The sequence below is a fragment of the Uloborus diversus genome, chromosome 1 (genome assembly GCF_026930045.1).
Source record: "Uloborus diversus isolate 005 chromosome 1, Udiv.v.3.1, whole genome shotgun sequence".
NCBI classification, from domain to species: Eukaryota; Metazoa; Arthropoda; class Arachnida; order Araneae; family Uloboridae; genus Uloborus; species Uloborus diversus.
The window spans coordinates 195,738,944-195,794,444 of NC_072731.1; the positions used below are offsets into that span (position 1 = coordinate 195,738,944).

General features: G+C 34.5%; 2 protein-coding genes across 2 annotated transcripts; one reads left to right on the plus strand and one right to left on the minus strand.

The window, feature by feature from the left end:
• The first annotated feature begins 7,841 nt into the window (after positions 1 to 7,841).
• Positions 7,842 to 23,505, plus strand: LOC129224104 (uncharacterized). The gene is made up of 3 exons (XM_054858513.1): positions 7,842 to 8,123; positions 14,651 to 14,817; positions 22,108 to 23,505. Exons 1-3 carry the CDS (start codon positions 8,003 to 8,005, stop codon positions 23,338 to 23,340), a joined length of 1,521 nt encoding a protein of 506 aa, XP_054714488.1. The 5' UTR covers positions 7,842 to 8,002; the 3' UTR covers positions 23,341 to 23,505.
• Positions 23,506 to 28,207: 4,702 nt separating this feature from the next.
• LOC129218100 (uncharacterized) lies at positions 28,208 to 30,550 on the minus strand. Its single transcript, XM_054852299.1, has one exon. The coding sequence runs from the start codon at positions 30,548 to 30,550 to the stop codon at positions 28,208 to 28,210; it is 2,343 nt and encodes a 780-aa protein (XP_054708274.1).
• Positions 30,551 to 55,501: the final 24,951 nt, after the last annotated feature.

The window sequence follows — 55,501 nt, forward strand, 5'->3', positions numbered from 1 at the left end:
TTGTTATAAGTTTCAAAGCTAGAAATATTTGAAGAATTTCAATGCAGTATATTTTTCTATTGCTTCTGGAATGCATTGTTAATAAACATTTTATTGTTGAAGGAACTCTGGCTACAAGGGTTCAGTACAGAAATTTTAAGATAAAAAATAAATTTCTGTTATGATTTGTCATAAGGTACAGTTTTGAATTCAAAAGACGATACCTTACATAATAATTGTAAAAGAAAATTCGCAACATAAATTGTTTCAGGCCGAAGTTCAGGCCAAAGCTTCGTTCCATCTCTAGTAAAAAGCAAGCGCGATTTTTCTCAATATTTGTTTGTTTTAAATGGATATTTTTTTTCACTTCAATAGTATTTTTTTTTTTAAATATACTTCAGAAATTTCTGTCATTAATTAATTTACATTTACAAACGTTAGAGACGTAAGTGAGAAACTAACGTGCTCCTGCACGTTTGAATCCATTGGGAAACCTGGAATCCTATTTTTTCAAATATAAACTTTGAAGTGGCTACTACTGGAGCACTATCAAGCACTGGCCACTACTGTTGTGTTTACCTCATATCAAAAATATGAATTAAAAAAAGAAATAGCACAAGTTTTAAATATAAGTGCATATATTTAATCATCAATTTATTGTTCTTTAAGCTATGAGTCAAAAAAGAATTTTAGTTAAAACTTATGTGCGAAAACCATTAGTAAAATTAAACTTTTTTTTTACACCGAAATATTACACATTTAATGACATTCTTTTGAGCTGTAAATGGAACTGAAATTATTTGTCTTAGTAGTGTTGTGAATTTCCTTCCATAGCTGTACCAATTGTTACATAAAAAAGTTTAAGTAATAGAGTTATTGACAATTTTTTTAAGTAAAATATTTTTAAACGAACCTTTCGGAGAAAATATTATCAAATATTCATTAATTAAAACTTATTAGTATTTGTATGTATGCATTACAAATATGGCAGTGAATATGAATTGATTAGATTACACCTCTTTAGCTTTAGCATACTTTTGGACAGTTTCGGACACTTTTGGACTGTTTTTAGACAGTTTTGGACGGTAAAAACCACCTGTGCTGTCCTAAAGCAGTTTTGGGCAGTCCAAAACCCAACCCTGTTTTTTTTTTTTTTTTTTTTTTTTTTTTGCCTTTCGATGAAAACGTTGTGTCGACGCTAGGATTCTCAGTCTTATGGAAATTTTCAGTACCATTCAACTATGTAACGTACGAGGGAAAACATTTCACTGTCATTTGCCGAGACAACAACTTGACGTTTCTGTGATTTATTTATTTATTTTTTTTTTTTTTTTTTCATTCATATTAACCAATGGCTTAGCCACCAGATGATTATTATAATTTTCTCTCCACGTTCACTAGAAGGTAGCACATTGGATTCTAACTGCCAGGTTTGTGAAATCTATTTTTATTTCACTTATTTTTTTTAACTCGTTAATTACAAAAACTGACCTTTAGCCAAGCTAAAATTGTAGATGAATCATTCCACAAAATCAAAACTTGCGGTCGCCCCTCGCCAGATCGCTAGTGGTAAAATAAAGTAGTGACTAAAACTGTTAGTACCTTTCGCCGATCCCCACTGTGTTCTCTATACTAATATATAAAAAGAGAGGGCAGATTTTGTATGTTTATATGTCGTGCTTAATCTCCGTAACCACTGCACCTATTTGAAAAATTCCTTCACTGTATGAAACTGCTTCGTTACACAGTGACATAAGCTATTTTGCGTAATAAGATTATACATACAATGCAATAATGTACTGAAAATCGCGATTTTTGGACTTACGCTACTCCGGTTCTGAGGCACAGATATTAACAAATCAATTTCATAATTATATTATTTAGTTCGGTTTCAGGTACCGATTAAAATTTTAAATTAAGGCAACGATCATGGGTGCAAGACCTTCTGTCGCAGGACGGATTTCCGTCTTGGACAAAATTTCCCAGACGTAGGTCGGGACGGAAAGAAATTCGATGACTTTCCTTCAATTTTTACTTAAAAAAGAAAAATCGAGTGTTTGAAAAATATCCTTTAATATTACTGGACCGTTCCATAACTACGAATTTACGTCGACATTTTCTCGATTTTTCGGCCATGGGCTTGTTTTGTTTGCAACGTGCTTTTTTGGAGGTGTAGCTTTTAACACTCCGTCGGGCGCAATATGTTGTAGAACACGATCGGGCGCATTGAGCCTGGGAAGCACACTTTGATCTACTGATTTTTTCTACGCATGTTTACATTTTCTTACGAAACAATTGTCAATTACAAACACCAAAGAAGAGAAATAAAACAGTTTTTCATGATTTTCGAATGTAACATAAGTTTAAGAAAATGAATATACATTTTTCCATGAGCTATTGAGGGGGCGTGGCTAACTAAAGAATTCGAGGTGTGCCTAATAGATCAGTTGCGCCCGACGGAGTGTTAAACCCGCGCCGTTTGACTTTTTTTAGGTTGCTTTGTTATTTCCAACTCACTGCATTGCAGACCGCGAAGTTGCTCACTATTCTCCCTGATTTATCGAATTAATCGTCTCTATTTGAAAATTTAGCCTTTTCTCTCTCTATTTTCGATTTTTTTTTTTTTATTTTTTTTTTTACAAAAAATGTATTACGAGTTGAATCTGAATCACCGATTGAGAGTTATTGCTGACGAGATGAAATGTTTACGCCACAGCAAAAGGTGTCCACATACCAAGCGAAATGGGAACTATCAGGGACTTTAAAAATTTTAATGAAAATGGGAATTTTGGAAAAAATAGGGGGGGGGGGGGTTTCAAGCTGGTTTGAAACACCGATGGGCAACTGTTCCTGCATTTTTGACATGTTTCTGGTGAAATATTCTAAGACTTGAGGACTCACTATATTCCAATGTCTTTCAATCTAACACTCGCTAGAATGGATATTTGGCGGTGGGGGAGAGAGAGAGAAAAAGGAAACGAGAAAAATAACGGCAGCAAGAATTTGCGAAAAAACGCTGCTCTTACAAAGAGGGTAAGTCCGCAAATTAACCCACGATACTGAGATCTTAAAACGTTTGTATCTTGGACAATCTAATTGGAGGGGGGGGGGTAGGAGAGGTAACTCTAGGGGCTCCAGAATAAAATATCGAAAAACTGAATTGAAAGTTATTTTTGAAGTTAATAGTGGTTAAGGATTTTTCCTCTACAAAATCTTAAAAATTTAAAAGTCAAAAATGTTTAGGCTGTCTTTAATGATGTAAAAGTGGGAAGGGGAAGTTTAAAAAAAAATCGGAAACTGGAGTCTTAAATTGAGAGTGATCTTTGGTGAATTTATGAGAGGTGTTCTAACCTGAAAATGTTTTGTAGCTGATGTATTAAAAACTATTTGAGGCTATACTTAAATTTCTTAAGAGAAAGGGAATTTGGGACCAGTGGCATAGCTAGGGAGAGGAAATCCGCCCCGTGCGGCCCTTTTTGAGGGGCGGCAATTTCACACTTTTGATTCAAAAACATTTAACGCGTTTTCCCAATTAGGAAATCATGCTTTGGATCTATTATTGGAAGTAAAAAAGAAAAAAAGTTTTCGAAATGTAAGATTTTAGTGCGACTATGGTAGATAATAAAATTGCTATAATACAAAACGTGTTTTTCTTGCAGACTTCGCAGCACTATTGTGTGTTTTTGTTCTTCCTTCGTCTAAAGCTACAGACTGAAAGAGCTGGTAGTGTGAAGTCAAGGGGCCATATTGCTTTTTCTTTTAAGTAAGTTCCTAGGAAACCATCGTATTTATAAAAAAAAAAGAAAAAAAAACACTTTTTTTGAAGGAAAGTGACAACAAGGGTAAAATTAGAGAGGTCTCAAATGGTGGGCGATGTCTAACTCATTTTCAGGATAGCATTATTTGTTTCAACACTTGCTTTGTTTGGTCATTGACTACAAAATTTTCACTGAGACAGAATGAAATTTATGTTCTTTTTATATAAAAAAAAATATTCACAACTATAATAATGACTTGTAAATACTGTATTACATCAACTAATTCCCTCAATATGTACAAGAATATGTATAAAAAAAAGAAAGAAAAATCGTCTTCGCATATCTTTAATGTTGAAACATAAAGGACTCCGAATTTCTTCGCCCAACACTGAATACATAAATTAAGACTAGCATGTAAATAAAAACAAATTATATCAACAATAATGGGGTCGTTTCCAAAATTGTAAAAGTATTTTTTTCTGAAAGGACATGCTTAAAAACATAGGATCTGACCATTTTTTAAATAATTTGTTTAAGTTTCATATTTTAAAAAAAATTACTTAAATCGGCGCGCTTTCAATATTTATGCTTCTGTCCGATGACATCATAAATGATGAAATGCCATTCTATGTTGCCATTCACAGAGCAAAATATTTAATTCACATCTTTACTCACGTGTATTGGCAACGATATGGTTGATAGCAAGCGTAGAGCGCAATTTTAATTCTATGTATGCCTGCTTGATTATCGTAACGTGGAAACGTAAAAGAAAGATGCAGCAAAGTGCATCATTTGTGACGTCATCAAGACCACGCCTTGTTTCAAAAACTGGAAAATTTAAAAAATTAACTAAAAAATAACTGTTGGGGAAAATAAAAGTATTTTCTGGGTCCATGTTATTATTATTTTTTTTTTTTTTTTTGCTTATTCTATCAATTTCAGTGACAAAAAGTACTACTTTTGACTGAAGGAAACAACCCCATTGTTTCAAAGTTCGTAGTCGGAGTCAACCTTATTTTGGGATAAAGGAGTCAGATTCGTAAGTCGAAGGTTTTTAATTTGAGGAATCGGAATCTCATTTTCCCTTAAAGTCTACAACTGTGTCAATGTTTGAAAGGTCATTGTTGGAATTTTTTTGAGATAAAGGAGTCGGAGTCGAAGACTTGAAATTTCCAAGAGTCGGAGTTAGTCATCCCCCCCCCCCCCTTGACTAAACTTTTGCCAAAGCTACGGATAGCTACTTGTGAAGTCGGAGTCCTACTAATTTTCGGGTACAAGAGTATGATTCGGAATCAACTGCCCTAAAATTCTAGGAGTCGGATTCGGGAGTTGGTCATCAAGAGCATTTCTAACAAAATTTGTTTGAAGTAAATCTACCTTTAAGTTCGGGATCTATATATTGAGTTTTAGTTTCGTCGTAGACGCCAATGTTAAGGGATTTGATCTGTTCAAAATTGAACAGAAAATTGTTCAAATCAAAAAGATATTTTTTATATATTGCTCTTCTTCAAAAACTTTTTCCTATAAAGTTAGTGTGAAGCAAATTCGCCTTTAAGTCCCGGATTTATATTTCTCTTGAATTTCCCAGTAAGGGGTTTTAATGGAAAGATTTTTTGAACAGTTCAAAATTTAACGAAAAATTGTTCAAATCAAGAAATGAAATGTGGGAATGAGGTATCCTCGCAGAAATCATTCGACCAAAAAAAAATTTTGTTCGAACCGGACTATTCACACAAAAGTTATTAGGGGAGGGGGGCAGACCTAGGGGTGGACTGACACGCAGGTCGTTGCGCCCTTAAGGCTGAACACATTTTTTATTTATTCATATATTTTTTTAACATTTATTTTATTTTCTTATTATTTGGTGCAAATTTCCTTATTTTTTAATTTTTTTACAAAAATTTTATTTTATCTTTTTACTTTTTGGTGCAACTAAAATTCCTAAACTCCTAATTTATTTATTTATTCATTCATTCAGTCAAAAGTACTACTCTTAGTCACTGAAATTGATAGAATAAGCAAAAAAACATGGACTCGGGAAAATACTTTCATTTTCCCTACAGTTATTTTTTAATTATTTTTTATTAAGAATCCGATTTTTCAAACAAGGCGTAGTCTTTATGACGTCACAATGATGCACTTTGGCGCATATGTTACCGCATTTCCACGTTATGATAATCAACAAGCGAATCAACTATTACGCTCTACATTTGCTATCAACCATATCGTTGCCAGTACACGTGAGTAAAGATGCGAATTAGATATTATGCTCTGTGAATGGCACCACTGAATGGCATTTCATCATTTGCGATGTCATCGGCAGAAGCGCAAACAATGAAAGCGCACCGATTAATGGATTTTTTTTTTAATATTACATTTTGTCAAATAATTTTAAAAATGGTCATATCCTATGTTTTTATAGCATACTCTTTCAGAAAAAAATACTTTTAAAATTTTGGAAACGACCCCATTTGACTATGTTGAGATTCTGTCTTTTGTCAGGAATTTGACCATGTCGGGATTCTGGCTTGTTGGGAGAACCCTTAGAGCAGGAGTTAAAATGGAGGGAGCAAGTCCAATTATTGACTTAGCAAAAGCAAATCCAAAGATACCAAGTCACGTGACTTAACAACGATGAATGGTTGGCACGTTTTGCGTGAAACAAGCGAAAAAAAACTGATTTCTTCCAATACTTTGCTTTGAAATCTGTCTCGTGACTTGGGGTGCTGATTTCATGAACGAAAGTCTTCACTCCCTCCATTTTATCTCTTCTCAATGGGATAACCATGTCGGAGTTCTGGCTTGTCAGGATTTTGACCATGTCGGGATTTCGACCCAGACCCAAAATCATCGTAAACAGCATGGAGCTTAGGCTCCATGGTAAACTGTTAAGAGGTCAAAGAATAGGCGTGCAACAAATACCAATACTACAAATAAAAATATGAAAAGAAAACCAATAAATCTACTGATTAGGAATTATAAATGCATTAAGAATAACCACATCATCACAAACCAAGCACAAAATATGAAAACAAGACAAGAATATCACTAAAAGCAATAAGAAAAGTAATGATTCATTGCTAGCTTCCTTAGCAGAATATTGTACCGTTCTGTGCAGGAACACGGCAGTATCTACAGAAATGAGTTTTCGAGATATTTGAAGAAATGTGTGGTGTATTCAATACTAAGGGGCCATTCATTAATTACGTAAGGATGATTTTGGCAATTTTTGACCCCTCCTCCCCGTATGTAAAAGTAAGTAAAATTTTTCTACCGCCCCCTACCCCCGCATCATACGTGATTCCATTTCGCTTTTCATAATAATAAAATAACGAATTTTACATCACTGGAATTGTTATTAAATTCACTGTTATTACATTTTTTTAAAACCCTTTTGTGCAAAGCAATTTTTATAAAAGGAATTAGACTAAATGTTTTTTCGACAAATAACTTTTGTAATTTTGCGACACAAATTAAAAATAAGACATTCCGTATACTGTGCGATTCTTTTATTTTATTTTACACTATTGATTATTTGAAAAACAAGTAAAAAACAGCTCATCCTAATACGTTTTTATACCTTCCAGATGCAAATAAAATATGATTCGTGCGAAACCACTTGACCGCGCGATTTTTAATGTAAAAAATTGACTTGAAAAATATTACGTAATAAAGGGTCTGACCCACCCCCAAGTAAGGGCATGTAGAGATTTTTCTAAAGCCCCCTCCCCCTCAGGACCCTTACGTAATTAATGAATTGCCCTCTAACAATAGGAAAACTGAAAACGTTGAAAGTAGACTTTTTTTCGCACCTTTTTTTCTGTAGAAATTAAATAAGCGGTCTTGTACAATAAAGATAATGTACAATAGATGCCAAAAATGCAAAAAAAAGGATAAATGAAAAATTTTGCAGTTATTACCCTTTTCCTGCGCACGACAGTAGCAGACAAACTGGTTTCGTTTTTATTCGATTTATAGCGCCATCTATAGTTACTTTCCGTTCCCAATCGCCATCGTATTGAAGAGGAGAAACTTCAAGTGGATATCTCTAATTCATTTTCTGTATTGCCAAAGCCATTGCTTCTAGTATAATGTAAAGCAAAAAGAAGTGCAAAAAATCTTCCATAGTTTATTTATTTACAAAAGTAGAAAAATACTTTAATATTATTATTTGAGACAATCAAGGGAGCAAACTAAACAAATCAAGCTTTTGTGTGCACTGTTATGTTGATTGAGACATTCCAAACTACTTTCTAAGCTAAAACATGGATGAGAAATCTTTGTTAGAAAATTGCCTTCAAGCTGTAAGTAAACACATAGAACGCTTTAGCTACGCGTTTAATACTTCTAAGGATGCTGTGTTGAAAAGGAATTTGGAATACCTTCGTAAGTTTACAAGCAATATTTTGTTCTTAGTATTTGAATAACCCATTATCCCGCTAGACCAATTTCCTTTGTTTACTGAGTGTTTATAATGTGTCCATCAATCAGTGCCGTATCTAGGGCCTGGCAGTCTGCCCTTGGTGGCAATTTGACTTTTGATGTGGGGAAGAAAAAGAATCAAACGTGTTTTCCAATAAGGAAACCATGCCTTTAAAATATTGGAAAAAAAAAAAAAAGAAGAAAAGAACAAAAGTTGGAAAAAGAAAAGAAATATCTGTGTGATGTTTGGGGGTTTTATGATAATGGGGGGTTTTACTCTGATACAAGGCTTCTTCTTTTTTTTATATTCTACTGTTTCTTGTTCACAATTTTTTTTTTTTTTTTTTGCCCTTTGCCTGAAGCCATAGACTCTTGGAAAGTCTTTTTTTTTCACTATATAAGTTAACAGAGGGAGGGGTGTTGTCTCTATAGGGGGGGAGGGAGGCAAAAGGTTTGTAAATTTGAAATATTTCCGGAAGAAGACCACCAAACCTCCTCCTCCACCCCTGCTCCAACACATCACGCAAAAAATCAATTACCACTATTTTTATGACTTTAGTTCTGCAAATTTTCTAGGGGAGAGTCCCTGAACCCCTCTCTCCAAATTCATCGAAGATCTTCAAAAATTCTGATTTTTTGGAGCTTTAATTTAAAAAAAAATAGCGTTGGAACATTTCTTGAATCCCATTTTTGTACCTAATGTTAACAAAGTTGTCCTACAATAACGTTTTTGAGACTCCAGTTCCAAAAAAAATTGAACCCAATAAAATTTATTCCTGAAGAAAATACGTGTTTTTTGCAAAAGGCATTATATCCACTGCTTTGCACCAAAAAGGAATATATCGTCGCCTCAGAGCAACACTAAGACATTTAATCCCAGAAATAACACTAATATATCCTACTGTCATAGGCGGATTTAGGACTAAGTCCCTGGGGGGGGGGGGGGGCAGGATTTTTTTTTTTTTTTTTTGAGCAACATTTCTATTGCCCCCACTCCCATGTTTTTGTCTGTTTTCTATGATGCATAAGTCCATGCTTTAATTTTTTGTGTGTCGTTTTCATTAATGTGTGTTTTTATGCTGTCCATTTTGAATTGACCTTAAGAGAGGGAGCTGGTATCAAGAGAGTGACGCAAGGCTCCCTTTTAAGTGGGAAATAGAATATCTCCAATTTTAGGGGGCTGGGGGTTCTCCCCCGGAGGAAATTTTGTAAAATGGATATAAAAGTCTGCATTTTGAAGCCTTATGAAGGTTAATTGGATAGACACAGAAATTGATAACTAGATTATACAGTTGAACTGTATTGTTCAAACTTTGTAAGAAACAGCCATTTTAAGTTTGAAAGAAAAAATAAACTATAGATTTCTCATTACAACAACCTTTTTTTAATTATAAGTAGTGCAGAAAACGAAAAGGAATAGAGGTAGTGTATAATTTTTTCCCCTAGGTAAACAGATTCACAATATGCAGTAGAAGTAATTGGAGCCCACTTTGCCTAGGATTTTCAAAGACTTATCTAATTATTTTCAAGGACTCTAGAATAAATAAAATTATTTAATGCACTTCATTTGTACTTTCCAGTCTCTGATATTTTAGTACTTGATTGTAAATTTGTACATTCTTGTTCTAACTTTGTAAGAAATAGCTATTTTAAATTTAAAAGAAAAAATAAACCATAGATTTCTCATGACAACAACTTTTCTTCAGTTGCAAGTCGGGCAGAAAACAAAAAGAAATAGAAGTAGTGTGTATTTTTTTCCGTGATAAACAGATAGACAATATGTAGAAGAAGTAAGATAAAAGCAATCAATACAAAAGAATTTCCAAAATACTGCATTCGGGATTGAATAAATAGCAAAGATATGAAACATGTGAGTCACAAAAATTTATTTCAAATAATATGTTATAAATGTGAGAACCATGATTTTTATATTTTTAATACAGGATGTGGCAAGGAGCTGCATTTGATATACTTTGGCATTCCTCCCCCTCTATCATTTGTTAGAAATTTTAAAATTTAAGGTTTGTAGCCACACGTTTCCAAATGTTCAAGGTTTTCAAGCACTTAAAAATGAAATTGATTTTTTCAAGCAATTTCCATTTTTTAAGGAACGAATCATGAATTTTTTTTGGGAGTTAGGGACCCACTTCAAAGCAGGGGCCCTTAGCAATAGCTTGTTTATCTCACATGTAAATTCAGCCCTGTTTGTAATTCACTCTTACCTACAGATTTTTGCTTGATTTTTTGTAATTTTTACGAAAATTCGTCAATTTTTACGGTTAAAGGATTTTTACGATTTTACCAATCTTTGTTAGGTTTTTATAAACATCTATAAATTTCAGCAAATTTTTTCAAAACTTTTGATGACTCAATTATTTAGATTTCAATAATGACAAGGATTGAGTCACTTAGACTTCTATGATTATGACTTACCTTACTTTTTAAACAGTATTTATAAAGTAAGTCAATTTGTACTCTAAGTAAAAAGATTCATTTAATCAGAACACTCAGATAACTGAAATTTATTCGATTTGCGATAGTATTTATTTTGTCTCTCTTTCTCTCTCTTAAAAAAATAAAAAAAGAGAGAGAGAAGGAAAAATAAAAACTGTGTTTTTTAGAATTTCTCAAAAGGCCAATTAATCTACTAAGAACATAAATATTAAGCACAAATATACTTTAAATGTGGACACAAATCATAACAAGTAGATCGTTCTGTTAGCTCAAATGGGGGGGGGGGGAGTTTTTTCCCCCTTCGCTTTAGGTTCTAATTTGTTAAATTAATCGCCAATTATTATAAGTGTTGCAGCTTAATGTATAGCTCGTTTAGCCTATATTTTCATTCATATACTTTCTCAAATGGTTTTCAGTCTAAAATAGTGAATTTAGACACATTTTCAACACCCCAGTGACAGCTGGAATATTTGTATTTAATGTTCTTTTTTTTTTCCTTTTCTTTTCTCCCATCAGAAAAGGGCACTCACTTTTCTCTTGATTTTCATTGAACTATTCAAAAAAGAAAAAGTCATGATTTTTTTTGTTTTAAGATTTTGGAAGATGTGTTGTTACTATATAAAGTCCTCCCAAAACTGGGGGGCATTGCCCCCCTATAAATCCACCCATGCCCTTCTGAACTATTCAAAAAAGAAAAAGTTATATATTTTTTTATTTTAATTTTGGAAGATGTGTTGTTACCACATAAAGTCCTCCCAAAACTGGGGGGGCATTGTCCCCCTCTGCCCCCCATAAATCCGCCCATGCCTACTGTTGTTCTGAGGCGAGGATATCCGAAATAAAATTGACAATTGAGGTCTGGTAAAATTGAGGAACAGTTCCTAGACTTATGCCAATACAGTGAAACCTCTCTGAGCGGCCACCCCTCCATTTCGCAAAATTTTGGCTGTTGAGAGGGGGTGGCCACTTTAAAGGGTTTTTGTTACAGTTGCAATATAATTCTATCATACACAATATAAGCAAGTCTAATACATAGAATGAATTTTGAGGCTGTTCTAAAAGGGAAATAGTATATTATTTAATTATTGTTTACATTTTTCACAGAAAGGATACAATTTGTGACTTAGGGTTTTAATCTTCTCCAACAATTGTTTTAAAAATCCAATTCAAAATGTTGCTTGTTGCAATTCAAAATAATAAATTAATTGCTTTAACCAATTTATTTGTCATTGCATCTGAGTTTCAGGTGACTTTATTTATTATCCCCAAAATCACTTCAGTTGAAAGTTTAGTCTGCTCATGATTACAAAATGCAAATTGATTGTCAGAGGCCGAATTGGTGCTTAAAAGGCTTAAAAATGTATTTGCTCAAAAGACATTAATTGTACACAGCAAACGGATTAGTTAATTTAAACCAATACCAAACTAATATTAGAATTGATTGAAAAACGCTTATTTTTGCTGACTCGTTAAGCAGGAAATGTTTCTCTCAGTCAGCAGTGTAATTATCAAAGTTCTCCATTACTGTTTCATGCTGGAAAGAATTCGAAATCGTACTCTATTAGTTCTCTCAACGATTTTTCGTGTGCATATTGCTCAGAATTTCAATATAGGTAGTTCAGGATTCATAAAATGATCTCTAACAGTGTTGTTTGCAATCCGAATTACACATACAAACTGACCAAGTAATAAAATAAACATGTGTGACATTTTTACTCCAAAATTATCAGAATACATTAAAGGCCAATAAGAATTCCCTTTGATCTGAAAAGCTGCAGATCAGAAATAGAAAGTGAATAGATTTTCCTGAAAAATGGAATGGACGCATCCACTCGGCAGCCGTTCAGAAAGGTTGGGTGGTCATTGCTTGACGCAAAAAAGTGGCTGTTGAGAGGGATGACCACTTAATACAGGTGGCCACTCGGAGAGTTTTCACTGTAGTTTCTGCATAAAAAGTTTTTTTTTTTCGTTTTGCCAAAAAATATAAAACTGGATATAATCCGATTTGAAAGTCAACTCCTCAACTGCTCTGATTGGTTTGAGCATCGAGTTAACAAACTTCTGGAGTGCATTTATATCCAGAGAATACCATGCATTGGCTATGCAGCTTTTTAGATCTTTTAAATCTAGGAGAATGCTGTCGGATGCGTCTTTCCACCATATCCCACACATTTTCTATAGGGTTAAAACCTGAGCGATGCAGTGGCCAGGGAAAGTGCAGGGTCACCAATGAAGAAGTCATTTTGCTCCTTATTTCCCGTTTGGTTTTAATTCAACCAGGCTTACCAAGGATTTTTATAAAATTAAATTTATTTTTATTATATTTTGCTAGTTTATTTTAACAGGCATGCAAATATGGGAAAATAAAGATGCTTATACCCAACGTAGTTTTATTGATTTAAAAATAGTTATTTTTCTGCCAGTGCTTAAAATGATTATCAAAGCTCAAAAGCAATTTTATATAAGAGGTTTAAATTTTTTATATTGATTTACTATATACAAAATACCGAGCTGCTCTGCAAAATTTCAAAATGCTGCTCAAAAGTACCACAGATGCTCCTCAAACAGTTCACAAGGTTGGCAACCCTGAAAGTGTTGAAAGTCAGTCTGATGCTCAGTAAACCAAATTTCAACACTTCTGGCACGATGTACCAATAGTTGTGTTCATTATATCCCTCGCCATCAGGATTAAAATGCAGCATTGCAGGGTGCACTTGATCTGCCAGTATATCTAGGTATTGCATGCATGCTTATTTACTCTCAAGGACCACCAGGGCTCCACTTCCATGCTCCATAGCATGATAGGTTCTCCCTCCAGACCCAATCTGAAATCTCAAGGTTTCTAACTCATTGCACAGTGAGTGTAGTAGCATAAAAGTATTTTAAAAGCAAAAAATCCTTATGAAACCACAATTTAATTGAAATACTATAGTTTTCATCACATTAGCATCCAATGCAATGAGGATAAGATGAAATATTAAATTCATTTCTCAAGAAAACTATTTAAAGTAATCCAAAAAAAGAAAATGTTTTACAGCACATTGGGCACTATTTTCTTTAGTTTGCAGTTAAATCAACATCCATACTTATTTTATGACGAAAAAATTTTGTGACTGACCCGCCTTTACGATGTGAAATTTTGTGAAGAGGCCGCTTTTATGATACCGAATTTTGTGAAGGGGTCACAAAGTGGACCCAAATTGGGTCTGGATCGATCCCTGTATACTAAAGGCTGTATTTTAGATCTTTAGAAACCTATAAATGACACAAATAGTCTTTTAAGTTCTTTTAAATGGATGTTTAGCAGAATCAATATTACAATCACAGTACATAAACAAAAAACTAATAAATAACAATATTAAAACTTTACTCTATAAGTTAGACACAACTAATATATTGACCACTATTTTTTGTGTAAAAAAAGTTTTTAATTTTTCTGAATATAGAGATTACTTCTATAGCTTTTGCAAGTAACAATAACTTAAATAAATAATAACATAGTGTAAGGTGCAGGAAGTTATTATTTAAAGTCATTAAAAATCACACATCATTACAATAAAATGGTTTTTGTTACGTTAAAACAATAAAATAGGTAATTTTTAAATTTTTACTGTTATCACACATATTACAAGAGATTACGTGTAGAACTGGATTAGTAGTAAGCTTATTGCTTATTAAACATAAACATATAATACAAATTGTTTACACATTTGTAAATAGTATGACATTTAATATTGTGTGTTCATAAATTTGCATTATACAGTGAAATCCCTTTATAAGGAACTTTAAGGGACCATGAATTTTGTTTATTATAACGAAAATTTCATTGTCATACAATTCAAACAATGCAATAAAAATTTAATCGGTGACTGAAAATTTATTTTGGACATTTCAAAGATATTTTATCTCAGAATTAGAAATTTTTTACTCTGGATTAAAAAAAACTGCTAATTTGTACTTACAAAGAAAATCAACATTAATTAATTATTTACTGAAAGCTATATACATTATTCATATATGTTTTTTTCTGTCCACAGAGTTCTGCTTTTCAGATGAGTTGCAGCAAATAATGTCAACAGTTGACAATATTAAGGAAGAATGTTTCCCCTTACTTATTAACAAGTATATGCGTGAATTAAATCTAAGCATGCTTGATCGACTTGATGGGAAAACCATTGCCCAAATGATTGCTGAAGTTGGAGAAGTAAGTTTTCTCTTAATAAAATATTCATGATAGTATTAATATCATAAAGTGGTTAAAATCTGACACTAAGGTAAAGTTCAGAGTAGATTTTAAAATTCTGAACAATATTAAAGTTTTGAAAAACTAATGACTCAGTCTTTTAAGAGATTAGGAAAAAATGGTTGTTCTCGGTTTTTAAGAGTATTGTCATGTTTATAGTTTAATTCAAACATTTTAAATTATTCCAGTATATTCCCGACTGGTGGGTTTTTTTAGTTCTTGAATATCTGATTCAAGCTGCACTGATAATGTTTATAAAGTGTGACACATTAAATTTATGGAACACCAAAATCTGTATTGTTGCGAGTCTAAATATATGTTAACAAATAAAGTTGTGATAATTGTTTTTAGCGTGCATTTTGAAGCTTGTCAGCTACATATGATTTTTAATTATTTTACCTAGCTGAGGACTCTTCTTTGCTTTCTGTAGACTACAATATTTTTAGTTGTTGAAAATTGATAAAGGCACTTTGATTTTTAAGTAAGATTTGCCGCACCATAAATGAAATTTTATTGCCTGTTGCTTTCATTCTTATGGGGAGGGGGGGGGTTAGGTACTTGTTCTTATTCTCATCTGGACTATTAGGTTTGGACTAAAGAATCCACCTCTAGCATACATTTGTAGAGGGTGGAAGGTGGGGATATAGTGTGTCCTAGGCCACACCATGTGAAAGCCTCACCATTATAGCCCAGCAAAAGTTTATCATTAGCTTGGTTAATGATAAATGAGGGCAATAGTAATGAATGGTGAGATTCTTCCCTGTTCTGGGGCATCCCACAAAACCCTGGTTAGGGCTGTCCATACATAACGTCACACTTTTTTCAGCATATTTGAACTCCCTTCCCCTTTTGTCATAAAGCGTCACCCTTCCCCTTGTTACATATGACAACATATGACAGACACTAGATTGCATTCACATATTGTGAAAGAAAAATGCTTCTACAAGTGTTACAGCAAAAATGTGTGATGTCAAATGTCTTACGATCCTTCTCTCCCCTTTATCATGATTTCACGAACCCCCTTGCACATCATTTGTGTTGACATCATTTGCGGTTAACCCCTTAGCCAAGTTTTCCTGGTAGAGTACTACAGTGAAGAAAGTTACCAATTACTCAGTAAATGAACATAAGTCTGCAGATGTTTAAGATTGCTTATAACAAAACATTAGCTAATGCTTAGGAAGAGAATTAGCAATCTGTGATTGCTTCTCGTGGTAATCTATTTTGTTCCTTTGGAAAAGGTTCATAAAAGTAATGATTTACATAAAATTTCTAGCCTTATTTATTCCGAATTGGGAGCTGCGTATATGTACATTCTCTTTCGGTTTATACAAAACAAAACATAAAGCGTTAATATTTTAAATTTTTCTCAAAAATTACTCAATAAATATGTGTTGCCTTGCTTTCTTATTTTGCCTGCCTTGCTTTGTTATTTTGTCGTAAACTGTCACAGAATGTATTGCTCTGTAGCTAATTGAAAATTGACGGTGTTAACTTGTACTCTATATAAGTAGAAAATTATATATAAGTAGTTAAGACTTCCTCTTAATTAGGACCCTCAAAGTCAGTTTTTTTTCTAAGAGAAATGTGTATTTTTCTTCTTATAAAATATCCTATCTTCTGAAAAACTTTTATTTCAGCCAAAAAAAGTTATACAGTAAAACCCCTCCTAACAGACACCCCTGTTATGCAGACAATTTTTATTTCCCTGATTCTAAGGCAAATAACATTATTAAACTCCTGTCCTACGGACACACCTCTATTGCGGACAAAAAAATTGCCTGGTTAGTGTCTATATTAGAGGAGTTTTACTGTATATATTTCGGGAAAAGTAGTTGGTCATTGTTAGAAATAATAGTCTTCAATTTTTGGAGAAAAAAAATGTTCAAATGACATGTTTAATAAATGACTTGTTATTAATATCAGGCTTGGGTAGTTGAAAAGGCTTGGAATCAATGGGTTCGAAGTTTGGGACCCGAGGCTCCAAGACATCCATGCACATAGGGGGGGGGGGGGGGGTTTGCTCATTAAGTTTGTGAGTCCAAAAGTCCTGTGGTTGACTGTAGAGTAGCTAAAGACTTTCTCTCCCTTCTATTATTACATTTAAAACATGGTAGTGGTCAGGGGGACGCTCTCCCTTTTTCCAAAGTAAGCTTTGAAAACGCAGTTTTAAGAGGATCTTTGGTAATGTAAGTGGACAGAAATGTTCATGGACAATATCCTCAGTATTTTCCGAAATATAAATTCCAGAAATGCAATGTTAGATGAACTTCAATGATGTTATCAGGGAGTTGCGGTGCCCTGCGCTAGAGAATTTTTCGAAATAGAAGCTCTAAAATTGAAATTTTAGACTTTTTTGATGATACTAAGTTGAGGGGGTGGTTCATGAATCTCCGGAAAATTTTACAAATTGAGGTCCTAAAAATGAATTTTTAAGTGATTATTAATGATAAATAGGGTGCGTTTCTTGGGAATTTGAGTGAAAGCGCTACCCTTGAATCTTTTCGGAATTGACGTTTCCTAAATATATAATTGTTAGCCATTTCAGAAGAAAATAGTGGAAAGGATGGGGCTGGGGAACTCTCCCACAGAATTCTTTCAAAATCAAAGTTTCAAAAACACTCTTCTAGGCTACCTTTGGTAAAGTAAAATAAAGGGGAAAGTGTCCCTCCCTCCCTTCCCATTCTTTGCCACATTCCTATCTTCCCTTTTAGTTTTTTAATTATGATAAAAATATTGTTCAGACCCCTCCTTGAGTTTTTTGTTTCCAAAACCATTTGAGTGCTTTGAATTTAAACAGTGAAATTTTTATTTTCCAGCCTAATATTTTTATTTGTTTGAAATCTGAGCGTTTGCGGTCTCAGTAAAAATATTTTTAACATTTTAGATTGATGTGATACAAGAGTGGCTCTCTCTTAGGGTACAACCGGAAAAAAATGTATAATTTGCCAAGATTATTTCAAAAAAATATAAGTTTAAAGTTGATTACTTTGTTGATTTTTTTTTTTTTAAGATTAGCAACAATAGAACTAGAGGGAAAAAAGATATGATCTGCAATGCCCCCCACCCTGTCAAAAAAGAAGAATTTTGTATATATGATGCATTTCCTGAGTCTGCTGACTACTTCTACGCTGCAGTTGCGTATCTGGGAGAGCTTAATAGGGATGATTTTCAGCCTTGGATGATCTCTCTTTTTCAGAATGGGGGCGGCATTTGAACTCTCAAAGGAAAAAGAAATATTTTGAATTATTCAAATAAGATATAATATATATTACAAATTGAAAGGAGAGCAAATTCCTCCCAGAAATATTACAAAATTTTCTGGGGGATTGCCCCTCGCCAAAACCATTCAAGATCGTCATAAATTTTGGCTTCAATCTCATAAATGTTCCGAGTGACAGTCCCCAAAACTCTTATCTAACAAAGGCCGGCCAAAATAAGATTTTTCTAGCTTCAATTTTGAACAGTTCCCAGAGAGAGCTTTGAATCTCTCCTCCCTCTAGCATACATCAAATTGTCTAAAACTGCATTTTTTGAACCATAATTTCAAATATTGGGGGGGGGGAGAACCCCCTTAGCCCTCTCTCTCAAAAATAGTCGAAGGTAATCTACCGGGCTGCCACTGCAGACTAATAAAGCGACTATTGTGACTATTTTGAAGAGTTGCAGACTATGATGACTATTTCAGCCTAAAGTAAGCCCAAAACGACTATTTTGTAAAAAAAAAAAAAAAAAAACTGCTACTATTTTGGCCTAAAAGCGACTAAAATGGTAAAAAATACAAGGGATGTAAAAAAATGGAAATGTAAAAAAAATAATAAATACTTCAGCTTTTAGTATCATTGGCCGAACTTTTCAAATTTTGAACTCGCTCTGTTTGCTAAATTACGCAAAAAGCCACCAAATGGGCTAGTTCGGCCTTATTTATTGCCAAGGCTAAGTAAAACAGCCCTTTTTAATTTTTTCTCCTGGAGTCATCAGGCACCTGATTTCTTGCCAATAAGAAGAACAATTATAACCTCAGAATAACAATAATAACTTTGTGAAGAGGAATAGAAGTTTTGGTTTTGGGGGTTGGCAATCACAACCTTATACCTTATACTTCCTGGTTGGGAAGGAAATACATAGTAGTTTAACTGATTCAATGGCAAAGCAAAGTTTAAAGGGGCAAATATGGCACTTTTTAAACATATTTTAGGTTACTCTGGATCAGTATTTTTTGGCAACCCTGCCGTTTTTCTTTGCTTGATGATCTCTGCAGCTACAATATCCAGATGATGTTATTTAACAAACATAGAGTATTCGGCCTCATTATTATTATTTTCATTTTTCTGTAACTGTAAATAAACATTAAGTGCGTAAATGTAAATAAAAGCTAACAATTGTTTTATCTGCAAAAGTGATAGTTAATTTAATAGAGTTAAGCTTTTTTTTTGTGTGTGCTTTAAAGGCCTGATGTACCATATAAAATACTACAGTGTGTTATTAACACTTACATGTGCAATATCTTACTTGCTTCACATTTGTAAATACATTTTAACTTTATTAACTATGAAAGGTTTTGGGGATGACTTGTCAAATTTTTTCTATCTCATGCGGTCTTAATAACCATTACAATATATTGGGCTAATCTTATCTTTATATTATTTAATAAACATAAAACTGTTGAGTCTTTTTTTTTTTTTTTTTTTTCATTTTCATTTTACTATCAGGGCCAAAGGTGAACTCTTCCCCATTTAGGGGCCTCACCTTCACATAAGTTACACCCTTCTGTCGTAAATCCATACTTGTTACATGAATGGGGCTTGGGTCTCCCAAGCAAGACCTGATTACTAAATAGGCCAACCAGCCTAGAATCTCTACATTTTAAGGACCCCTAAATAGCTAAAATTGTTTTACCCAGTGGGGAAAATTGTAAGGTTTGATCACAGGGAACCAGAAAAAAGTGTTTGATCAAAGGCCCCCTATACCTTCACCCGGACCTGTTGGCAAGTGGCATTAATTACAGCAATGGTAATATTTTTTAACAGCACTTCATAAAAATATGAGCAATAATACATTTTACTACATAATTTGACTTGTTTTTACTTTTCTCCGACTGCATGAATAAACAAACTGGCTTACTATCAGTATAAATTAACTAATTTTGTGTTTTTTCCAATGATTGTCCTTTAACTTGTCAAAGTTATGCAGAAAGTGCCAGGGTTGTTTGGTTTAAACCATGGTTTAAATCGTGGTTTAAACTAAGTGTTTTTTTTTAAATCACATGGTTTTTTTGGAAAAATTTATTGTTTTCCCCCTAATGTTTTCACAAATTTAACATATTATTGCAAAGAATAAAATCTAATTGATGCAAAGTAACTAGCAAAGCTTTATAGATAAATTACAGATTTAATTAATTTTGAAACTTGTTAATTGTTAAGGTAATGCAAGTTTACTAAATAGTTTTTATTATTTTACTTTTTTCTTTTTTTAAATCTATACAGCTTTTCTATTAGGTACATAAATATACAAGGCAGACCAACTAAGTTTTTCTAAAATTGCAAGGAAAACAATCCAAGTAGCTCTTTTATAATTTTTAATTATCATTATTTTTCAGTCTTTTGCATTTCAAAATAGTATAAGAAGCATATTTCAACCAAACTTCATGTACTACTTAATTTGCTTGACTACTTAAGCTTTATTAAGATAGATTATGCACCATTGAAGCAATGCATAGTGTAAAAATATCTTAACACTAGAATATTTAAATGACAAGAGAAATAAAATAACTAAAAAAGTCCTAAAACACTTAGAGCAGGCATAAAATTGCGCTTATACGTGCATACTTTTTGTATCTCCAACAGACACATATATTGTATAAAATTATGAAAACAGAAAATATTCATGTAACTCTGTGCTCTCAAATAAAAAAATTTAAACCCAAATTTTCACCTTATTTTTTTTTTATCCCAATATAATAAAAGAAGTCTCATGTATGAATGGTGGAAGAATCAGTAAAGATTAATTTTTATGACATTATTAAAATGTGTCTCATTATTAAAATATATTAAGAGTATTTTCAATTTAAGTTTGTACTAAGACTTTTAATTAAAATGATTTTTTTTTTTCTTTGATAAAAAAAAAATTATTCTAAATGCTTTAAACCAGGAGAAAAAATGTCTACAATGGAAAACATAATGTTTTTTTTTTTAAACCTACTTGTCCTGTTTCTATAATTGTTGTCACTGATACATTAGGTTAATAAATTACATTATTTGTATTTTTTTTTTTTTTAATTTTTAGACAAAATATGCATTGCTCTTTTCATTTTTAAAGTTGTATAATGTACATCAGACTTATATGATTCATTTGTAGATAGTGCAAAATACTTTACCATGTTTAAGAATGGATGATTTTAATTTTACATTTTTATTTGAGGCAGTGTGAAGCAAAGGGGTGTTGGTGGACATTTTCAAGTTTTGAGTAAAGTTTTAAGTAAAACATGTTTAAAAATAACATCTTAGGTAGGCTTACATTGAAATTTTTTTTCTAGATCATGCTGTATTGCAGCAGGTACCAGGGCTACTGGTACAATCTCTTGCCCCCAGACAGAGAAGACGTTCACCTACCATGTGTACTGGTTATCTCCACATTTTTAATTTTGCCACTTACATCCCTTTGCTTCTCACTGCCTCATTTAGAGTAGATTGCTATGATTATGAGGAAATTAATTTGCAAGAATTTATTGTTGATTATTTGTAATTAATAATGCCTGAACTATCATAATAAATTATTTCTTCCATTATTGATACCAAGACCCATTTACGTATTGTATTTTTTATAATAGTTAAAAGATTTTCAAACAGTATTCTCCTATAGAAATCTCGAAGTATGAGGAAATGAAATTACAAGATTTTACGCTAATTATTTAATTAATTATGAAGAAATTTGGTACAAATATGAATATTAAACATTCCTTAACAATTAGTTTATAAAATCTTCATGATTTCTCTAAAATAAAATTTATTTTTCTTACAAAAAATAATAAAATCCAAATAAACACAGTCTAAACCATAAAAACCTGGTTTAAACAAAAAAAAAAAACTTATTTTGTTTTTTTTTCAAATAAACTGGTTTTTACACCAACCCTGGAAAGTGCTAAATTTTTTAGATTATCTGATTTTAAGATAATTTTCATGCTTTTTTGATAATTTAAAACGTAAACTGCAAAAAAAAATAATTTTTGCTTGTTTTTTTTTTTCTTTACAGGGACTTGACACAATTTCATTCAGTACACGCAGACCTTTTTACCAAGATCCCGGATTTGCTGACATTTTCCCACACCTGAAAAATATTAGAATTTTAAATATGGAGCACACATGCAATGATGAAGCTTTAAAAAATATTGCAGACCATTGTCCAAATTTGGTTGAACTGAATATTGCCTACAGTATTGTTACAAATGAAGGATTGCAAAGATATTTATGTCAAAAAGATGAAGTGACGCAAGTTCCTAAGTTGAATCTTCAAAAGTTAAATCTTGATGGGACGGGTGTCAACGACAACCAAACTGCATTAATTCTTAAGACTTTTCCTGAGCTAAAAGTATTAAACGCACCTAGCATGCCTTGTATTTTGCACAAAATGCATCAGAATAATTTTTCTAATTTGAGGAAATTCAAGTTAACGCATTTGGATACATTATTTTGTCCACATTTATCTTCTTCACCTCAAATTTTAAGGCTGTATGCTTTAGCATGCCCTGCTGTGAGAAGTTTAAAAACTGTTGTTACTAATTGTGTCCAATTAGATACATTGACAACTTTAACAGAATTGAAAGATGTGAAGTTGGATTGTGATGAGCTTTATTCAAAACCACTAATAAATGGTTTTTTGTACTGCGCAGGTTCTAGATTAACAGTCCTAAAGCTTGATAGCTTTACTCTTTCTGTTGAAACATTGATGGAATGCTGCCCTCTTTTGGAAGAGCTGCATTTGAAAAACACAGTTTTGCTAGCCCTTAAAACTGAAATTGTGCTCAGAGAATTCAAATTTTTGAAGAAATTTTACTTGGAAAGTGCCAATTTCAGACGTGTGGGAAAACCAATCTGTGCTATTCTTTCATCTGTTCATAAATTAGAGGAAATAGACTTTTTCAGTTGCATATTTTTCAGTGATGAAATTCAGGATGCAGTTACCAAGTGCTGTGTTCGTTGTCCTCTCAAAAGTGTGTACTTTTCTGATTCCGATTTTAGCTTCTCCTTGTTGCAATCTATATTGCTCAACTCTTGCACATTGAAACTTCTTCGTGTTGAAAACCCTATCTGGTATACAGGTAGGCACACATACCAAGACAATATAGAGCATTTGTCTGAAATTGCGTCTGATGCAATAAATAAACCAATATTTGAAATCGAAGACGAAGATAATGACTTAGATGCTGGTCATGATCTTGATATTTTTTCTAACGTGTATAGAGAATTTAACTGGGGCATCAACTGATAATTAGAAGATGATAATGATGGCAGTGATTTAAATTAACAGTGACTTAAAAACTGATAATTGGGGGATGATAATGATCACACAGACTTAAATTGGTCTTGTGGAGGTATTGTATTTTATTGTTAACTTTTCTACATTATGCAAATGTACATAGAAGTGCTGATAGTTTTCATGCTTGAACTTGTTAACAAAATAAAGATTTTTTTTCGTAAAAAGTACTTTTTGTTTCTACTTGCTGTCAAATCCTAGTTTAATGAGGAGACCAGTTTAGACGGGTCAAAAAATCCACTTTTTTTATGTCATAAAAAGTTAGTAGAGCTTTTCAAGAATATGTTGCCATTCGAATGTTGAAATTCTGATTGGTTCTGATGTTATGAGCACTTAAGTGACTGTGGAGATTCGAGCAATTTTTTTCAAACACGTTTTTCTCGAAACAACTTTTTTCAACTGGATGGCATTCTAACTCAAAGAGTTATTGACCAATCATTCGGAAAAATTGTGCGAATATTCTTTAATCAATTATAATCTATGTGAACCAAACTCTGAGATGATATTGATAATAATATTTTTTAAAAAATGATAATGCATGGAATTTGAAAAAAAAAAAAAAAAGGTAGAAAAATATGACACTGTAATCAAACACTTCAAAAACAAGAAAATTTCAACTTGTTTTGATCTCAATTAGGTTCATATTCTTAGAAAATATGTTAAGAAAAAAGAAAAGTTCCAATGATTTCAGATGAAAATGGTGGGTTTGGTAATGCCCACCAGCAACAAGTTCTAGCGGCGACCACTCATGAACAGCAGTTTCTAACTCCACTATTTCTGGTGGAAATGACTTTAAAAAAATTACTAAGTGTATTTCAAAAGATGAATAAAATATCCGCCAAGTTTGTACAAATTCAAATTATTCCTTCCCTGTTTAAAAAAAATTACGGAAAACACTAAAATTTCAGCCTCCTAAGTTTGTCTTCCTCTTAATGCCACTTTTGACTCGAGCATTGTTTATCGCTATGGAAAGCTTACAGTTGTGTCCGATTTCAATGACATTCAGAGAGATAACATTGCATTAATTTTTCCTAATTTATGTGGTAATTATGAGAAAATTAATACCGAGTTTCACTGGAAAATCAATTTTCTTCATAGTTCAACTATCAGTTAATGTTATAGTAGTGGATACTCTTGCATGGATGTTTAAAGTTAGAGTTTTTTTTTTTTTTTTTTGGTGCAATGAGAGTCAGATTTTAACATGTGACAGGAAGTGATGTCATAAATTATATCACTAGTTTCTAGCTTACATTCTTAGTTTATCTTCTTTAATGCTTTATTTTTTTCTTGTGATTCAATTTAGATTTCCCTTTCCAAAATCTTCTAACTTGAAATAATTCCTTTCCAAATGTCAAACCATCACCATCTTTCTTACAAAAATTTCAACTTTGTTTAGAATCGAGGAATTGAACCTTCAGTTTACACATTTTGAGTTTGAAGGCAATTTGTAGAAATCTACCTTGGACTCTTACAGAGCATCCATTGTTTAATATTATGACAACACTTGCCAAGACGCTCAAAAAGCGTGACATCTCCATACTGGACTGTTCAAAATTAAAGATTTACCTTTTAGAAATTGTTTCACTGAAAGCAAGATAAGTTTTATAAAATATCAAGTCCTGTAACTCAGTAGTTCCTAAGTAAATTAAATATTTCTTGCTATTTTGTTTCCAAAAATGTTGCCCTTTTTATCTTTCCTTTTCAATATTCTCAACACCATGAGAGAAACTTTTAAAAGGGTAATTTTGCTCTTTCTTCACATTGCTTTTCTTCAAAATGCTTCTGGTGTAGTTCTCGCTGATTCTTCTATAAAATGTCCTCCTGAATCCAAATATGTCCACCGTTTTCCCTCTGCACGTCGCACTTTTGGAAATTCTGCCCCCAGTTTTTTTCAGTTTTTGACAGTTTCTTAGCCATTATTTTTATTTAATGGGAAAAGGAGCATTATATTAGTCATTAGACGTGGACAATGTTGTTCTTTTTAATGATCCGTTCATCAGAGGACCGTTTATTCTTTTGATCCGTTCATTCAACTTGTTCGTTTGAACGACTTCGTTTGTTTAAAAAGTTGCAGGTAATCTGTCTTCACAACATACTCACATACAGTCGTAATGTTTCATTAGATCAATAATCTTCTTTGAAGAAAAAATAACTAAAATCATCTAAAAGTAAGAAAATATGCCTATGAAAAATGAATTTTAAAAAAAAGTTTTTTTAGGTTTAGATGCATAAAGCAATTATAGTTCATTTTGTAAGTATTTCTCAGTTGCCAAATGGTAAGATATGTTTTTCATTCCAAAAATCGCAGGTTTCATTTCAGCATCTCACAAAATTAAGTTGTTAAATTTTACTGTATTAAAAAAAATAAATAAATAAATAATTTGTTTTTAACGTCAGAAGATTTGCAAAATTGAATTTACTTGAAAATACTTCCCTAATTCTAAATAGAAATATATCTCCAAGCATAGTATGGTCACAGATGAAGGTAAAACAAACAAAAATAATAATAAAAACAATAATTTTGAATACGTACTTTTGGTTGCATTTCAGAAAATGTAAATCATAAAATAAATGAAAGAGACAACTAATATATATATATATATATATATATATATATATATATATATATATATATATATATATATATATATATATATATATATATATATATATATATATATATATATGTGGTGCCGACTCTGGTACATCCTGGTACACTTGCATAGCCATTCTTACCTTTTAGCTTTCTTGTATGTAAAACTCGCCAAGAGATGATGACGTAGAGTCCGGTGACAGAACGAACAGCACCAAGGGCGGTAAAACTTTTTGATTAGTGAATCACTTCGATGAGACGTAAGACGTGGTATAAAGACGAGCAGCAAGACGGCTGCACTCCTGCATTGAAATCACTTTTGTAAATATTAATTATGTGTAGTTTAGTTATCATTAAATGTTTAGTATCTAGCTGTCATCAATGAGTGGTTTTATAAGTGAATACAAGCATTTTCATAGTTATTGCAAGTAGCTCGGCTGTCCCACAAAAAATTCAGAAGCGAGATATCGATATGAGGGAACGCCTACACGAAAATTATTTTGGACTTTTATATGTTTGAAAGTGTGATTAACCGGAAAACTAATTGATACTGTTTCCGAAAAAAAAAAAAAAAAAAAGAACTTAGTGAAATGTGACTGTGCCTTGTGAACTATCTGAAATTCTCTGTTGGATTATTTGATTTCAAGCATCCGGAAAAGGGGTGAGTGAATTGTGAATTTATTTTCTTCAAATATGCAATTGAAAGAGATTAAAAACATTGAATTTGCGCTCAGAAACTTTAAGCGAGAAAAAATAGTGCTTCTCCACCGTTTTATATTTTCTGATAACGGGGACAGTTCCAATCGAAAGCGCTTAAGAAATTTTACGGGATTTGAATAAAACCCAGAATCAGATGAATTCAAAAATAAATTAAAAGACATTGAGAAAAAATTTTCTCTTAACGAAATAATAACTATTGCAAATTTTTTGAACATTCCCTTGGAAGGAAATAAATCTGAGTTAGCAAAAATCATTCTCTCCTTTCTGACAGATATTACTGCGCTGGTAAAGCTTGCCGAACCTTCCGAGTCAGAAGATGACTCATTCTCGGATCATCTGCAGTCCGGTGAGAACGAGGAAGTTATTAGTGACGATTTAGCCGTTGGAATTGAAAACAAAGTAGCACCGCCGCCTGTAATTAATTATTCTGATTCAGGCAATGTTTTGGCTACGAGCTATCTTTTACATTATTCTGATATTGAACACTCCCTGCCGAAATTTAATGCAGAACCGCATGAGAACATTTCTTCTTGGGTAGAAACTTTTGAAAGTGTTTCTAAGTTATTTAACCTTACTGAAGTTCAAAAATTTATTTTTGCTAAACGTTGTTTTGGAGGAAATGCCGCAGTATTTATCAAAACCGAACAAAATATTAATTCATATGAAAAATTAAAGAAAGCGCTAATCAGCGAATATTCCACACAAGTTAATTCGGCTTCGCTTCATAGTTTAATGAGCGAGCGTAAAATGCGACATTCTGAGACTACGCAAGAGAATATTTTTTAAAGATGAAACAATTGGCTCTTTCTGGACGTATTGATGACATATCTCTTATCAGTTATGTAATAAAGGGAATTCAAGATAAACCGGAAAGTAAAACAATTCCTTATGGTGCGCGTGATATAAATGATTTTAAAGAAAAGCTCAAAGTATACGAAGTAATGAAAAATGATTTAGCTAGAAATGAGAAACCTTTCGACAGAACCAAGCTGAAAATGTCAAATGATGATCGCAGGGGTGCAAGTGACTAAGTGTGGTTTGGGAGCAGGAAAAATTCCATTTGGGAGCAACAGTATCGTGTTTGGGAGCAGGCTCGAATAATACACATAATACCTCTCATAAACACACATTTATGGTAATTTAAATATTTTCATTTTAACTAAGCATTAACATTCTAAATTTCAATAGTTATAGTTTTAAAATACTAAAAGATGTTATTGCAATAGGTGAACAGCAAAATGCTTCGCAGTTCGATACTTCAATTTTAGGAAAAATAATATTGAAATTGCAACATTTGTTCAAACTCGGAACAAAATTATTAGGGTTGAATAAAATTAAAAAGACTAGTTAACACACAAAAAAAGGATTTTAATTGATTAGCAATATTCCACACACATGTTTTTCAGACATTCAAATTATAACCATAATAAAATGAAACATTTCTAGAAAAAGAGCTCAGATTGCAAAGTTATTACAAAAATGGAAACAGAATATAAAACAAAAGTACTACTTTTTGAGTTTTTTAGGCAGATTCATTGCAAGTTGCTTTCGAACATTTTCCAACTCTGCTAAATTTGCAGTAATTCCAGATTTAGCTTCGGTTAAAAGAATTTGTCCACCTTCTATTATAGCCATATCTTTTTTTTCTATCCCATCCTGAATATTTTTTTCTGCACTGGCCAACAGTTCTTGTGAAGCTTTTAATTTCTGTTTTATTTTATTCTCAGCTTCTTGCAGTTCTGTGACCGAGTTCTCAGTTTCACGACAGCGTTTCTCACCTTCATTTTCTTTCTGAACTCTTGTTGTGTAGTTTTTGTAAGCTGCACGTGCGGCTTTGATAATGTCCCTATTAACTTTAAATTTTTCTATTCCGCCTATCCTAGTGATATGAGAATTAATTTGCCTCAAACCATTTACACTATAGCAATTTAAAGTTCCTCTATTGTCAAGAAGCTTTTTGTTCGTGCTAAAGCCTCTTTCAATATCTGCACTACCATGAGGCACACATAAAAAAGCTTGGAAAAGCTTAGTTACAAAAGGGTATTTTTTATTACCCAAATTGTCTTTTTTATCAAAAAACTTTTTCCAATATACATCAATTGGTATGTAATTATTGCTATTGCTTGACTCTGTAAGAATCTGGATACTTGACTCTTCTTCAGGTTCAGCTTGAATACGTATCCACTCATCTTTTAACAAAGAAACCTCTTCAGGCTTTACAATTGAAGTATTTGAAGCCAAGTATTTTATAGACAGAATGGATGTCTCCTCCATTTTCATTACTGGATGTAAAACTTGCAAATGGTATAATAACCTGTTGTCAAGTGGCAGGGTTTTAAGCAATTTCTTCCTGCACGCTAGATAAAAAGATCTGGCACCCAGATAAAATGATTTCTTTTCTGCATCAGATAATGTTGCCATTGCCTTTTGGGTGTCCAAACCGATGTCGATCGCTGAAGCAGTCTTCCAATATTCAGCTTTGCTGACATCTAATACCTTCAAGTCGGTTCCTGGCAAATTCTGGAAGAACAAATTAGTCAGAAAGCGCCCTAATAAAGTCTTCACTAAAGATACCATCTCATCATACAGAATATGGATAAGAGGGGCTTCTGTCTGGAAAAGACCCACAAACCTATTGAGAATGTCTGAAACATTTCTCAAAAAGAGGGCTTTTGGTAAAAGCGATTTGTCATGTAAAGCTTGTTTAATTCGCTTACAGCGAGCTCCATCTCTACTCTTTGAGCTTAGACCTTTTCGAAAGAAAGTATTGATCAACTCAAACATATCAATGAAGCGGATCAGTGATGTCTCTAAAGTAAGCCAACGACTACTAACATGTCGAACAAGAACTCTGTCGGCCACACTTAACTGCTCTTGCAGCTCTTTCAGATCGGCACTTTTGGCAGACGAATGTTTAAAAAAATAATACAAGTCAACAATTAATAGTTCTACATCACCCCCGAAAACAGTTAAAGCTTTTGAAAAGCTGTTGTGGACCTTGTGAAGATTACAAGTCGAAACATCCAATATTTGAGGAATTTGGGCCTTCACTTTTGCGACCAAACTTTTCATCACATTCGGGCCATCACTAAAAAAACATAGCAGCTTTTCATTTGGTAATTGATCAAAAACTTCCCTTACGCACTGAAACATAACATCGGCAGTTCCGTGGCCTATATGGAAACTTTGCAAGTGCTGCGCAATTACTCGTTCACTTATATTGCTGTAAAAACGAACAAAAACATCCATCTGCTGCAAGCGTTTCTCTGGTAAAGGTGTTTCATCTACTATAATGGAATAGTACGATCCAGAGCTTCTAATCTCATTTAAAAGTTGGTCTTTAAAATAAGGACCGAGACCATCTGAAATTAAATAAGAAGCTTTGGTTCTGGAGCAAGTAAAGTCCTTAGCTATCTTAGAATCCGTAAACATTTGAGGAAACAGCATTGTGGCTGTGTCAGAAAAGGTATATGGTATGCCTTTATCAGCCAAGGAAACAACAAACTGTATTTCAGCAGCTGAAACTTTTTCACCGTGACTCATTTCACACTCTATTCCTCTTGAATTAGTGTAGTTGATTCTTGTTTGCGTTGTTTTTTTCAGTACACCATCCTTGTCACGGTGCTTTTCGCACTCAGTAACATGCCGAGCGGTTTTTGAGTGTCGTTTGACTGCTGCAGATCCATGATGTTTGCAGGAAATTGCGACATTGCAAAATGTACAAATGGCCTCATCAGGTTTATAACCACTCACACACCAAATTGATATTAAATCTCCATTCATGTCACATTCTTTTAATACATCTGGATTGAATTTACTGCTTCGTCCACCATCTGAAAAAAAATTCATTTATGAGTTTTGATGCGGAAACACTATTTAAAAAAAAAAGTTTAATTGCGGAGTGAAAAAAAAAAGCCACTGATAGCAAACTTTCATGCAACTATTGATGCATGCACTATTGAAGCAACCCCTAAAATTAGAAAAAATCACTTTAAGTACGGCAGTTCTAAATAATGATACATTAAGCGATTCCGAAGCTATAAAATTGTTCACTCAGAATACAAAACAATTGTTTGCCCGCCATTATGAAACAATGAATTTTTATGTTTTAAACATAGGGTTTATTATTAATCATAAAAGATTCTGGAAAAAACACCAAGCGGAAAATTAGAAAATTGTTAAGCACGGGAATTCTTTGTTTGACTATTTATCATTAACAATTATTCATTAAAAAACATAAGGGGTCTGTCCAGGATTTTTCACAGGGTCCGTTTTTTCGAAAATCAAATAATTTTTTGAAAAATAATCAAAAAATTAGAATTCAATTATCTTTGCAAAAAAAAAAAAAAAATGTAGAAGCAAACTTTCAAAATTTCAAGAAAGCGCAAACTGCATCATTGAAATTTTTAGTCGAGTTTGTTCCTCTTTTCTGCTGAAGATATCATTTTTGAGGGTTTTCCTAGGTATTTATAACTTAACTGATAATAATTTTTTTTTGAGCAATCAAGATTGCTTATTGTTTTCATTTGACGGTCCTTGGCGTTGTGGTTACTTTTTTCAGCTTGGACTGGCAGCACCACCGCCCACCGGCCTCCAGACCTGAGCACTGTCCCGCTTTAGCCGTTTTTCCTGGTCGGTGGCGTTCATGTCCTACAAACACACACACACACACACACACACGCATCGTTACGCACATACACACTCCCACACACACGCCATTACACACATACACACACACGCGCCTAAGTGCATACACACAGATTTACGCACACATCGCATCGCTTAAAAAAGAGTGGTTATGCTTCCAATTTCAAAAGAGATTTAAACAATAAAAATAAGATACACTATGAACAAAATAATGAGAAGACACGATATAACACAAACAACGAAAATTATAAAGAAAAAATTTGTTACAATTGCGGTTTGAAAAACCGCATTTCGAAAAATTGTGTACACAAGGATTAGGGACTTAAATGTTTTCACTGCGAAAATTTTGGGCACAAAGCTTCTAATTGCCCTAATAAGAAACCAGACGTTGCTCATTTAAATGTTCCAAAGAAGAAAAATTTAAATAAAGAAGTAAAAATTGGTAACTCAGTGGTAAAAAATGCTATTGTCGATTCAGGGTCACAAGCCACATTAATCCGGGAATCAATTTTCAAGAAATTGAATTCTCCTGGTAAGCGATTTCAATTACTTCCTTTAAATGCTGTTTTGTCAGGATTCGGTAAATGTCAAGTAAAACCAGTTGGAGTTTTTGAGAGTGATATTCAAACTGACAATTTTAAATGTAAAGCAGATGTAGTTGTGGTGAATAACGAAATAATGACTTACGATGTAATTATCGGACTAAATGTTTTGATGCAAGGAATAACAATAATTGATGATAATGGTGTTACGATTCAAGCTAAACCCAAAGATGCAGAACATTATGATGTTTTATCTGTCTTGCCAATTAATGTATGTGTTGAAGAAGTTGAATTGAATATTTCCCCTGATATTCCTCATGATTTAAGATCTAAAGTAAAGACGTTGATTTCAAACTATGTGCCTCAAAAAATTAAAACCACTAATGTTGAGTTAAAAATTTTGGTAAAAAATGACGTACCTATATCTCATCATCCCCGTAGGTTGGCATTCTCAGAAAAAATGATCATCGAAGCTCAGGTTGCCGAATGGTTAAAAGAAGGTGTAGTGGAACCCAGTTCCTCTGATTATTGCGGTCCAGTAGTTATTGTAAAAAAGAAAGATGGGACACCGCGCGTATGCATTGATTATAGAAAACTAAATAAGGTTATAGTAAAAGATCGATTTCCCCTTCCACTAATTGAAGATATTTTGGAGAGACTGTAGGGCTCCAATATTTTTAGTACTATTGACCTCAAAAACGCTTTTTTTCATGTAAATGTAAGTGAAGAGAGCAGAAGATATACGTCACTTGTAACGCATGAAGGACAATACCAATTTCGCCAAGTCCCTTTCGGGTTATGTAACTCTCCGGCGATCTGTACAAGATATATCAACACTATTTTTCGAGAATTAATTAATAAAGGTATTGTTTTGCCTTATATGGATGATATAATCATTTTGTCTTCCTCTCCCGAAGAAGGTATTGAACGCCTTGAACTGGTCTTAAAAACTGCAAGCGAATACGGACTTGAAGTCAATTTTAAGAAGTCCCATTTTTTGAAAAAACGTATTGATTTTTTAGGACATGTAATCGAGGGTGGAAATATTTTCCCATCTACTTTAAAAACTAAAGCAGTTCTTAATTTTCCAGAACCGACTAATTTGAAAAAGGTTCACAGCTTTTTAGGTTTAACAGGATATTTTAGGAAGTTTATCCCGAAATATTCCATAATAGCTAGGCCGTTAAGTGATCTCTTGAAAAAAGATCGAAAATTTCATTTTGGAGTCTAAGAAAAACATGCTTTCAACCAATTAAAAATGTTGTTAGCTGACACACCTGTCCTGGGAATCTACAACCCTAAATTTGAGACTGAACTTCATACGGACGCTAGCCTAGAAGGGCATTCTGCAATTTTAATGCAAAAGCCACCGAATGAAAAGAATTTTCATCCAACCTATTTCATGAGTAGAAAAACGACTGATGCCGAAAAGAAATATTCTAGTTATGAACTTGAGGCCCTAGCCGTCATCGAAGGGATAAAGAAGTTCCGTGTTTACCTTTTGGGTATCCATTTCAAAATTGTAACCGATTGCGCCGCGTTTGAGAAAACGTTGTCAAAACGAGGCTTATGTACCCGTGTAGCTCGTTGGGCTTTGTTACTACAGGAATTTAATTATGACATTGAACATCGTCCCGGAAGCAAGATGCCACATGTTGACGCTCTCAGTCGCTCCCCTATCGACGCGTTTTGCATTTCAGTCGATAATTTGTTGCCACAGCTGAAATCAGCTCAAGATAAAGATACTAAAATTAAAACTATTAAGGAATTACTTAAAATTTCAGATTATGAAGATTATTGTGATAGAAATGGAATATTATATAAATTTGTTGAAGGTAAAGAATTAGTGGTTGTGCCAGAGAATATGCAAACAGAGATAATAAGAAATGCGCACGAGAAAAGTCACTCAGGTATCAAGTATACTGAAAAGGAAATAGAAGAATATTATTTTATCCCGAAACTAAGACAGAAAATAGAAAAAATAATAGGAAATTGTGTCCATTGTATACTTTTGAACCATAAAAAGGAAAAAAAAGAAAGACTTTTGCATCCATTGCATAAAGAAGACGTCCCCCTGAAAACGTATCATGTTGACCACATTGGACCCATAGAGAGTACTAAAAAAAATTACAAACACATTTTTGTTGTAGTTGACGCCTTTACTAAGTTTGTATGGATCTACCCAACAAAAACAATGACGTCTGCTGAAACCATAGCCAAATTAGAGCTTCAAAAGACTGTATTTGGAAACTCTTCTCAAATAATCTCGGATAAAGGACCAGCATTTACTTCTAGTGAATTTGCTGATTACTGCGCAAAAGAGGGCATTAATCATCATTTTATAACGACAGGATTACCAAGAGCAAATGGCCAAGTCGAACGAATTAATCAAGCAATTATTGCAATTCTTTCTAAATTGTCCTTGGAAAACCCTGCTCAATGGTACAAACACACGAATAGACTGCAACAAGCCATTAACTCAACATATCAAAGAAGCATAAATAAAACTTCATTTGAATTACTTTTTGGAACGAAGATGAAGGTTGCAGGACTTGAAAAGCTGAAAGAAATGATTGAAGTTGAATTTCAAGCCAGTTTTGAATCCCAAAGAGAAGATATGAGAAAACATGCAAAGGAACAAATTTTTAAAATTCAGGAAGAAAACAAGAAGACATACAATTTACGAAGGAAAAAACCGAAGCCTTACGAAGTTAACGATTTGGTCGCCATCAAAAGAACGCAATTTGGACCTCACCTAAAACTTAAACCGAAATACCTAGGCCCGTACAGAATAACGAAGGTGAAAGGAGGAAATACGTTTGATGTCATCAAAGAAGGAACTCACGAAGGACCAAACTGCACATCAACATGCGCAGAATTCCTTAAACCATGGAACAACTTTTCAGAATGTTAATTAAACAAAAAGATTAAAAGAAGCAAAGAGGTGTAAGAAAAATAGAAGAAGAAAACACCAACTTTTTGAAATCAACTGTCCATACTTTCAATTTAAAGATGAAAGACGAATACCAAAAGAAGACGAAAAAGATGAACGAAAACACAAATGACGAAAGAAAGACGAAACAAATGATAAAAGACGAAACGCACGACGACAAAGTTTTTTTTAAAAGACGAAGACGACGTTTTTTAAAGACGAAGACGATATTTTTTAAAGACGAAGACGATATTTTTTAAAGACGAAGACGATATTTTTTTAAAGACGAAGACGATATTTTTTAAAGACGAAGACGACATTTTTTAAAGACGAAGACGATATTTTTTAAAGACGAAGACGATATTTTTTAAAGACAAAGACGATATTTTTTAAAGCCGAAGACGAATTTTTTTAAAGACGAGGACGAAGAAGAAATTTTTAAAGATGGACAATTTTTAAAGACGGACAGTTTTTATTTGCAGACGAACATTTTTGTGAAAAGGAGCAATTTTAAGACGAGCAAAATCAGAGACTGAAAATTTGAAGATGAAAAACTTTTGCAACCAATTTAATTTTAGTTTAATTTTTTTTTTTTTTTTTTTGCTTACTATATTTTTAGGTTCGCCTAGAGGTCCAGTCGAGTGCAGGACGGCCGAACTTGTGGTGCCGACTCTGGTACATCCTGGTACACTTGCATAGCTATTCTTACCTTTTAGCTTTCTTGTATGTAAAACTTGCCAAGAGATGATGACGTAGGGTCCGGCGACAGAACGAACAGCGCCAAGGGCGGTATAACTTTTTGATTAGTGAATCACTTTGATGAGACGAAAGACGTAAGACGTGGTATAAAGACGAGCAGCAAGACGGCTGCACTCCTGCATTGTAATCATTTTTGTAAATATTAATTATGTGTAGTTTAGTTATCATTAAATGTTTAGTATCTAGATGTCATCAATGAGTGGTTTTATAAGTGAGTACAAGCATTTTCATAGTTATTGCCAGTAGCTCGGCTGTCCCACATATATATATATATATATATATATATATATATATATATATATATATATATATATATATGAAACAGGTTATCTTATATAATTAAAAACTGAGCGTATGTATCTTTGTATGTATCTATTTCCAAGTTTCTTCTCCCGACAGTGCACTGACTATCAAACCAGGTATCGATGGATTTGTAATCTTCTCGTCTTTATGTTTGGCTATTTAACACAATCCTCCGATAATAATTAGCAGAGATATCAATTAAAAACTATTATTTTTGACACTTAGATTTCGACATAAAATCCCTATTTTTCGAAGGCTTTCCTCCATTAAAATAATTATTCAGTGCTTCATCTCAACTTTCCGCAACAATGCGTTTATTAAACTTTATAGCGTGAAGAAAATCATTGAGACGAAAGATCTGTTGCCCTTTTTGTTTCTCGAATTTGAACAAGTAAAATTTCCTGCTTTTCCTGTAATCGGGGGATTTAAAATGTTTCCTTTTCGGGTTTTTTCTGCAATCTGCCACAAAAATTTAATGATTTTTTTTTTTTAAATTCAAGCCTGGTTGTTGAACATGCGTCACTTGACATAACTTTTATTTTCGGGGTAGACCGTGCAAAGCCGGGAGACGCAGCTAGTAATATTATAAAACTCGAGAATAAAGAAATATTTATTGAAACTATGTACGTTAAATATACATACACTTAATAAAAATATTATAAGCATAAAACGTCTGCTTTTTAAATAAAAACTGGAGTAAGCTGTCGAAACTGACCTTTTTTGTCCCTAAAACAAACAACTGTCAACCATGACATCTACCCGAAAGGAAGAGGTGCGTTCCTTTAAATATTTTTTTTCCAGCTACAACACTATACATACATATAATATTACCAATAGATCAGTATAACGAAAAAAGTAACAAATACACTAAGTGTCCAAAAAAAAGTCGCGGTCAGATTTTAAATGTTCCAATTTTGGAAGAAGGTGATTCGATGAGCATTACAGATATTTGCATAAATCTTTGCTCGATGCAAGCTTAAAATGCGGACGTTGCACTAGAAGACTGTTTAATTCGAAGTAAGCATGGCTGGAATCGGTAGTTGTGTTCGAGGAAGTGATGTAACAGAGTTCAAAAAGGGACAAATTGTTGGCCTGTACCAAAGTGGGACAAAATGCAAAGACATAGTTGAAATTAGTGGCATAGGATTGCGAACTGTTCAACGCATTATTAAAAGGTGGAAAAATGACGGAGAAGCTACCTGTTCGCGACACCTTTGTGGTCGTAAATCCATACTGGACGAACGTGACCGGCGTTCTCTGAAGCGATTAGTGAAGAAAAATCGCAAGAAATCGACCATTTAATTCACAGCACTCTTCAACGAGGGAAGTAAAACAATTTCCAAGCGCACAATGCGACGAGATCTTCAAAAATCGGGACTAAGAAGCTGTGTTGCAATAAGGACGCCATTTGTGAGTGCTATTAATCGAAGAAAGAGACTGCAATTTGCAAACGATCATAAAAATTGGTCTGTTAATGATTGGGGAAAGGTCATGTGGTCCGATGAGTCAAGATTTACGCTCTTTCAAAATGACGGGCACGTCAGAGTTCGAAGAGAGCTACACGAAACAATGGACCCTACATGTCTCGTTCCCACTGTGCACTCTTTCGGAGACTGTGTCATGATCAGGGGTTGTTTCTGTTCATCTGGACTAGGCTCGGCTACATTGTGCACCAACCAAATGAAGTCTGCGCAGTACTTTAACATCTTGGATGATCATGTTGTGCCATCTATGGACTTTTATTTTCCTGACGGTAGCGGTGTATACCAAGACGATAACGCCAGAGTACACCGGCTACAATTGTTAAATCTTGGTTCGATGAGCACGATGCATCATTTCAATACATGATTTGGCCACCACAAAGTCCAGACCTCAATCCAATCGAGAATCTGTGGGACGTACTCGAAAAGGATTTAAGATCACTCACCACACGTCCTTCATCTATCGAACGTTTAGGAGACCTCTTGATGGAATTGTAGGCGAAAATAAAAACGGATACTCTACAAAAGCTCACTGAAGCAATGCCACGGCGTATGAAAGCTGTAATACGCGCAAAAGGTGGTCCAACCAAATATAAGGCGTGCAACTTTTTTTTTTTTTTTTTTGGACACGTAGTATATGGGTAGCTCAGTCGGAGTACCAGATAACTTAATTTAAGAAGGAAAGAAAAAGACTCACCTAAATATTAGGGTGCTTTAAAATTACTCAACACTTGCAATGAGAACAGAAAAAGATTTTATCCCAAGTGCATCAATGTTCCAAACTGCTTATCGTTCAAAAGAACGGTCGTTCATTTTTTATTTTAACGAGTGGATCCGTTCATTTTTTAAGGATTCGTTTTTTATGACCTGTTCGTTCATGAACGACGCATCCCTAGTAGTCATTAAACGCTCTTCTGAGGGGCTAGAGAGGTGCAAAGTTGAGAAGCATGCAGAATTGGAGCAAATTAGGAGACTCGTGGGGGTATTCCCACCAAAAATATTTTTAAAATCATCAAAATTGATTTTTTTTCTTAGGGGTTTTGTTTTAAAATTTGTTTTCTCTAATTTTTTGGCATAAAATCAGAGTATAGGACTCACTTCTATTAGCCTCATGTCCGAAAAAAATTTTACACTGTAAAATTGTTTTAAAAAAAAAATATTTTAAGCATCGTGTATTGCTTTGTCAGAGTCATATTGCAGATCTTTAGTTCAGAGCTTTCCCGTATTATTCAATTTACATTACTAGACTAGACATAATTCTGATTAAAATGAACTTAAATATACGAGGGGTATAATGTACTACTAATAGATATATATATTTTTTTTCTGGGGATGCACCAACGCTTTTGTCTATCACTTCTTGATATATTGAAAAATAATGGTGGCATTACATCCCCCAAAGATATAAATATTCATTAATGTACAAGCGCATTTGAGACCATTTTAATCTTAATTTTTTTCTGTGAATTAAGTTGAATAATAGGAAAGGGTTCTTTACCGAAGATCTGCGGTGCGAATCTGACTGCATAATGCAATGCTTCCAAAAAAACTTTTTTTTCTCTACTAAGTGAAAAATAAATTTTGGATATGGGGCTCATAGAAGTGAGTCGTATGCTCTGGTTTTCTGCTGAAAAATAAGAGAAAAAATTGTAAAACATATAACTAAAAAATAAAAAGATAGATTTTGATGAATTTAAAAATATTTTAGGGGAGTATTTCCATGAGCTTCCCAACTTGCTTCAAATCATAGGCGGATTTACGGGGGTGCCAGGGGGAGTGCCGCACCCCCAAAATTTTTGGCTAGGTTTTGAAAAAAATTAGTTTAGTATATTTTACTCAGAAACTCAGTTGGGGGAAAAAAATCATAGCTGCTATACTAGTAAATTTACTTGAATTCAGTGTATCACCACACGTCACTAGTGCAAGAAAAACGTAACTGTGCTCATATTAAGAATTAAAATAATTTTTTCCATTTGAAAAAAAAAAAACTAATAAATAATTTCATGCAAATAAAGAAACTTCTCAAACAATTTATTGTTCAGTGCTGTGTTATTGTATAAAATAATTGCATGTTCCGTAATTGGGTATTTATTCGTATATCAATAGCAATTCTTGTATTTTAAAACAACAATGGCTAATTAAGTCAAATAAAAAAAAGCCTATTGCAAGAAAAACTTTATCAATAAAATCTACACCGAAATCAACCGAAAACCAACATTTTTAAGGTAAATTTTCAAAAATTTTTGAAGGAGTACTCCCTGACATTTTGCTGCAGTGGTGCATCCAGGGGGAGGGGTTACAAGAGTGGTGACCCTCCCCACAATATGCTGAGTAGATGTTTTTTAAAAAAAATTCTTTATTATTGAAGAGAGGAAAAGATCTCATTTTGGAAAAACGCAGTTATTTTACGAAAAAAAAAGAATGTTGGGGAAAAAATCTTCATAATCCTTATTTTTTTTTTTTTTTTCATATCTCCCATTCCCTTTTTTTTTTTTTTTTTCTATTTCGTTTTCATTTTTTCTATTAGTCCTCAAAATTTTTCTTCTCCAAAGCCCACTTAATTAGCCATTGTTGTTTTAAAATACAAGAATTGCTATTGATATACGAATAAATACCCAATTACGGAACATGCAATTATTTTATACAATAACACAGCACTGAACAATAAATTGTTTGAGAAGTTTCTTTATTCTCCAGCCAAAGTTATTACAGAGTACCTCAAATTTCGTTCCTTGGGCTTCATTTTCGCAAAATTTCCAAGGAAGATCTTCTAATCACCTAATTACATCGAAAATCGTTTAAAATTGAGTTTTTGGAGCTTCAGTTTTGGAAAATTGCAGTGTCCCTAACGTTACCAAATATGGTCTTACACTCATGTGTTTAAGACTTTAATTTTGGAAAATATTAGAACAAGGGCCTCCGATCCCCTTTCTGCAATATCATCAAAGAGTGTTAATATTTTGGTTTTGAAAGCTACTATTTCGAAACATTTAAGTGGGAGAATCCTTTTTTTTAATACCATGGAGTATTGCAGAAATTCATTTTTAGGACCTCAATTTCGAAAATTTCCAGCGGAGAGCTCCAAAACACCCCGTCCGGAAACAGCATCAAAAATTTTCCTCCTTAGTATTTTTGGAACTTCAATTTTGAAAAGTTAAGGGGTAGCGTGGGGGCGGGGAGGGGGGGGGTACGTATTTATCTGCTTTTGAAAAATTCGATTGGAGACAGTCTATGAGTCTCATTCCTAACCCAAACTATAAATATGGACTATAATCACATTTATAAGACTAAAATTTCTAAAAATAGCCTTGGAGTCACACGTACCTTTCTTGCCCCTAAAATATCACCAAGAACTGTAAAACTGGGTTTTCAAAACTACTGTTTAAAATTTTTTTCTGGGGCGTGAATCCCATTCCAAACCAGTAGCTGGATTTACTCATTGCTTCTAATGGCGACTTTCGTTTAAGACTTTTTCTGCAGTTTGATATGTTAAGAATTGCCCATCCCATAATCCTACTAAATATGATTTACATTGCGTTTTAAAGACTTAAAAGTTTGTCCCGCCCTAAAATTATTTTCTGATTTCGCCACTGTCTTGTTATTCCGGGAATACCTCCCCCCCTTCCCGGATTCCTGTTATTGTTGCACCCCCAAATATTTCGGCCTAAATCCGCCTATGCTTCAAATGTGCATGTTTTTGAACTTTGCTCCTCTTTAGCCCCTCAGAAGAGTTTTAATGGCTTATACAAAACTCCCTTCCTTAAAATAATAGCTCTAAAACTCAAAAACTAAAAAATGGAAAAAATTGGTGGTCGCCATTTTTGAAAAGTGGTACGTATAGGAGGGGGGGGGGAGAAAGGTCATATTTGGATTCAGGGGGTCATTTCATATAAGAAGCAGCAAGAATTATGTCGGAAGCATTTTGAAATTATTTTATTAGTAACGCAGTTTCAGATTTGAATTGAAGAGCTTGTTCTTGTTTCTAAAAGGCGTTGTTGGGAAAGAGGGGGGGGGGGGGGCAAAAATTTCAAAGATTGATTTTTCGATGCAAAACATAACAGCATATGCCTAAAAATGTATTCGCAACAAGTTGAACTTTCAAACCTGATTTGCTATGCCACAGGGAAAACTAAAAAAGCATAGAATTCAAAAATCACCAAAAAAAAAAAGGGGGGGGGGGAACTACAGGGAATATTGAAAATTTGCTTAGAAACCTGTTTAATGGCAGAGACTTCACATTTTTTTTCTTTATTTTTTTAATTGTTGAATTGTGCTCAAATATAAGTAAATAAACGAAATAAAATATGGTAATTTTACAGGAAATATGCAACGTTTTTAGCGCAAATGAACAGAACACGTGTATTCAGTAATCTTTATTTATGCTAAAAAACGGATTTCCTGTTATTTCGGCAAAAAAGTATTTATTTATTTACTGTGGTAATTTTACTTTATTGCTTTTTTTAAATTTATTTTTATTTTATTTTATTTATTTATTTATTTATTTATTTTTGTTTGTTTGTTTGTTTAGTTAAATATTAAAATGTCTATCGAAAATGCAAAAATTATTTAATGTTTTATTTGACATTCATGCATGCATCTTAAATTTTATGCTAATTCAATTTAGTGAGTTTAAGATTCGTCAACAATATTCATTGTTCTGCTTCAATTTTACTCTTCTCATCTTTTAAGGTCCAAGTAATGATTAAGAGAAGTCTTTTTTTTTTTGAATAAAAAGTTAAGTATAAATATTCAGTCACCATGCTATTATTTCAGTGTTGTTGAATTCTTGTTTACTTCCTTTTACTTTTATTTATCTGCGTTTTCCCCCTTGTGATGAAACTATCAGGATGTTCATGTTCTTATACAAATATCAGTGATTGCTCTCTGTAATGCTGTATATCCATATAGGAAAAAAAAAACAGATAATTCCCCCCCCCCCCCCGCCAGAATTGAGTGGCAACCCTGCAAAGAAATCTTAGTGGTTGGTGTAAAACAGAGGGTGAAATTTGTGGCTCACCCCCCCCCCCCTCAGAAAAGAATTAAGTCACAAATAATTTTTGTGCCAAAAGGTATTATTATTCCACCAATTGCAGCGTGCCTTGAAGTCACATGATTTGCCTCACGTGAGAGGTGCGGAAAAAAATCTCCTGTCCGTCCCTTCTGCAGGGTCTGATTACCGCAAAGGCCAACTAGGCCTGGGGGCCCCATCTTCCTAAGGGGCCCCAAATTACTTAAAGAATTATACATAGCATTACAATTACGCGAAAAATACATGTGTTTTTAAAGCAATAATTTTTTAAAAAACCCGACTTTTTAGTTGGAAAAAAACTTACTTAAAGGATAATTTTTATTAATTTTCTTTTTAATTATTACCCGAGTTTACCTTATCACAATTAGTGGATGCCCCGAAGGGGATTGGATTCATGAATGCACATGATAAATGATTTACATAATTCTGTGATAGACAAAGGGGTCCCCGAAAAATCAGTCTTCAAGGGGCCTCGAAATTATTGTGGGCCTAGGGCCTTACTTTTATTTAATCGGGCCCTGCCCTTCTGAAACAACCCTAAAAATAATATAAAACACAGGGACCGATTTACACACTTGGGTGCCCCGGGGCACTGACAAATATGGTGCCCCCTCCCCCCCCCCCCCAAAAAAAAAATATGAAGGAAATTTTTGGATATTATTTTGATAGAAAAAAAACTCTAAAATAAATTCCTGATTTTCATGTAAGAAAATTCTTTACAGTTGCAGATGGAGAAACTATGATGGTTAAGGTAAATAATAATGTGCTTCCTGTGTTCCTTTGTTTTCTTGTAGTAAATTCTTCTATAATGTCCTTATAACCAAGTTTTGCGGTTAAACTTCCTTCTATTGTTAATAGAGCTTATAAAGATAATTTACTATCAGAAATGAGAGTACACAAAGGACACTTAGTTCTCTTCAATAGCGAAAATGGTCGTTCCTCGTTCTCCACTACAACTGAAGATTGGCAAAGTCTAAAACAATTTCAGGGCTGTATCTATTAGTGATGGGCATAATCGAGATCTTTTGATAATCGAGATCTCGGGAATCGAGTACTTCTGATAATCGAGTGATTGATAATCGAGAACTTTTCAAGTCGATCACTCGAGTGATTGATAATCGAGATCTTTTGAAATCGAGAACTCGAGCGATTGATAATCGAGATCTTCCGAATCGAGTACTCGAGCGATTGACTTCTCGAGATCTTTGGAATCGAGTTCTCGAGCGATTGACTTCTCGAGATCTTTGGAATCGAGTACTCGAGCGATTGACTTCTCGAGATCTTTATAATCGAGTACTCGAGCGATTGACTTCTCGAGATCTTTATAATCGAGTACTCGAGCGATTGACTTCTCGAGATCTTTATAATCGAATACTCGAGCGATTGACTTCTCGAGATCTTTTGAATCGAGAAGTCGAGATGTTTCAAATCGAGATCTCGAGACGTTTGAATCGAGTACTTAAGTAGTTCATTTTCTGAGCTTTTCCAGAATTCAGTTTACTGCTACAGGGGTGCTTACTAAAAGGGGGGAGGGGGCATGGTGCAGCTTGCGCCATTGGCCGGTTTTTTCAGAGTGTTTTTTATTTCATTTTCGGAAGGGGTGGGGGCATGGCGTAGTCAGTGCCACTAAAATTTTGAGGTCTAGTTTTTTGAGAGGGTTCTTTAAATCTCATTTTCGGGAGGGGGGGGGGGGTCCATAGCGCAGCCTGCGAAACTGAAATTTTTAGAAGTGAATTTTTGAGAGATTTTTAAATCTCTTTTCGGGAGTTGGGGGGAGCTCTTTCTAGACGGATGCCCCGTAACATTTGATAGGGTGCGCCATATCGCCCAGCGAAAGGGGGTGGGGGGATACCCTTAACTTTTGGAACAGTTGAATTCCCGAGTTGTTTTGGCAGGGTTACGCTCGAAATAGGAATGTGCCATTAAGTCTATCATTTAGGGGTATAATAAGGGGCGAACCCTCCTGGCTTTTAGAAGTTATTGTATTTATTGCTTGTCAACACTACTTACAGCTTATCAGAAACTAGGAGCTCGGCATTTGGACGACCCGGCTTGGAGTAGTAAATACTTTTATAAGTTTATGGGTGGCGGCTAAAAAACTGGCAACGGGCCCTTGACTCTTGGTGGCCTTCAGGGGATTCCCCGGAGTGATTGAAATGATACGCTATCACCTCCTCTCCCTTCCATCTCAATTTGTGTAACTGGTTGATTTCTCGATTTTTAATTTTTTTACATTCATTTTGAGTGATTTATTCGAACGGCTATGCATTTAAAGTAATGATTCTCAGATATCACGTGATTATTTCGAACGGTTTCGATCTCTCAAACATGAAGTTAATAATGTAAACAAGTAGGGGAATCGTTGCTCTGCGCAAAAGGACTCATTTATTCTTGTTTATTGCTTTTGCTTTTTTGTGTGTGTGTGTGTTCTTGTTATTAGAATTATATTAATCTGAATGATACATGAGGTGGGAGGGTAAAATATTTCTGGCTGCGTTTTCCAGAAGATTGGGATTCCCGGCGCATTGAAAGTTACAAGTGTGGCTTGAAGTGCATTGAAGTTCATGATTTTTTTTTTTCTTTCTTGATTCGCTCTTTTTTATTTTTCATTCGCTGACTTAAATATGTAATTAAAAGTGCAGGGAGTGAAGTTGAAATGTTTCTGAATGCATTAAAAAGAAATATTTAAGATTGTCGTGTGGGATTAGTTTTAGCTTCCACTCTTTGACCCATTTTTTTAAATAAAAATTATATTTTATACAGATTATTGTTTTTTTTTTTATTTATTTTTTTTTTTAATTCCACACGCAAGATATTTGTGACTTCTTGTGTGCGTAGCATTTATTTTTGCGTGTGTAGTTGAATTTAAATGTTTTTCTTGTTTTACTCGCTTCTGTTTATGTCATATTCCTTATATTTTTAATGTCATATTCCTCATATTTTCACAAATGTTGATTAGTATATTATTTATTCAACTTAAAAATTTGGAGTCAATTGATGTGCTGATTTTATGAGTTTTTTTTTTTTTTTCTTGTAAAGTGTGTTGAGGCAAAACTACTGAAAATGCTTTGGCTCGCGACAATCCATTTCGGAATTTAAGGTTTCGTAGCTGCGCTTCATTTTCCATGCGCTGGTCCTCAAAAAGGACAAATTGATTACCAAGTTTCTCTGAAAAGCAGATTACGTATTGGATTTTCAAATTATCCGAGACGCTCGATAACCGAACATTCGACAACAGGCAATATATTATACAAGGGTTCCCACGAGAGAGAGGGCGGGGGGGGGGGGGCTGGGAGGATCCATGGCGTAGACCGCGCCATTAAAGTTTTGAAGAGGAGAGGGTAACTTATAAGAGGGCTTTTCGTCTTATTTTAGGGTGCTCTAGTTCTGGGGGTTCTTCGTCGCATTTGAGGGTTAATTGCCATCGCCGGGGGGGGGGGGGGGGATGGGCACCACTGCATTATAAACACATTGCGTTAAAACGTTTCCCAAACGTTTTGACATGGTTGTCACAGCGTTAACAATCGTTTTAAAACCTTTATCTCAACGAAGTGTGCTCTCTGAGTAACCCCATCCGAAAAAAATAAAAGCGCTTTAGAAGCAATTATTTGATTCTGAAACCTTATAGAATAACAGAGGTGTTCGTCTGTTCCTGTGAGCAATGGCGCGCCTGTTATGACAATTCCACCTCCCCCCTCCACCTAAGAAACAATGATCCGAAAAAGAGCTAAGACCACCTTAAATTCTCAATTACACAGTTTGTGCAATACTAGTTCAATATATTTTTAAGTTTAAACAACTCTCAAGTTTAAACCTGCTAGTGTCGCCCAAAGACCCGCCCATATTTTCATTATCACTCACTTTTTAATAAAAATTGTACATATTTAATCTTAATAACTGTCAAGTTCAAAACAGTATGGAAAGCGTTTCTCTACCCTTTGTTTCAAGATTTCACCGCCGAATCACACCAGGGGCAGATACAGAAAACCGTTATGGGTGGGGAGGGGTCGTGTTGAAGAAAGTGCCCCCCCCCCTCATGAACGAAATTTCCGTTTTTGATACGAAAAATGTCTGAACGTGTTTGGGAGTCAATAAAAAGCATCAAATCAATCAGGAATAAGGCACCTAATTGGAGATAAACGTTGCAAATTAATTTCATGAGCAATGAAACGAAGTAGTAGTTCAAATATTTACTTTGAAAAATTATTCATGAAATGAAAAGATACTGTCATCGTTTACATTTTATGCATGAAGTGTTTGAACACTATGTGTACGGATACTGTAGGTTTAGGGTGGGACGGAGGGGGGTCATGACCCCCATGACCCTCCCGTTGTATCCGCCAGTCACACAACGCATGCCCCTCCAAAAATCCGCTCATATGATAATTAACAATTTTCGTTCGAAAAATATCGTTTGATTATTATGAAATCTCTCAATTATCGGAAATTCGACGCCAAACATTCAACTATAACCCATTCGAATAAAGCAAGCGAAAAGCAATCATTCGATTTTAAAATCATTCCAAATCTATTCATCCCAAGAGCGAAGGCGCAACACCTATGAAGCTCTTCCCCAAGAGCAATATCCCCAAAAGAGACAAAATCTCCTAAAAATTACAATTCCACAGTTTTGTGTCAAAACTTATTTGCACCCATAGGAAGGAATTAAAGTTAGAAATTACAGAAGTAAAACTTGTTTTATTAAGAAATAAATAAATACCATTGTGCCGAGAAGTAACATGAAATAACAAACGTTTTGTAACCCAAATATACAGAGTACTGCAGAAACATTGTTTTTGAGTTTTAAGGTGCTCTTTTTTCAACAAAATAGTAAGCTTTTGCATGTAAGGGGCCGTTCATTAGTTACGTAAGGATGATTTTGGCAATTTTTGACCCTCCTCCCCCCATGTAAGGGTACGGAAGATTTTTCAAACCCCTCCCCCTATTCTTACGTAAGATTCCATTTCGTTTTCCAAAATAATAAAATAACGAGTCTAACATCACTGGAATCGAAATTAAATTTACTATTATTAAATTAAACTTTTTTGTGTAATTAAATATTTACTAGAAAGTAGAAATTTAGACTGAATGTTTTTTCGACATTTTTTTTTTGTATATGACGCGATACTAATTAAAAATAAAACATGCCATGCATAGTGCGATTCTTTTATTATGTTTAACATTATTCATTCTTTGTAAAACAAATTAAAAACAGCTTATCTACGTTATTTATTTTCCAGACGCAAATGAAATGTGTATAATCCCTGTCAAATCACTTGACCGCGCAATTTCAAATGTAAAACATCGACTTGGAAAATATTGCAAAAGAATGGGTTTGAACCCCCCCCCCCCCCCAAATATATAGACATTTTTCCAACCCCCTCCCCCTTAGGACCCTTGCGTAATTAATGAATGTTCCCTAAAGACATCCAGTAATGTCCCTACATCAACAATCTCACTATTTTGCGTTGAAAAAAAAAGGATTCCTTGAAACCCCCGAAACACGTGTCTGCAGTAATGTGTATATTTGGACTCTAAAACGTTTGTTAACACCTTTTACACTTGTTCATTAACCTAATGGTATAGTCGAAGGTAGACATAATGGGGAAGACGTCCCCTCAGGTTTTCAACTAAGTATTCCGCTTTTTACCTGAAATGTAATTTTAATTTTAATGCCTCTCAAGTTAGAACCTTATTAGCGCCCCCAACCTTCACTTCCACCAAACATATCATTAGACTACCAAAGCATCCCAAGAGAGACAATTATTTGATAATAACACCATTTAGATCGCAAGGGTATCTATTCCTCAAGTGTGCTGGCACACCTTTTAAAATCAGGACCCCCCCCCCCCCTCAAGATGGATACTCCCTAAAAAGACTAACGTCCACTAAGAATTTCAATGGCGTAGTCTGTGCCATGACCCACCTCCCCTGCGGGGACCTCAGCGCAGCCCGTCACTCACTCCAAATTTTTCTGGGTGAAGGGTTCAATGCAAATTTTTTCGGAAGACAACAAAAACCATGCGCATTCATAAGTAAAATCATTAACTTTTCAAAGCCAGCCCTCTGACCCCCTAAATGGCGGATAAGCCCCTGCAATTGAAACACTTCAGAAGCAGGGGTATCCACCCGCCCTGAGGTCAAGGGCACCCCCCCTCGATATCGCAGAGACCTCCTCCCCCCCAGAAAAAGAGAAAAATACCCCTCAAAACACCCTCTCCCCTCAAGAAGGATATTCCCTAAAAAAGCCTAACATCCATTAAGAATTTCAGTGGCGCAGTCTGCGCTATGAACCACCTCCCTTGTGGGCACCTCAGCGCAGCCCGTCAGTCACTGCAAATTTTTCTGGGGGAAGGGTTCAATGCAAATTTTTTCGGAAGACAACAAAAACCATGCCCATTCATAAGTAAAATCATTAACTTTTCAAAGCCAGCCCTCTGACCCCCCTAAATGACGGATCCGTCCCTGCAACTGAAACACGTCAGAAGCAGGGGTACCCCCCCTGAGGTCAAAGACGCACCCACCCCCCCCCTCAAAATCGCAGAGCCCCGCAAAAAATGAAAAATACCCCTTAAAAACACCGCCCCTAAAAATGTCAATGGCACAGGCTACGCCATGACCTCCCCCCCCCCCCCTCCCTTTCTAGGTGGGCACCCTTATTAGAAGTCAATTATATTGAGAGGTTCATTCGATTATCAAATCGGTCGAAAAATACATTACTCGAATGATTGACATCTCGAGAACTCAACATCTCGAAAACTCAACATCTCGAGAACTCAAGATCTCGAGAAGTTCAAAGCGAGAACTCGAGCAGTTGATCGCTCGAGCACTCGGAAAGTGACAATCGAGAACTCGAGCAGTTGATCGCTCGATTACTCGGAAAGTGATATTCGAGAACTCGAGCAGTCCATCGCTCGAGAACTCGGAAAGTGATAATTGAGAACTCGAGAAGTTCATCGCTCGAGAACTCGAAAAGTGGTAATCGAGAACTCGAGATACGATAATCGAGAACTCGTGGTAATCGAGTTCTCGAATGATCTTGAATAATCGAGTGATTCGATTATGAGAACTCGATTATGCCCATCACTAGTATCTATATTGGCAAAAGTATCCATTTACCAAGTTTATGGATTTTTTTTAAACTTTTCGGTCATTAAACTTTCTTTTCCGATGATTGAACTAATATGAATAAATTCATCAGGAAAAGATTCCTCCAAATCACAGAAGTAAGATTTTTAAAATCTTTTGCACTTTCTCGAATATTTTGCTTGTCGCATGCAAACAAGCAAGAAAATTTCTTTAACATGCCATCATAGGCTGACATCCTGAATTTTAGTTTTGTAATCAAATTATCACAGATTACATAAAAACAGGAAACCTTGAAACTTTGCTTGGAGTCTAATATGACTTCTTCACATTGTCCATCATAAAACTGTTTTGGAGTTTTTTTCTGTCTTTTTGCCCAAAAAAAAAAAAAAAAAAAAAGATAGAAATTTAGTGCCCCCCTTTTCTTTGGTGCCCCGGGCCCGGGCTCCGAATGCCCTGCCGTAAATCAGTCCGTGATAAAACAAACAAAAGTCAGATGCTTAACATCTGAACCTCATCAGAACTACTTGAAGTTTTGGGAATGAAGACATTGCACTTAAATGTTTTTATTCTTAGGAACTTGTTGAAAATTATGATAGCGATGAAGAAATACAATTTGAAAATGAAGATTTAGGTAACTATCTGTCAAAATCCTGGAAACTTTGTTTTGGTTTTATTTCTTAAGAAAATAAAAGTTGTTGTTTGTGACTGTCTATTTATCTATCTATCTATCTATCTATCTATGTCATCGCTACTCCTGGTGAGCGACAAAAAAACTCAGCATCGATCCAGGTATCGATAGATTCGTAATTTTCCTGGCTACATGTTTAGCTAGGTGTTATAATTGTGCGACTTTATTTAGCGGAGATATTAATTTAAAACATAACTTCCTTCGGAATCCCTGTTAGTTGACTTTCCCGTCAAGCCATTCGCATTTTCCCTCTTGGGATTCTAATTTTCCCCATAGGGAAAACGGAAGTAACTCGCAGAAAGAAAGGTCATGCAGAAAGAGACGAATGTTTTTCGGTGGCGTATAATGAAGTGCGTTTCTCGATGCGCAAAGAAAAATAATAATTCAAATGGCTTGCTTAAGTAGAGCGCGTTTTTAACAAAAAAGATTTTTTCTTCTTTTCTTTTAAAGGAATAATTTACATCCCAAAAATGTCACTTTAAATTCTTTCACTGGCAAACGCTGTCTCAGAGGGCAAGCACTGGGCTAAGCCCCAAAATAACACCTGCGGTACTTCCAGGAAATGGGGCGCAGCACATAGCTGCTGCAGGTGGGTCGGTCGAGGTCGATGCTGCGCAGCAGACTGCGGCAAAGAGGTGGCGAAGCCCCTAAGGTACACCTCCGAAGGTGGTGGACACCAAGCCGCCGAAGGCGGCGAGGTCAAGCTGGGTGGCAAAACGGTGACGAAGCACCAGAGGTACTACTCCGAAGGTGGGGTACACCAACCCGCCTTGGCGTCTAGTTTCTTAAGAAAATTTGTTGACTTGATTTTTGATTTCAAACACATTTTCGATAAACATGCTTCTTTGGTATTTAGGGTTTTTCCAAGTCGGGTTCTATAGTGGAAAGTAGCTTTAAAAGGCTAAATCTTTAAAACGTGATTTGCTTAAATTCATATAACCTTTTGAGATCAAAAACAAGAATGTATGCAATGGTTCTGTGGCTTTGGCTATTATATCTCTTAGCCAGAACAAACCAATCAGAGGCGTAGCTAGACCCGACTTTGGGGGGGGGGGGGCTTCTTCTTTTTCATATATATATATATATATATATATATATATATATATATATATATATATATATATGTGTGTGTGTGTGTGTGAGTGTATGTGTGTGTGTGTGTGTGTAAATTTTTTTAGTATTAAAAAAAATAAGAGGGAGGTGAATCTTACACACTTTGGAATGGGGTGCCCCAATTCCGATACTTGTGTCAAACAAAACAAAAGCAAAGAATTTTTTATTTTTTTAATGTTATGGAAAATTCAACTTTTTTTTTTTCTTTTCCCTCCATTTAATTTAAAGTGAAATTTTCTAACAACGTCTTGTCAAAACCAGTCTATCCAAATCACGGGGAAATCAAATATCTGATGAGCGTGTTTCGTTCATTTCAGTGTGACTGCTTAATTTAGAGGCTAACACACATCTACAAAAGCTGGCATCCCTGAAAGCTAATAGATACTTCCATCTCCGCCTGTAAACTGGATGTTTGACTTTCAATCTCATCAGTGGTCAGACTATAAAGACTATTTTTACTAGAAGTATAGAGGGTAGAAAGTTATTCGCTCAAATGCATACCATCTGTTCTCCTTTCAAGTCTTTATTTTAAATTTTATTAGCTGCTTTAGAATTTACATAAATATCTATTTGAGAGAGCAACAGCAATTTTTGGGTATTATAAACAGAAGTCTTTTTTTATTTTCTACTTTTTAATCCGAACCAAGCTAATAGAAATAATCTAGATTCATCCCGTTTTTAAACATTTTATTCATGTAATGCTATGCAGTTTTTCTTTTGAATTAAAATAAAATTACCTTCAGAAGGGTCCGATGGGACTAATGCTGCTTTACAGACTGTACTTCGTTTTCTTCAGACGACGTTAACTTTCTCTTTTTAGAGTAATCCTTTTCGTCATTTTAATTTCTTTCTTTGGGTTGAAAAAAGCTTGTTATCGGTCTTGCTCGCTTCATTATGCTACAATTTTCACTTAGAATATACTATTTTAAACAGACTGCACGTTTCCAAAAGAATACGCAGTAAATACTGGCTGAAAAATCAATGTGATTGAAATGGATACTCTGGTTAGCAAAGGTCGTTTTGACTATGATTTATGGCCCACACGAGACCAGACCAACAAAAACCTCTATCGTCTCGAATTCCGGTTATGCTATCATTTTCGGATTCCAAACCCAATGATCTTTAAAGCAGCAAACAAAAACATTTTCTTCAACTCAGAAACAGAGGAATTGTCTTCAAGAGTTGAGGAGGCAGTGGAAAAAAAGGGAGAAATGCGTTCCACGAATAGGCTTTCCATGAAGATTAACCAAAGGACAGTCGTTTCGCGCACTTTCTTGGAAGAAGAGTAAAGGGGTGAAATTCACAGGTTTGACATGTTAAGATGAACATTTTAAGTTCATGGTTAAAGGTCATTCAAGTTAAAAGCCATTTCCCTCTGTTATCTGGATTACTACTGTTCTTTGGTCGCTCTCTTTCTTAAAATTGTGATTCCGTAGAAAACCGGAATGGTAGGAGTGAAAAGAAAGTATAAGTTTTTTTCAAGTGATGAAAAAAGGAAATTCGTAGAATACTGGCCAAGTTAAATTTGCTGCAATTGATAACCTCAAGAGGATAAATAATGAATCCAAAAAAAAAAAATCTGGGACCAAAAAGCAATAAAAGACTTTTTCTTGAAAAAGATAAGCTTAAAATTTCTTTTACTGTCAAAATGATTCCTTAAACTCGCAATAAAGCACTTAATAATATAATAATAGAATAAATACCTAACAAAACCAATAAAGAGGAATTTTAATCAAGAGCTCATATTGTCTTTAGTATTGATTTCAAATTTTCACTAGCATATTTCAAATTTCTATAAAAAGTTTCTTAAATCTCCCGTATTTCAAAACCTGTTTATCTCGATTTTTTTTTCCTTAATGTGAAATTCGAAATATAGAGATACGACTGTATGCAATATTCCCACTGCGCGGCTCATAAAATTAAACATATTTAACAATTTGCAGAATCTATGACAAAGAAAGGCTGCATATACGTGGATTTAACAAATCAATCTCATTTCTAAAGCGAAGTGTCGAATTTCACTCAATTATCAAAAAATTGTCGCAGCAGAGGGAGGCGTCTTTATGCTTGAGGGTCACACATGGAGCAGATTTTCAATGGCATTGGGGGAGGGGGGAGCGAAGTGAATTTTTGACCTTTATTACTCAGAAAAAAGTCGTTTTGATTTTTTTTCTTTTTCTTCTTTTTTTTTTCTTTCTCTTCCCTCTTTTCCCCCCTTTTTTTGAGACTAACGTTTCGGGGGGGGGGTTGTCCCCCCGTTTTAGCTACGCCCCTGAAACCAATTGTACAAACCAGAAGCCAATTGTAAAAGCTCACTGCATGGTGAGCTTTTACAATTAGCTTCTCAAGGTGTAAATGCGGACTGTTGCGGCTCTGGTAAGCTGTCCCGATCAGTTGAGGCTTAAATGGTTCCATTTGCTAAATTATGGATGAGGATAGGTGGTCGGCGTTACGATAACGATAAATGGCGTTGTGTGAATCTGAGAATTTCTCCTTTTTTCAACCCTACAGAGCTCGTCTAAGGTCAAGCATCAAGTTACAAGAGCCAAACCAGAGGCCTGCGACTGGGGCTTGTAAGCAGGGCCCGATCAAGCCAAACTGGTGCCCAGGTCCGGAGTAGAAGTTGGTGCCCCCCCCCCCCCCTCCATGAGAAATTCCGCACAATTTTAAATTCATTGTGTTATACTAGAAACCTTATATGAATAGAAACTACATTGAAAAGAAAACCTGCGATTTGAATACCAAGCACTTTATAGTCTAGTCACCTTACTAATCAGAGTTAAAATTGCCTTACCTTAAGGTGAAAATGAGTTTAAAAACAATTTTAAACTGCAAGAAAAAAAAATCTTGCTAATTCTGACATTAAGTTTTAAAAAGGCTTCTTTCTCGCTTTAACAGAAGCAAATGTCTCGATCAAATCATCGAAACCTAATTTTGATATTGTCCTGAGAAACGCAGCTTCTCAAACGAGTTTTGATTCTTTTCAAAAATGAAAAGGAACTTCCACTGAAACTGTTGCTGAAACGAATTTTTTTTTAATTCTACGAGTTTTTGAGCTGATTGTAAAAAAAATTTCAGCTCCCTCTCCCTTAAAGTTGAGAAATAGTAAAAGGAGCTTTAAAAAAAAGTAAGTTAATTTAGGCAAGGCTATTTTGGTGCCACTAAATTTGTGGTGCCCAGGTCCACGGACCCGCCGGACCATGCGTTAATCAGGCCCTGCTGGTAAGGGCGGGGGAAAAAATTTTTTAGGAAGTTGAAGACTCTTTTAGGCTATCTTGAGTGACTAGGGGGGGAGGGGGGGGGGCTTCCGACGTTCTTCCGCGTAAATGTTCTGGAATTGTAATTTTAAAAATGCCGTTTCAGTATAGTTTGTCAACGTTTGGGGAACGGATAGGAGTTTCCAGGGTTGTTTCCCGCATTTTTATTCTAAAAATAAAGTCTAACTAATAATTAAAAAAAAAAAAAAAAAAGCAAAGAAGTTTGGATTGCCTTTGACAATGTAAGGGTAAGGAAGGCTCATCCCGGAAGAAAAATATTATAAAGGCGCAAAAATATATATTAAAGCCATCTTTAGCAAACTTAGCGCATGGAGTTTGGGGTTCTCTCCCAGAAATTTTGCAAAATTTAAAACGTTTTTTGAACGTCTTTTAAAAGACTTCTCTTCTATTGACTTAAGGAGGAATATAAGGGTTCGGAGGATCCCCGAGTATTTTTTTTCTCTTTGAACTGATGAAATCATAAAACTCAGTCTTGAACTTCCTTTGGGGGTTTCAGAAAAATATCTCCGGAATTTTTTTTCTGGAGTTTTAAACACGCAGTTTTAGGAGGATTTTCTTCCTGATTTTTTTCCCTCAAACTGGAGTCTTTGTAAAGCAAATTTAGGTCATCTTTGAATTTTAAGGAAGAAAAGAGTGCGTTCGGGCATTTTCTCCCGGAAAATTTTCAAATTTGAAGTTTTAAAAGTGAAATTTTAAGCAATATTTGGTGACGTTAATGCTCGGGTAATCTCTCCCAGAATGTTTTGAAATTAAAATCTTAACGTTTAGGATAACTTTGATGCTGAAAAAAGTGCGGGGCAGTCACCCCGCCTCCCTCTCCCCTCTGAATCGCCGCCACTGAGCCACACCATACATTAGTAGAATACATTCTCGATCCAGGTTTTCATTATCGTCAGGCCGTACCCCAAAAGGAAAGTCTTCTTGGGGAATGCGGGAGAG

Bases quoted from the DNA above. Each gene is read 5' to 3' on its own strand.
- LOC129224104 (XM_054858513.1), top strand. From the start codon at position 8,003: ATGGATGAGAAATCTTTGTTAGAAAATTGCCTTCAAGCTGTAAGTAAA. The intron at 8,124-14,650 runs GTAAGTTTACAA...TTCTGTCCACAG, and splicing joins AAGGAATTTGGAATACCTTC to AGTTCTGCTTTTCAGATGAG. The intron at 14,818-22,107 runs GTAAGTTTTCTC...TTTTCTTTACAG, and splicing joins TGATTGCTGAAGTTGGAGAA to GGACTTGACACAATTTCATT.
- LOC129218100 (XM_054852299.1), bottom strand. From the start codon at position 30,550: ATGAATTTTTTTTCAGATGGTGGACGAAGCAGTAAATTCAATCCAGAT.